The 55,242-nt window shown below is 46.7% G+C and overlaps 1 protein-coding gene across 2 annotated transcripts; it reads right to left on the reverse strand.

Annotated features, from left to right (window-relative positions):
* Positions 1 to 1,739: 1,739 nt before the first annotated feature.
* KPNB1 (karyopherin subunit beta 1) lies at positions 1,740 to 42,273 on the reverse strand. Of its 2 annotated transcripts, XM_075911408.2 has the most exons (22): positions 42,092 to 42,264; positions 41,916 to 41,974; positions 38,102 to 38,284; positions 31,920 to 32,120; positions 29,585 to 29,737; positions 27,245 to 27,304; positions 26,813 to 26,902; positions 24,646 to 24,756; positions 21,182 to 21,283; positions 18,541 to 18,765; positions 17,796 to 17,987; positions 15,546 to 15,676; positions 14,174 to 14,321; positions 13,842 to 13,913; positions 11,201 to 11,345; positions 9,311 to 9,393; positions 8,144 to 8,251; positions 7,209 to 7,352; positions 7,011 to 7,116; positions 6,817 to 6,931; positions 5,418 to 5,579; positions 1,740 to 4,860 (listed from the first exon to the last, which is right to left on the reverse strand). In XM_075911408.2, coding segments are annotated over exons 1-22 (2,631 nt in total). In that variant the 5' UTR covers positions 42,132 to 42,264; the 3' UTR covers positions 1,740 to 4,859. The 2 variants fall into 2 exon arrangements, with proteins under 2 accessions (XP_075767523.1, XP_089630145.1); XM_089774019.1 differs by lacking the exon at positions 1,740 to 4,860 and having other exon boundaries at positions 5,414 to 5,579; positions 42,092 to 42,273.
* Positions 42,274 to 55,242: the final 12,969 nt, after the last annotated feature.

A 55,242-nucleotide genomic window follows, 5' to 3' on the forward strand; every position in this document is an offset into this window, starting at 1 on the left:
GGAAGCGAGGGCTTTAGGAAGTGCCTAACGAGGTCTGGCAAGGCGCTGTTCTCAAGTCACCTTTCCTCCCCGTCACACTTCACCTAACCGCCCGGCTGCAATTGGCTCCATGGAAAAAGATGCATTTTCATGTCTGCTCATGCGATTTGGCAGCTGGAAACAGGGAGCAGGCAGCACCTTCTTCATCCACCACAAAGCTGCCATCTTGGGAGCCACTGGGTCAAGAGAGGAGACAAAACCAAAATCCTGCCCACTCAAAAAAATGCCTGGGGACCTCACCTAGGAGCATAATGGCAAGACTATGTGACTACATCCCCTTCTGCCTTTTCTACCGCTAGATGCCAACGCTCGCCCTTCCAAGAGGGGTAGGCGTGCCCCGGCCCGTTAGCAGATCCCAAGGGGCCAGGACGTTCTCCGTGACTGACAGAGCCACCTTCTCAGTAATGCAGCGGTAGACACACAAGATCACACACATGTGCAGAGACTGGATGGGTCACAGCCAGCACTGGGTGTTACAATCATAAGCCCAGTTTTTAACTGGCAGCAAACTGGCTCCCAGCAACTTAGTCCCTCCTTATGAAGAGGCGTACAGGCCCTCTCCTCTGTGCTTTGAGGCACTACCTCCGGGGTCTCCAACCTTTTTGTGCACGAGATCACTTTTTGAATTTAAGTGCAAGCCAAGATCTACCTGAAGCCCAAATATCCTGCCCCCTCTCCAAGGCCCTGCTCTTACTCCATCTCCCATCCCCCCTCACTTTCACCAGGCTGGGGCAGAGGGTTGGGTTGCATTGCAGGCTCTGGCTTTGGTTTAAGGGATTTGGAGTGAGAAGGGCTTTGCGCTCACCTGGGGGTGTTGGAGGGGGTTCTAGGTGCCGGCTCTGGGAGGGTGTTTGGATGCAGGGGTGCTTGGGACTAGGAGTGCAGGAGGGGGTTCATGACCAAGGTAGGTTTTTGGGATGTGGGCTCCAGCTGGACACTGCTAACCTCAGGTAGCCCCTGGGCGGTGGGGCTAAGGCAGGCTCACCCCAGCCTGGCCCTGCACCACTCCCAAAAGCAGCCAGCAAACTCCCTCCCAAGCCCTGTTGTGTCCCTCTCTCTGCTCTGTGGAGAGGATACAAAGTGGGAGAGGTGGCACGTTGACGCCAGCCCCCTCCTCCTCCTCCCCTGCCCTGCCCAGAAAGCAGGAGGCTCCTGAGGGGACCACTCCAAGGCAAAGGGCACTCAATAACAGTCTCTTGGCCAAACCAGTCAGGATCACCTGTCAGAGGCTGCAAGATCGACCAGTAGATCCCGATCGACTGGCTGGTGACCAATGCTCTACCTCTTCTGCTTACATTACGCATCAGTGCAGGGGAGTGGGGGGTGGTGTATGTAAAACAGCTCTCACTAAATAACGCCCCCACCCCCTTACTACAGCAAAGGCAGGCACAGAACAGAGGCAGTGTTGCAGATCAAAGAACCCAAACAGCCACGCCTGAGCAAGGCGGCCAGACGTTTTCCATGAAAAAAAAGTTTTGGTATTACACTGCTATTCCTGCTTGTTGATGCACGTTAGAATTGCACAGATGGGCGGATGGGACATCATGTCACCTCCAGCTCCCACCAAACAGGAAACTAGACGCTAGAGTGTCATTCATGCAATCAGAGAGCACACCCACGCAGTCTCGCTGAGCTAAGGAGAGGAAGAGGGTTTCTGGCAGGAGAGGTAGCAGCTATATAAAATGAATCAGGAAAAAAAATGAAAACCAAAATAAACCAGCTTTTATTTAGAAGGTAAATAAAACCAGTGGTACCAATTTGTTAGTCAGAGGGACCCTTCCAATCAATCATCGTCAACAGGTCACAACTACCAATTCAGAGGTGACAGTAGCAGTAAGTGAGCGTCAATACATATTAAAGATCTATAAGTATTCCCTCTCAGAAGCCAAATTAGCACAGACCTCATTCGGTCTGGCTGACAATAACTGGCCAGACTTGAGACAGTTAAAGTTGCTTGGTTCTGAAAGGTAAAATACGAGGCCTGCATTAAGTGGGCACTTTGGAAGATTACATTAACTTTTCCCCCTCCATTCAACTGCAAGGGCAGTGCAATTAGCTGCCTCTGGGCAAAGACATTTGACCAGGAAAAGAAAAGAAACCACACAGAAAAGCTCTAGCACAATATGAACAGAACTGCTACTTGAAACCAAAGCTTCTTAAAGCCGTTTCCTGCACTGCGATGTTTACTCTCCTCTGTATCCCTTCTCCACTCACCCATTAACCTTTGCCTCACGTGGCAGGGCAAAGCTGGTGCGGAGCCCAGGCTGTGAGCTAACAAAATGCTTTGCTGAAACAAGCATATTTTGAGTTGGGTGCTGAAATTGCACATTTAATAAAAAATTCAAGGACTTAGCCCATGAATTAAGTCTGCCAGGCAGAGAAACTGGCTCAAGATTTTTTTTTTTTTAATTGTACATAGCTGTCCCTCTCTCCAAACCACAGTGGTTACAGGATTGGAGGATAACAGTTGCAAACTTAGCACCAACGCTGGAGGTGACAGACCCGTTTTTCCTCACTACCACACTGTGGGCTGGTGTTGCTTGTGTGAAAGTTGTGAAGGATTTGTTTGAACAGTTTCCAGAACTGCTTTCCCTGGAACAAAAACATGACAGACACGAGGTTTGTTTCCACTACTGTCTCAGTGTACTTTATTCTCCTGCTGTCTACAGCTGAACAGCCACACGGGACAGAAACAGGTAGCACTGAGGAATGATCAGATTTCTCCCCTCCACGTACCCCTCCCCAACTTCAGGAATGGCTTTTTTAGGAAACCCCAACCCACGTCCAGAAACAAAAGAAAAGGCATTAATAGAAATGTGACCCAGGCCTGCCTCTCCCTAACCAATGTTCAGGAGGTGGGTGAACTCTCCCATTCACAGACCAGCCCTGTCCTCTAAACACCTGGGATTTTTTAAATTTTTTGTACACTGGTTCAAAGGTCGGCACTTTGCATTCTGAACCGGGCACTGAAAGGCACATATCTGATACCCTGTACAAGAGCTATGGTGGATGCCGCAGTGCAGATGGACAACAGAAGTGGATTCCATTCTCCTGGAGCCCAGGACCAGATGGGGAGAGAAGGAAGAAAGGGGATAAAACAGATTTTTGCCTACTTGTAAAATACTAAATTAGGGTTTTTCCCTTCTCCCTCCCACAGGCAAACAGCTTTAAAAATGCCCAAGGTAAGCTGCAAATTCAGAAATGCTGGTAATATCAATAACTGCATAATAAAGATGAAATTAAAAATTGTTTTAAACCCCACACCTTCTCTACTTTTTATGTCTTATTGCTGATAAAATCCAGGAAAACTGAGGGACTATGCCTCAAAGAACAAAAAACATTAAAAAAAAAAGAGAGATAAGAGATTTTGATCCTTCATGTGAGAATAAAAAAGCTGCATGCTTAGGGGAGTGGCAAACAGCCAGTCTATCCCCAGGATGCCCATCAGACTTTTAGTACATGGTTAAAAAAAAGCTAATGGGTTCCCCTTTTGATTGGAAAGACCAAGAATACAAAAAGAAAGTACCGGGGAATGTTTGACACCGTTTTATTAATCTTGAACTGCAGTGGAAAAATAGAACCTTTTACAAGTGCCGTCTTGTGTAAGCTCAAGCCAGTATATATATATTTATATAAATTTCTCTTTTTTCCTCTTTTGTTTTGAAGTGCAGCAAGAGACCAATACCACATTAAATTCGATCAAATAAAGAGCACAAAAGGCCAAGCAGTTTCCAAATGGCATTTTATCAGATTTTGTTTGAACATTGAATTTATCCTCATTTTGCAATCCAAAATATTACCTGAAGTTTTACTTTATTGTTTTTAAACTCTTTGGCACAATTTTGTGGGTGTTGGGGCTGCTACAGTACAAGTCAGGAGAGATCTTTCCCTTTGCATTTTCATTGCCAATTCTGAGCACCTACACTGATGGGTTGGTGTTTTTTGTGTTTAAGTCTGAAATCTTGTTTGAGAGTTTGTTTCTATTCCCTCTAACACAAGAGTTTCCCGCCCCCCCCATTTCTACATTCACAGTTGAACAATATTAAGGAAGGAAAGGCGCTTTGATGAAACCAGATCATGAAAAGCGTCACTCAGAATGGGAGCTCTGAACATTCGTCAGTGTTTCCCTAAATTAAAAGCCCTAAAGAGCGACTTTCCATTTTTTCTCTTTTCTTTTTACATCTCTTATGCTGCATCAGTAGACTGAACTTCGGTTAGTTTATGAAATGCAACTGCTAACCCTTTTTTGGGAAAAGATAAACTGCAATGACTTGAAGTTGAGAATGTGGATACCGCCTCATTCACACACACACACTCTTAGACTGAAAATCCTTCACCCCTCCTATTAGCCCATGCACTGACAGCGTTGTGTGGCAAAGGTTACAGAGGGCGGGGCCAGAGACCCAGACTCCATCTCTCTTCAGCAGCAAAAGCTAGACCTCAAACACAGAGCACCACAATTGAACCTGGTTTCCTCTCTCCCAAACTAGGCATTCCGCTCCACTCTGGCCAGAAGACAGAAAAGCGCGTTCCAGTCTCTCTCGGATCAAGAGACTGCTTATTTTGGACAGAAACCAGTCGCTCCCTCTTCCCGGAGCAGCCGAGTCAGGTTTTCCACGCGAGTCGGTGCTCAGCTCACTAACAGCGCAGCTGCTGTTGGTGCTGTGGCGGGATTTTCAATGTGGTGTGTTTCAAGCCTCACTCACTCATCCTCTCATTCCCAAACATTCAGCATCCGTTCACACTCCTCACTTCCGGGTTTTTTCAAAAGATTGGAGATTTCCAGTGGGGGTCTCGGGTGTCATCCCAATGGTAACAGATCTGCAATCAGAGAGGAACTAGTTGTAGACATTTTTAAAAAGCCCCCCCTCTTTGGAACCAAGGCTGAGGGAATAGCTTCTTTGCAAAACCAGAAAGGCCCGCCAATCTGCACCCAGGACACTCAATTCCCCTCAATGCACAAGAGCGCTATGCCCCTCTCTCTTGTTGCTTTTAAAAGCCTTTACTCAAACTCGGGGTCAACATTCCACTTGCTACAACCAACAAACCTCAAAAAACCATGCCCACGTGACCCAGAGAAAACATGCAGGCACCTACGAGAACTCACTATTGGCTACAGCAGCACAGTTCTGTTTCTAATATGGAGAAGACCTTAGACATGTTACTGTCAAGCACACCCTGCATCAGTTCTTTTCTCTAGGAAAAAGCGGGGCTGCTTGGGCTTTATAGCTTTAGATGGATATCGTACAGCGAGCTAAACAAGGAAAAGCCTTTTATAGCGAGATGCTTTTGTGAACTCTCTTCCAGTGGGCCCGCGCTTAGAAGTTTAACCTGCACGGTCATTTCGCAACGAGAGGGAAAGGGACCAGGTTCCTTACCAAGCTTGATTCTTTAATTTTCTCAATTCTTTAGTTGCCCAGGTAGCAAGGGTTTTTGTTTTGTTTGTCTTGGATCTTCTTCCTTCAGTTAGAAGTTCATGTATCATGGGTCTAGCTTCTACTAATTTCAGTACATCCTTTCCAAAAGCTGTACACAAATCCCTGTGGGAAACAGAGGCGCCAACGTACTTTAATGCTTGCTGAATGCCACAAACCAACACACACCAATTAGCTCAGCTTCACTCAGAAACCAGAGAAGGCTGTCTCACACCTAATGTCCCTTTCAAACGCTGCACAGGGTCAGCAACGTGAGAGCCAAAGAGCCTCCTTACCGGCTACTTACGGGAAACACTCATGGCTCCTGTCTAAAGGAGGTTCTTCTCCCTAACAGCTCCCTCCAATTCCCACGTAAGTCAAAAGGAAAGACTCCCATTGACTTCACTGATGGCTGAACTGGGCCCTTCACTATCCATACACAAGCTGAAAATTTCATTGTACCAGGGATGTTAAATATCGGTTAACTGACTAGTCGAGTAACCTCATGAATTCTTATCGGTTACTCGACTATTCTATAGTCCCTGGAGGCAGGGCTGGCAGCCAGCGCACTCCAGCCTCAATCTGAAGAGCTTTCTGCCACTCCATGCTGCTGTCTCTGAATCAGTGTGGAGTAGCAGCCGGGAGCTTGACTGCAAGGGGAGCCAGTTTAAAAAACAGCTCCCCTCACGGACCAGCTGTCTGTCACCCTGTGCTGCTGCCTCAAATAAAGAGGCAGCAGCCCCTGTCTAAGGGGGGGGGGGAGGAGGTCTGAGCTTCCAGACAGCGCGAGCCGTAACTGAACCGGGCTGCCTGCCCGCCCAGCTCCTCATACACTTTCAATGCAGAGCCACAGCAGGGGTAAGTCCCGGCCCCGTCAAAAGCCAGGACTGAGCCAGGCTGATGGCCAGCCTGCTAAATAATTTACTGACAAGGCCGGGGTGTGTGTGTGTGGGAGAATGAGTGTAGTCTATAGCATTAACTTACAAACTTTTGCTTATTGGTTAATCAACTACACTATGACACCCCGACATTGTATGGCTCCTTCAAGATCACTGTCCCTGACTGCTTTTAAGACATGCAATTTACCCCTTCAGGCAGTGACCGATGGGGGGGAAGGGGTGACCAGGACTGGTAAATAGCCTGTGAGGAACCACCACTGCACAGTCCTCTAATTTCACACCTGTTCCTGGCCTCAAGCTCAACAGCGAGTTGCAAACATCTTAAACCGAGGAGTCGTGGTTAGCACTTCAGAGAACCTTAAAAAAAAATCCTTCTTGCGATGTGCTGACTTTATTGTTTAACTAACCACAGTGCAGAGTGTGCTGTCGCTTTTTCCCTAGACAAAGGGGCCTGGGGTGCTTACCCTATCAGTCCAGCAGCGCAAGCTACAACTCCATCAGTGTGGTCTTCATCTCCGGCAATGTGATCGATGAAAGACAGAATAAATTCTACTCTGGGCTGCACCAGCATCACATCCGCTGAAAGGAAATGACCGGGTTAGTGTGCAGGCTTTTTTAAAAGGTCTAAAGAGACCGTGTCACAGTACGAAACACTCACGATGCACGTTTTCTTGGTCTCCCTTCAATCCCTGAATGATGCCAGTGTACGCTTCCAGACAGCCCTCCCTCAGCTCGTTCAGGTAGTCCACCATGTCATAATCCGACTAGACAGAAAACAAAGAACATGCAAGTACAACTGCCTTAACAAGCCACTAAGGCAGATCTATTTAAGCTGCAAAGTGCGCAACTGGCTCACCTTGTCGACCTGGGCTTGAGAGGCCTGCTGGAGAGTATTCAATACAACCTCTAGATATTTTTTAAATTCTCCTCCAATGGCCAGGGCAATATCACCAAACACAGAGAGAATCTGAGGCTTCACGGACCGATGGACATTCTCATTCTGAGAGAGAGAGAGCACAAGAAGGAGATTTGAGCCCACACGTTTTATTCCGCTTTTTGAAAGTGGATACACCAATCCCCTACCCCCCACACTTGACATCGGAGACCTCTTCAAATTGTCACAGTAGTTAATTATTATGCTTATGTCTCCTGATATACTTGAATGTCTGTAATCCGTCAGCCCAGGGAAATAGGGCATGCTGAATTAACTATTTAGCCAGGCCAGGAAGGGCACTGCGGGGTCTGGGTGTGAGGGGCTGGGGAGTTTACCTGCTGTCCTGGTTCCATGAACACACATGGCTCCGCCACAGCCAGGGAGTGGTGGGGAAAGCCCCAGAGGAAGAGTCTGCACACTGCCATTCCCCTAACTCCTCCAGGAAGGAAGGAGGAATGGCAGCATGCAGAGCTGCCTCCTTCTCTGGGAACACCTGAGCCATAGAGGAGGGACACCCAGAGCTGGAGGGTCAAGTGTATAATCCTTTTCAAACATCTCTAGTTTCCCCTCCCAGGTCTTCTCTGCCTCTCCGCTCCCTTTCTTTCCACTAACACCTAGCTTGCTCTAACTGGGCTCAGGCATCGAGCACCAACAACGAGGAGTCCCGTGGCTAACGTTTATTTGAGCATCAGCTTCTGTGGGCTGGAACCTACATTGTCAGATGACGAAGTGGGCCCCAGAGCTCAGCAGCTCATGCCCAAATAGATGTGTTAGTTTTTCAAGATCCACAGGACTCTCATTGTTTTTACTGACACAGACTAAGACGGCCATCCCTACGAAAGCAGGTATGTGCTTACCCCCAGGTTCTCTAAGAGCAGCTGCATAACCTCGTCGCAGAAAGGCAAGATGTTGGACTGCAGAGCTCTACACAAGTCTCCGACTAGGCCTACTGCAGCCAGACAAACCTACAAAGAGAACAGTACATTATGCACCAGCCCACCATAAGCAAGTGGTCCCCAGTGGGGATGTTAAATATTGGTTAACTGAATCAATCTCAAGAATTCTTATCAGACGACTATTCTACAGTCCCCTGGAGTGGGGCCGGCAGCAAGTGCACTCCAGCCTCACTCCCAAAGAGCCCCCTGCCACTCCATGCCGCTGCTTCTGATTCAGAGGCAGCAGCGTGGGATGCCAGGTGAGAGCTGGTCTGCGAGGGGCACCAGTTTAAAAACCAGCTTCCCTCACAGACGGGCCTACCTGTCACCTTGTGCTGCTGCCTCTGATGGAGGCAGCTCAGACCCAGTGCGAGCCAGAACTGAGCCAGGCTGCCTGCCCACCTGGCTCCTAATACACTTTCAATGCAGAGCCACAGCAGGGGTAGGTCTCAGACTCGTTGCAAGCCAGGACTGAGTCGGGCTGCTGGCCAGCCTGCTAAAAAAAATTTACTGGCGGGAGAATGCATGTAGTCTAGAGCATTAACCTATAAACTTTTACTTATTGGTTAATCGACTGCACTATTACCTCCCGATTCCCCACACTGCCAGTTGGGATAACATTAGCCTATTAAAGCACTAAATTATGGGCCCGTGACAGGCAGTAACTAAAATCATCACTGACTAGTGACCATCGTCGGCCATTGCCCAGGCAAGTCAGAGCTGTGCTGAAAAAGTTCAGCATCCAGGCCTTCTCAGGACAGGGACTGGGGTAAATACCATGGCATGGGTGGTCTGTTGGAATCTCAATCCTAATAGCAACTCTCTCCTGATCAGTGCCACTGAATACGCAGCCCATGCAGGTGTCAAGCTGATGAAGGTTTGCCGTAGATAATTTTAAGTAGAAGAGAGTCTATAAATTCGTTGACAAGGGGAGCTGGTAATTACTGAGCTCCTAAAGCACTTGCATTCTGGCTTCATCACCAGAAGCTAACAGCCCTCAGGGGATCTCATCCCGATGAACCCTGTGAATCCCTACCTACCAAAAGGCAGAAAGGTTTGCAACATGGGGATTCCAGGTTCAGCTCCTACCTGGTACTCTGCATAGTTCTTCAATCCAATGCCCAGGAAGGGTTTGAAAGCATCCATGTATTTCAGAAACTCGCCACCCAGAACTGCACAGAAAACACTCCAGTTAGGTCTCACCCCTGCAGGGCGGTCTACATGTTGGTCAGGTATCTAGAACAAGTCCTCTGCGGGTCTCAGAGTCTGTCCATTCAACAGAGCAGGACAAATTGATTCGCCACTGGATTTGACTCTAAGAACTGAGCACCAGGGAAACCATTTTCCTGCCCTAAAATGGACTTCCAGAATGACAGAAGGAGACAATTCACTCAAGATACGGTTCCCTGCGCTCTTTGGAGCCATTGTTTTCAGACTTTTACGGCTTAGCCCGGGCGGGGTTCTCCATGCAGTGTCCAGTGGGGGAGGAAAAGGACAACAGTACCAGGTCACACTACACCAGTTCGAGAAGAGTATTTAGCTATTTGGCAAAGGACAAGGCTTCCTTTTAGGATTACGTACCTGCTTTTCTTTTTTCCGGTTTTCCCCAGCCCATTGCCACCAATTAACCCACAAGCTACTATTAACCTCTGCAAGGAGGAGAATGGCTTTGCCCAATAAGGGCATCACTCTGTTTATTCCAAAGTCAGCCCGTCTGCTGAGGCCACAACCTGCGATCAGCTCTTCCTCCTCCTCCCTGACCAGGCCAATCAATTCCATGATTCCACTCAAAGGACACCAATCACGTCAAGCAGAGTCGTAAGTCCCCCCCCCCCCCCAACTCCTCCCAGAGGCGCAGGGCCAAGTCATAAACCTGTTCTGGACTCCAGGAAGCCAGAATTAACTTCTCTGCTTTTTCAGACTCATGTGTTCTGAGAGCCACTGGACACGTGCGTCTGCACTAAAACCAGCCCCGGCCCCCAGGGGAGAAGCCCCCCAACAAGCCAGCCACGCCAATAGCCTCAGAAATGTGGAGGAAGATTCAAGTCAGCCCCTTTGCTGCCATCTGTCTCTCAAGAACCATTTCCCATTCAGCATGGTCGGAAGTGGAGATTTCCCTTTCTGGAAAAACGGTTCATCCCGTAGGGATTTCTAACAGCACCCAACCTCCACTCCTGAACATGCCGGGTGAGAGAAAGCAATGTGCTCCTACACCACAGCAACAGCATTCTACAGAAGAATCACTGTGAGGCGCTAAAATTGCTGCTACGCTGCAACACGAATTTGGGATATCAAATCCCATTTAATTATTAAACGGTTAAATGTTAAGTTTAACCAGTTAACTGATTAAACAGGGGCAGGCAAGAGACTGGAGCATCCCTTTTCTTGTGGGGGCCCTGCAGGGCTGGCCCCACAGGTACCAGTTAACATCACCCATTAATGGTGATGCTTACCAGGTAACCAGTTACTTGTAAACATCCCTAGTTTTAAGACAAAAAACACACACAGACCACTGACATAACTGCCACAAATCAAGGGTAATAAGACAATCCGAATATTATTTGCATTGTAATAGCTTCTAGAGCCCATTGTTCTAAGCCCTTTTCTTTTTGGGGGGGGGGGGGGGAATAAAGTCCTAAGTATTGCCTATTCAGTGTGCACACATACAATACCCATGTTATCTACAGAAAACATAAGAAACAGTTTAGGAGAATATCAAGCTTCCATCTGATTGGTTGGGCTGGCTAGCCTCAAACCTTCACAGATCTGGAGGCATTATTCTAGAATAGTTGTGCAGTCAAATCTGCATCTGCGCAAACTCAACTATTTGGCAAAGGATGTTCATGTTAAGCCTTCATCAACAGGAGCTAGTGACAGGGATAAACTGCGCCAGTTGCAAACCTGCAAGACTGAGTTGCTCTCCTGGAGCAATCTACAAATTACATAAAGCAAAGACTTTTTCCAGTCTCTACAACTGACCTTCCACCAGGGTGCTCACAGCCATGAGAGCATCCTCTTGTACTCCCCCCGAGCCAGCTGTGCTCTGGAACATTCTCAACAGAGATGCCATCACCACATCGGAGATCTGCAAAGCATCCTGGTGCTGCACTTTCCGGAGAACATTCTATGTTCAGGGGAAAGGAAAAAAGAAGTGGTAAAATATCATCATGGGTAGTAGGCTCAATTCTTCCTTGGAACCTCTCGCACTAGCTCAGAATGTGACAGTTTTATCAAAACCATGCTATGCCTTTAAAAAAAAAAAAAAAAAATCAACTATTGCTCCGAATTCCACTGCTGCAAAACATGCTTTGTCAGTACAAGCACAGAATGCTGTTCTCATTATATCTATCCTTGATTTTCCAGCTAAAAGAACAAGCAGAATTTATCTGTCCTGCCAGAGAGGCTGTTCTCTGGGCATTTAGGATTGGAATTGCATTTGGCTAGACTTAAGCAATCCCTTTTTAACATAGATTGTTACAAGGGAAAATAGGCTAACAACAATTTTATGTGACTGTGGATTGTAATTGATCTTTACTAGTAGCCCTGTGAAAAGGCAGATAATTCCACTTGCCCTGAATGCTTCATGTACACTACCGTATTAAAAGTCAGGAGACACACATCACCATCAGTACAGGCAGTCCCCGGGTTACATGGATCCAACTTACATCGGATCCCTACTTACAAACGGGGTGAGGCAACCTGGCACTAGCTGCTTCCCCCCAGCAGACCAGGGAGACGCGAAGCTAGCGCCCCCCCCCCAGCAGACCAAGGAGACGCGGAGCGGCTTTTCTCAGCAGACACCTCAGCTTGAGAATAAAGGACTGAGGGAAGTGAGGTGTGGGAGAATAAAACTGAGCTCTGGAGAAATGTTTGGCTAGAGTTTCCCCTACAATATGTACCAGTTCCGACTTACATACAAATTCAACTTAAGAACAAACCTACAGTCCCTATCTTGTACGTAACCCGGGGACTGCCTGTACTACAAAACTACAACATCCCTAAATATTAAAACTCTCCCCTACTGGGTTCCTTGAAGACTTCTTTCCCCTCCTGTTACATATGCTCTTTTCACTGCACAGTTCTTTACATCACCATCTTTAACTTGGCCTAAGAAATTCAACTTTGTCAGATTACTAATTTAAAAACAAACAACCCACCCCCAAAGCTACACAATCCTTCAGCAAAAGTGAAGGGTAGAGAGATCCTTTTACCCACTTGTTCCCACAATGTTGGCAAAACATTTAAACTAGTGTATTTCACAAGACACTTGTATTGAACTTTAATTTTTTAAATGACTCATTTCAGAAAGTTTGGGTCTCATCATTAAAAGAGTAGGTCTTGCTCTTTCTTAAAAATTCTTTGTAAAAATATTTTTTAAGTAACTTCTTATGTTGCGGGCTTTCACCAGGGCATAAATCAGAAATTACTACATACAGAACTCAGCCAAATAAAAATGGAAAGGGCTTAGTCATGGTAAGTACTGTATCTACCGTAAGTATGACATTCAAAATGTGAGAGTCAGGTTGACAGTACACCTTAAAAGAATAAGCCTAATTGCAAGTTATCAGTGCTATTCAACTTTTGGCAAAAGATTAGAGACGGCTTGAAAAGGGATAATATAATTAACCGATGGAGATAAGAGATCCCATCAAACCCAGCAAAATCAGAGGCAAGTTTGATGTCTGAAGAAGGATCTTAAGTATTAGCTACCACAATCTGAAACTTGCTTTCATTCTCCCCAAGTTTCAGAGAGCCTCAGCTGATGCTACTTGCTTTTGAACACAAGGGTGTTAAAACCTTTCAGACTCATGTTAATGGAAACTTGCCTGTTCATCATGGGTTTGTGACAACAAAATTGGGGGAAAAAATGTGAGTTCCAAATAAAGATGGGTGTTCAGTAACTCTGAACATCACGTACACTGAAATAAAAGCACACACACCTCCGGGGATGTTACCATACAAGAGAGAGCAGGCCTTGATCTAAGTCCTGGATTCAGCACTAGTATAAGCTTTATGTGGGAGTCAGAAGTAGGCCCTGTTCTCTTTTGCATGGTAACATTCCTAGAGGAGTGTTTGACCATCATATCAAAGATTGGCTGACGAGTTTCCTGAGCAGCTTATCAAAAATGATGGCAGTTTTCAGTAGCCTTTAAAATTAAGCAAGCGGAATGAGCTAATGCTCCCAAACACATGAAGTTTTCTTTACCAAGTGTTTAATTTCAAAGACACTCAGTGCATTTTAACGAGTGCAAGTATTGAACTCCTTCACCAAGCAGCCGTGAACAAGTGTTTATTTCTTCGATGTGTGTTGACAAAAGTGACTGATTGTCCAATCTTTCCTTAATACGACAGCCAGCGTAAAACTGCTCAGATATTTTACTTGAACATAGTTGGTTAAGATGTGTTTTATTCCACAGAAACAAGAGGGTGGGTTTTTTGTTTAAAAACTGGACACAATTGTGAAAGACTCCATCTTTCATATGTTTAAACTCTTTTGCCTCCTCATACTAACTTGGATGTAAGGAGCTGATTTCATTTAAAAAATTTCATCTGGATGCATTTTTGGGATGCATGAACCTGTCACAAGATTCTTATCAGAACTGATAAGAAAGTAGTTTACCTGTAGAGTAGCACACAGCAGAGACTGAAGATCATTGAACTGGATTCTGTCTGACGTGCTCTGGATATGAGACTATAGGAGAACAAGAAATAGATGTTTTTAAGATTCTGAAAGAAAGTCTCTGTTGTATCAGACATTAACAGTGCTATGACTAGAACGAATTCAGCTTTAAACTCTTTTCACACTTCAAGTTTCTCAAAAGAGAATTGCTATATAGACAATCAACAGCAGAACTCATTTGGCCAGAGGGACTAAAGCCAGAACAGACCAAAATGATGCCACTGAGTATTACGGTTGCCCTATAGCCCTGCCAGTAAATTCGGCCTCTCTACCTCCATCTGCAGCACTTGCTGCAGCCGTTCCATGATGACCAAAGTCGTTTTCTGGACAGCAGGGTAACAGTCCTTGGCACTGTTTTTCACTATTTCCATCAGAGCTTCATACGCAGCACTTCTCAGGTTATTTTGGTGTCCATCGGGCCTAAACAGGAAGGAAATCGTTTGTTTGCTCTCAGAGTCCGTGTTGGCTTACTTACAGATCTTATTTGATCAATAAATAAAAATTAAACCCCAATTCCACAGCCTGTAGAATGAAATTACTATATACACCACGGCTTGAATCTAGGCTACATTTTTCATAGTATGATTTTGTTAATCTGCGTTAAGATGATGAACATTCTTTGTTTAGCCACAGACAGTGCTGGCAGCACTAGAGAAAACTTCCCAGCACTATCTCCTGATGTTCCTCCACCCTAATTTAGAGGGACCACCTTCAAGAGCAAGAAAGTCAGTTTATTGCCAGACTAAGGCCTCAATACCAAAAATGCCAATTCTGGAACATCAGCTAGCATCTACACAAAGATGACTAATTTATTTCATACTCCACAGAGCAGAGATTAAACTTCTGGACAGAAATTAGCCAGACCGGATATTGGTTTGGATTTAAAGTTATTCTAGCAAAGACACCAGTCTGAAAAGAAAACTGATCTTGTAGTTAAAGCATTTAGAGCAAGGATTCAAAAGATCAAGGTTCAATTACTAGATCAGCCACACTTCCTGTCTCTCCTTGGGCAAGTCATTTACTCTGTGCCTCAAGATGCTCCCATCTGCAAAATGTTGGTCATATCTATTCTTGTGAGCTTTTTGAGGCAACAACAGTCCTACTGCAAGGATATTGTGTCTCGAGTCATGATCTGTTGTGGAGCTGCTAGATGCTACTGTAATATCAAAATAAAAACAACACCACTACAGGCAAAATACATGTAAACAATAGTGATGAAACCCACACCACGCATACTGTTCTAGAAACCTTTATAGTCTGTCTTGGCACAATCTTGACTACTTAGTGACTCTCAGGCCAGACTGGATACCACAAATGGCTTGCTCTACTGTGCAGGCGTCTGTCAATTTCAGATTGTGTACACAGTTTTACATGTATTCCACAACTTGAAGGAAAGTGCAGCACTGGTTTACAGGGAGCTCTAGAGATAAATAAATATGATTTTTCCAGATTTCAGCCTCCTTCATGATTTCTCTCTTGGGAAGAAACATTAGCTACCCCAACTCAGACAAACTTTGGGCCATGAATTAATGCCCTTAAAACATCACTTCACATAAGAGTGTTAGGAGGAAATAGGAGTTGGATAAGGGGGGAGGGTACAAAAAGGCATTTCTGCAGCACCTAAGCTAGCTGGCTTGACAATACCTGTCCGTGGTCTCCAGGAGTTTCTGAACTATTAGTTCAAAGGAGGAGGATAAACAGTAGGTTGCTGGCTCTTCTTGATCATCTGCTACATCTGCAGCTTCATAGGCCGCTTCAGCCAGACTAGAGAAGGCCTAAAATACAGAACAGACCAGTCTCTACGATGGAGTGAGTTGGTCACAATAGCAAACTAGCCAAGCCACATGCAAACCCTTAAACTGTAAATTACATTTAAAATATTCTGTCAGCCTGCCCATTCATTCCCATGGTAGCATCAAGGGTTTAGGACAGACTGCACTCTGTGGCCAAATTCATTCTCCAAACACAATAGGAAAGGGTCAGTGGAATGAGAAGTCAGTTCACAATAGGAAACAAGCTGACCAGCAGGAAGAAAACTTGCCATTGCTTATAGTCCATTAGAAAGAGAGGGGCAGGAAGCCCATTCACCAACACTAGGAACCAAAGTTATCCAAAAAGAAGGCCAAGTGCAGGACTAGTGACTTCACTTTCCAGGGCTGCCCCAGCACAAGAAGCTCTGTTTGGCATATCAGTAATGAAGTTTCAAAGCAATAATGAAACCTGAGGTCTTGTCTAGCTGGAATACAAGATGTGCTCTCAACGCCTGGTAGCAAATCTGTACTAACAACCTTGCCTTTAAAGGCAGACAGCCTTAAGCATGTGGAATGTAAAATCCCATTTAAATCGAGTTAAACTTTATGTTTAACCATTTAATCACTTAAATGGGAGTGGGCTGGAGTGCACCCTGCCCCTGGCGGGGCCCCCCCAGACTGGAACAGCCCCTGCAGGCTGGGAGCTGCTCCAACCCCTACCGCTTAACTAGTAAGCGTCACCTGGTAGGGGTGATTCTTACCAGTTAGCATAGAGTAGCTAATAGGGATATGAATGGTAATCAGCACAAACTGACACCTGTTAATTAAGGGCAATTACACTGCATACCTTACAATGGCACTGCTACAAGGTGTGTCACACAGCTTCCTTTTTTAGCCTGGAGAGAGCTTTCCCAGCGACAAATAAAACCACCCCAAATGAGGGACAGTAGCTTTGTTGCCAGGAGAGTATCTCCGGTCCATAAAGCCCACACCTGCACTTTTCATCATTAAAACTTTTGTTGCTCCGGGGCATGGTTTTAATCCACACCCAAGTGACAAAAGTTTTAAGAGAAGTGCAGTATAGACATGATTTAGTCTGGCTAACACTCCCCGCTGCAGAGCTAGGCAGTGACTGCAGCTGCCTTAGAGGATTGACACACTGAACAGATGAAAAGGTGAAAACCTTTGATTTCCACTTCAATTTGCAAAATGGAAACTCATTTATGTCTTCAGAGAAAAAAAAAAAAAGCCCCAATAAGATGAGCTTTTGCCAGGATCAACGGGATCAGGGAGAGCTCTTGGATGACCAGAAGCCGCTAAACTCCTGGGTCCAGTGGAGAAAACATACAAAGGAAAATTAAGATTTTAAAACCTACAGCTTGTAACACTGGATTCTTCTCTCATCTCTGCTGGGACATAACAGGACTCCGAAGTTTAGCGGAAGTAGTTCATTGGTCACAAGGCAGGAGGCAAGTCTCTCCTTGTGATGAAGCTACCTGTTTGTTCCGATAGGCTGCCTAACATTACATGCCGTAGGAAAAAGGTTGAGCTGAATGTGCCACGCCAGCCCAGTGATTTGGCAACAGGCAGCACAACTTGGACATATGCAGGGCAATGAGATGGGTCTCATGTGCTCAGCTGATAGGGAGAGAAAACATCTTGTCTTTCCCTCTACTGAATGAGCAGCCCTAGCTAGCCCAGGAGGGAAGCTAGAGGACACAAAAGAGGGTGAGTCATCTGAGGATCACTCGTATAGATGCCAAGCCCTGCTACAGCTTTGTAGGGAAAGAGAAGCCACCTCCACGTTTTCAAACTGAAGACAACTGTACATGCTCGCTTCCTTCCTCAGCATCTTTCCAATTAGCTCTCCCCCCTGCACGCCCCATCAGCTTCCTTCCTTTCCCCGTCCCACCACAGTGCGGCACTACAGACCTGAGGTCTGTGCCAATACGGGGATTCTTTGGTGGCTGAACTAATCCGTCATCTCGTCACAGTAGGTGAGTGACTACCCCGCAGGCTGCGGAACCTCCCCGTGTTACATAGGATGTGGGCTCCCAAGAACGGATGCATAAATCTTTCAACGCCGCCCCCGTGGACAGGCACCCGGCCCATCCTGTTGCGCAGCGGGGGAGGCCGGCCTTACCCAGCACACATTGGAAGCCACTCTGGGCTCAGCACTCAGGCCTTCGATGAGACACTGCAGCAGCGGGGCGAGGTAAATGTCATTAATGGCAGCTTCAGGCAGCAACTCGCAGATCCTGCCCACAGTCCAGGCAGTCGTATCTCGAACCACCACGCTAGGGTCTTTCATTAGTTCTATTAGCGTGGGCATGGCCTGGAACAGAACCACACAGTTAGTCACAAGTCCCAGTCAGATGAAATTCCCTTGTGGGCTGCCAGAAAGCCTGTAGTATATCCTCTTAAGAGTATTTCTTCCAGGATCTACCAATTAATGGGGCCCTGGAGCAAGAAGCCACAGGTTTGGGTTCATTTAAAAGATCTTTGGATGCAAAGGCGGCCCAGGAAGTAAAAAAGGCCCAGGAAGTAAAGTATTTCCTAGGGACAAGGCCAGAAGCACTGAATCCTACAAGTTTCAATTCTCAAATCCTACACTTTGTATGACAGAGTTAATATACACAGGGTTAAGGGGGTGGAATGTTTTCCATGTGCTGCACAAACAGGTGTTCCAGCTCTAAGGACAGCTACTGCAACTGAGTGCAAAAATTTGCCAAATGCATGTAAATGCCTGCCTCTGAGCAAAACGGAAGGGTTACACACAACCAAGCTCTCTGACCTCCGTCCTTAGTTTAGCTACTTTAAATGCTGCCTACGTCAAATATTTTTGCCCAAACAAGCCAACTCCCGCCCCAAGAAAATCTTGGCCTGACCTGAATAACTAGTGGTTTGAGCTGATTGGGCTCTGGGCCTTCCAAAATGCACCCAAAAGCCATGACAGCTGCGTCTCGGTATCGCCAGTCTGGGTTCTTAATGTGTTCTTTAATGAAGGGCAGCACGTGCGGAACAATGTCATCTTCACAGCAGGTTGCCAGAAGCATGAGGCAGACCCCAGCTGCTTTGCAGGGATTCCAGTCATCATCGTCGTCATTTTCATCCTGCAAAGAAAACCGCACGCAGGTCACTCTGGGCACAAATACCCTTTGCCCAACAGAACTTGGCTTCTAGCACTGCAGACACGCTTATCTGGCTGGCTCTGAGGGCACGGAACGTGAACAGGTTGTGTTTTGACACAAATTCAGTCTACACTACGGACCTAAAAAGCAAATGTCTATTATCCTAGATCTCTTTTCTTCTCTCATGAATGCCCCGCTTTAGATCAGCCAGGCTTCCTACACTTTACTCTGGGTGCAACCACATGGTCCAATCACCCAGGCTATATCTACACGCGCGGCTTCTTGCGCAAGTAATATGCAAATGAGGCTAAGCATGGAATATCGCCAAGCCTCATTTGCATACCTAATGAGCCACCATTTTTTTCAGAAGAGGCTCTTGCGCAAGGAGTGTCTACACTGCCCCTTCTTGCACAAGAAAAACCCTCTTGCGCAACGCCGTTACACCTATTACTTTTCAGGAAGAACGGCGTTGTGCAAGAGGGTTTTTCTTGCGCAAGAAGGGGCAATGTAGACGCTCCTTCTTGCGCAAGAGCCTCTTCTGAAAAAAAATGGTGGCTCATTAGGCATGCAAATGAGGCTCGGCGATATTCCATGCTTAGCCTCCTTTGCATATTACTTGCGCAAGAAGCCGCGAGTGTAGACATAGCCCCAGGGTGGTCCAATCACCCTGGTTCCGGATCATGTTAACAACGTCAATCCAACTCTGTTTTGAGTCCTGCTAGAGTTTCCCTGCAGGAGCCCATGAGAACACAAGTACACAGTGAAGAACATCTTCAAAACAAAGTGATACTCTTTCACCATTTAGATCAACCTGTAAGCACAATACAAGGCCAACATGCATGGTATTAACACCTCTGTGAGTTCTCTTTTGCCCAGTTAACTGTATCTCTATCAAGAAGCAGCATGCCCAAAGCATCTCTTTCTTTGTGACAGTTCACTGAGACCTTTGGCAGCCTCTTGAAGCCCACCCAACAGCCCTCTTTCCCAGGGTCTGAGATTTTAGGTCTCCTTTGACCCAGGCTTAGCCTTGGAAAAAGTGGCTCCATCCAAGCTGGAATAGGTTAGCTAGGTAGCATCTGCCCACAGCTGAGGTGCCTGCTGTTGACCTAACTCCTCTGAAGGGGCACATCTGAGGTTGTCTTATGTTTTCTGACTGGTTGTTGAACGATCACGTACATTTTCCTGCGACTGAACTCTGCATTCTCAGTCTCAAATAGAACAGCCATTAAAAATTACAGACATTTTCTAGTGTCAAACTGGAGAAAGCAAACGAATCTAATGCTACATGGATTTATTAACTTATTTATCATCATGTTAACTAGACTTGCTATAGCAAGTGATTTTATTAGGTTTAATTTGTACTCGGTTCCAGTCTAAATTAGCCTCTTAGAAGTCCTCATAAAAAACAAGAAAATGTGGTACTAAGACAGAATTTAAGATTAAAATACCATAATACAGGGTTCTAATTATGTTCTGTAATTAATCTCACAAACACCAAAGACTTCATGCTAAATGATACTGCAGACTCATAACCTATCAAGCCCCCGCAGTACAGTAATCAGAAAGGGAAACCTGCCTTACAGAAATGCTGTACAATAATGAAACTACCTGAAGTGGCTGGAACTAGCAATTGCATCCATTGCAGCCTCAAGTCTCAGTTTGCACAAATAATGCATCATTCAATCAGAGTGGTGCATGATCTCTCATCATAGACCATGGGCTGCTGCATGAGGGGTTCAGAACAAGCATGCCTTTACCAATAGCTGTAGGGGGAGCCTAAAGGATCTTCCGGTCCCAGTTCATTAGAGCAGTGTTTCCCAATTTTATTTAGCCACGGAACCCTTGTAAATGTGGAAGAATTTTGAGGAACCCCTAACAGCTGGTGGAGAGGGGGAGGAGGAATTTGTTTAAAAAACAAAAAAAGCCGCGCGCACACACGCACACACACACAAGGGAGTGGACCAGGGAGACCTGGGGGCCAAAATGCAGACACGCACGTCCCGAGCGGGCTTTGGAAACGTAGACTGGCAGCTGGGGAGGGGAGGTGTCTGAAAGCCAGCAGGAAACCAGAAAATAAGCTGCCATCTTTGCGTGCTGGCTCCTCCCTGTCTCTTTAAAAGGAAGGGGGTGGAAGGGCGATTGAGTTCTCGCGGAATCCTTACTTTCACTTCACAGAACCCCAGGGTTCCGTGGAGCACCACTGGGAAACACTGCATTAGAGAATCATCTATGAAAATAGAATATCAATTCAACGAACGGGGACCACCTTATTGAACATTCTATGGTACAGCTGGACTGAGCCTACCAGCCATCGCGTGCGTCACTGAAGGCTGGTGCTATCAATGTAATGTTCTTGGCGTGCACAGACAACACAAATCGTAAGGAATCTGCAACTTACCTGTTTAGTTAGTGTCTGTGTGAGAATTGGGACCAGATACTGTAGTGCTCCCTTAGCATAAAATTTGCTAGTGTGCTCTGGAGGCCTTCCTTGCTCTGCCGCCTAGAAAGGAAGGTTGCAAAACAGATCTCAGAGGCAGCACAGACACTTCTGAAAACAATCCAACGGAATTAGCGCGACGCAATATACTTTAAGAGCACCAGCAAAAGCTGGAAGTCTTTTCCCAGAAGGACCCCTTGAATTCTATTCTAATGAAAAGTTTGATACACATGTTCAGTTTGCTATTCCACAGGTGCCTGCTGCCACTCCCCACATTGCACAGACACGCTTAAGACAAACGGCAAATATTTATGCAAATTAAACAATTACTAAAAGCCCCCGAAGGGTAGTTAGCATACAGATCAGATTTCTCTCCTTGCTCATGGCTCCTTTACTGTGGCAATTTTGGGCACTCAGCAGAAAAATGCATTTAGTTCCTTTTTAAGAAGGAAGTTTAAACTACTAGTTCTTGGAAAGAAAGGATTTGCATGACGACGATGACTCCATTTTCCTTTTCAACCCACCCACTCTAAAGAACATGAGCTACTGTTATTTTAGCCAATTGCTTCTTATAACCAAACCATAAATCTCATGAATTGCGCACACTGCAAGAATAATCCTCAAACTATTTCTAGGGGTAAAATACTGGTGCCGGTAACACTAGACCCCAGAACATGTAAGTGATGTCACTGGCTCATGGTGCAGAAATTATTATGCAGTGATTAGGCAACAAAAAGGCAAATTAAATTTTATTTTGGTAAATGTAAAGTAATGCACAGTGGAAAAAGTAATTCCAACTTCACATACAAAACGATAGGGACTAATTTAGCAACAACTACTCAAGAGAGATCTTCAAGTTATTGTGGACAGCTCTCTGAAAACATTCACTCCGTGTGCAGCAGCAGTCAAAAAAGTAAACAATGTTAGGAATCATTAAAAAGGGGATAAGAGAATATTTTATTGCCTCTATATAAAACCATGGTACACCAACATCTGGAATACTGCATACAGATGTGGTCGCCTAATCTCAAAAAAAATATACGGGAATTGGAAAAGGTTCAGAAAAGGGCAACAAAAAACATTAGGGGGTTTGGAACGGGTCCCATATGAAAAGAGATTAAAAAACGGGGACTTTTCAGCTTTGAAAAGAGGAGAACAAGGGGGGATATGATAGAAGTCTATTAAATCATGACTGGTGTGGAAAAAGTGAATGAGGAAAAGTTATTTACTTGTTCCCATAACGTAAGATTAGAGGTCACCAAATGAAATTAATAGGCAGCAGATTTAAAAACAAACCCAAGGATGTTTTTGTTTACGCAGTGCAGTCAACCTGTGGAACTCCTCGCCAGAGGATATGGTGAAGGCTAGGACTTTAACAGGGTTCAAAAAAGAACTAGATAAATTAATGGAGGATAGGTCCATCTATGGCTATTAGCCAGGATGAGTAGGAATGGTGTCCCTAGCCTCCGTTTATCAGGGGCTGGAAATGGGCGACAGAGGAGGGATCACTTGATGATTCCCTGTTCTGTTCAATCCCTCTGGGGCATCTGGTATTGGCCACTGCTGGAAGACAGGACACTGGGCTAGATCCAGTATGACTGTTCTTATGTTCATTATTATTAACAGATCTAGGAAAACTCAACCCAAAAAAACACCACTCATGTGGCCCTGTTCAAATCAAGGTCTAAGGAAGGACGCTAATGAGCCTTAATGAGGAAAGAGCTTGAAGTTTTCCAAGGTGGTGAGAGCTTTATGCACATAGTTCAATGCCAAGTGCAAACGAGTGCATGTTTTCACTATGCAGCTATATCATCCACATGTTCACAGAATGGGAAGTGACGGTCTAGGAAGGTGTCCAGCAGAAAGGGATCTAGGGGTCACAGTGGACCACAAACTAAATCTGAGTCAACAGTGTGACACTGTCGCAAAAAAAGCAAACATGATTCTGGGCTGCATTAATAGGAGCGTTGTGAGCAAGACCTGAGAAGTCATTCTTCCGCTCTTCTCTGCGCTGATTAGGCCTCAATTGGACGAGTACTGTCTCCAGTTCTGGGGGCCATATTTCAAGAAAGATGTGGAGAAATAAGAGAAGGTCCAGAGAAGAGCAACCAAAATTATTAAAGGTCTAGAGAACATGAGTTATGAGGCAAGGGTGAAGGAATTGGGCTTGTTTAATTTAGAAAAAAGAAGACTGAGGGGGGAACATGATAGCGGTTTTCAAGTATCTAAAAGGATGTTACAGGGAGGAGGGGGGAAAATTGTTCTCCCTGGCCTCAGAGGATAGGACAAGAAGCAACGGGCTTAAACTGCAGCAAGGGAGGGTTAGGTTGGAAATCAGGAGAAAAAAAACTTCCTAACAGGATAGTTAAATACTGGAAATAAATTGCCTAGGGGGGTTGTGGAATCTCCATCACTGGAGATTTTAAAGAACAGGTTAGACAAGATACCTGTCAGGGATGACACAGACTGTGCTTGGTCCTGCCATGTGGGCAGGGGATGATCTCTCGAGGTCCCTTTCAGTTCTAGTATTCTCTGACTTATGGGATCTTGCTTGTCTTAAAGTGCTAAAAATCATGCCCAAATGCTTTTTCAAATAACCAAATCATAACCTAAATTTAATCAGAATATTCAAAGACATCTCTTCATCCCTGTTAAATTTCAATTCCCAGCCATACGGGCCAAAAAATTCTTAAGATCTGTTCTATTCCCATCTCTGAAGGGCTGAAGCATTTTGCTCCGGCTTTCCCAAAAATGTTACCTGAAGAGAGCCACACGCTGGAGAATTTCAGCCTGATGGATACTAATTTTGAGAATTTAGGAAAGCAACTTACAGGGATTTCTATTACACAGCTTCTGTAGTAAGTATTTCCATGGCACTCAAACCCAAAAATATTTGGGTAGCATGCTTTCAGCAGCGGGTTGGACTCAACCTCCTGAGGTCTCTTCCAACTCTATGATCCTAAGATCAGAGCACGTTATTGGCCAAAAACAACGAGCGGAGAAAAAGCTTATACTGCCGCTAAACACACACAAGATACTTGCAAATACAAAAGGTTGTTTGTAAGCTCTTGACAATCACAAATCTAGCCAGGGAAGAAATTTTGCTACTAAACAGCTCTTCATAAAGTCAGCAACCCGAACTGGAAGAAGCCAGCATAATGCCTTGTATTCCATGCAGCCACAAGTCTCAGCTTCTGTAACAGATATGCATCACTTAATACTCAGAGTGGTGCATGATCTCTCATCATGGACCCAGGACTGCTACACAAGGGGTTCAGAACCAGCTCTCATTTAAAAAAGGGCACCTTGGAAGAACAAAGAAGCTTCCAGGCCTGGTTCTGTCCCTGCTTTTCAACGTTTTGAAACCATGCTACCAGCTTTACTCACCTAACACGGATCCCCACAGCCACCAATTCCAAGCTCACCTCAGATGCTTCAATAGCCAGATCCATTTCCTCATCGCAGACATTTGACCAGAATTCTATTCCTTGCAGAGCCACCTCATCAATGTCGCTTTTCATTGCTTCAATTGTGATCTTCAGAAACATGACAGGGAGAGAAAGAGAGGGTAGTTTAGCAAAAGTTATTCTACCTCAACATATGGCAGCATGGTACATGGGCGCAGACTTCCTGACACTGGAGGTAAATGAAAAGAACTCTTTTCTTGGGGCTTGTCAACACTTACACTACAGCATAGACACTACCTAAGCCAGCAGGAGAGGTTCCCCCATTGGCATAGAGATAATCTACCTCCCCCAGAGGCAGTAGGTAAGGTCAACAGAAGATTGCTTTTGCTGAACTAGCAACTGTCTATACCGAGGGCGAGGTCTATCTAGCAACAACTTTCAGGGGTGTGAAAAACCTACATGTTGGTGAGACAGCCATGCCAATACAAGTTCCCAGTGTAAACCAGTTGCTAAACAAACCTCCTCGCTTCAGGAATATGACCGAGCAATAGGGATAATATTCTTTAAGGGCTGCAGAACAGCAGTTAATTGTTCATGCACGCTTCTTAAATACAGGTATTCAGTACCACGCTCTAACAGCAATGCAACTCCAATCATTGGTTACATGGATTTCATTGGAATAAAGGCATGTGGAGGGAGACCTTACCAAAAAGCTAGAGAAGGCAGAGACAATACTGTTAGAAATTTGTGTACAGGGACCTGCTGGTGTGTTTTTTGTTTGTTTTGTTTTTTAAACACATTTCGGAGGTCTTGCTCATGAAGTTATTGCTGAGGCTTAGTGGTACAGAAGAGGGTCGTTTGGGATGGGAGGAGGCAAACTAGGACATGGAAAAATCTGGAGACATTGGAGATGTGTGTCAATTGCGTATTCCATTATTTATCTGAAATTAATGTGGTCTTACACTGTCCCTTCAAAATATAGTTCTATCTATGTGTGATTCTTTAAGTGAGACTAATTGGAAATCAAGGGGCCGCGGCTGGATATTAAAGATTCTATGACTCAGTTTAAAAAAGTTTCCCCCATCATTACTATGTAATGCTCTATGATAGTTAGCTGCAGTTCTCTGTCCCAGAGATAGCTGCATTATAGCTGGACTGTAAGCAAACACCTTGGAATGCTCTGCAATTGTTCAGGAAGAGAAGTCCTATAGAAATTAAAACGAGAAGCAGCCATTCCTGTGAAAGTTAAAATCCACTAAAATGCAGCCGTAACCAGGCAGACAGCAGATCATATTTATATTTAGACTCAGCATTTAGTGCCCTAAGTCTGTAAAAACAAGAAACAAAAAGGACCAGGTGTGGTCTCCTGGGACTACAGCACTGCTGGGTGATTTGTGAATCTGCAGTATTTAACAGCTAGGTGCCGAGCCATCCTCAAGTAACAGCCGCCATATAGAAGAAATGGGAAACAAAATTCCAGTGTGGAAGGGACAAAAACGTATTTCCGCATCACACAGTGTGGCACTGAATTCCTACTTTAAACAAACAAGCAGAAATCCAATCCTGGTAAACAGATGGGACAAACTTAAGAAATTTCCAGGAGTGTTTCTTAGATTATCTATGCTTGGGATTTATTATTTTTCAATCCATTTCACACACATAAAAGGCACTATGAACATAACCGACAACTATTGCTGTGAAGAGGCGAGATGCTTTGATGTTCAGATTTAATAATCTCTTTGCCGTACTTAATCTTGGCATTAAAGCAGGCGGACCAAGAACCAGGAATTCTGGGCTCTATTCCCAGCTCTGCCAAAGAAATCTAACTCAATCTGTAAAAATGTGACCACAACACTAGGATATAATTAAACAGCTATCATTGCAGGAGAGGATGGCCATACAAGGATTCATTCTCTGTGGAGGAAAACCATTATAAGTGCAAAATATGGCTATTGCACAAGTGGTCCTAACCCACTCTAACAAGGAAAGATGCCCCCCATTGCAGACTGGGGGATGTGGAGAAACATGAAGTAGAAGGCCATCCCTTCCCTCTCCAGCTTTTGCAGTACAGGGGTTGGAGTAGCAGAGACAGAGCAGCAATTTTCTTGGTTCCTGTCCTTTTGTTTACAAAGCACCAGCACCCTGGAGTTAAGCTATTAGTTCATTGCTGATCTACAGTACTCACGGCAAAAAGAGCAGGACCCATGTATGTCTCCATATACTGATAATACAGGGACATTATCTTCACCAAGTTCTGTAAGGCAGCCACTCGTACCTGTCATGGAAGGAAGCAGGTCAACAGATGTGATGTGACATTTCTCTGAGCACATCAAGAAGCTACAAGAAAAATAGTACTCGAGTTGCAACTGTCACAAGCCTATTTTTCAGCAACTAATACTCAATATTAGCACATCTGTAGTCTAACACAAACAGCAGAACTAAAACAAAGGGAAGCAAAAATCAATGTGATTAGCGATTAAAATTACTCCCCAGCCCCACTAAAAGAGCTGATGTACTTATTTATGTAGCACTATTTTGCTAAATAGAACATTTAAAATTCTAGCAGTCACTGGACAGTGCAGCGACAAACAGTTCAAGACATTCTATCGTCACTTACTCTTGTATCTGGACACTGCGTTGCTTCACAGACTACTTGCATAATAAAGTGCCTTTCAGACTGCAAAAGAAATAAAGAATTATAAGTGCATCATGCAAAAGGTTTTAAAAACCTTCCTATGGGATTGCATTTTAATTCTTTGACTCAGCAAGCACCTGATCCCTTCAGAGTTATTGCCCTCGACATTACATTGCTACAAGAGCTAGGCAGCATACAAGCAAGCCACTCAGACAGTGTTTTCATAATTACTTTCAAGTGATAAGCAGCCCACTGCAACTGTGAATGCCAAATTTGAATGTCACATGCAAATAGGCACATTGCTCTAATCAGACAAAAATGGGCACAGCACAAGGGCAAATCAGTCTTTTTTTTTTAAATAAAAAGCTATTGTTGTTTCCTAGATTAATTTCAGCAATTATTACAAAAGATGACAAAACCCAGTTGAACTAGGACACTAATTTTTTTGGGAAGTGTTATAAAAAGATAAGGAATACAATAATTTAACGTTCTATTTACTACTCCCAGGCCCATGTAGAGGGCAGAAGTCCACTACAAATGCAATCTGAACAGATTACCCTCAACTAGCTCATCAAACTTCAAGGCCCCAATTAAAAACAGACAACTGAAAGGCTGACTAGGGAAAGATTTTTATTCAGAGCATCCAAGATAAAAATTTAATTATGAGTTCCATCTTCCATAAAATCTCTATGGTAAGAGCATGAGGGAGGTACTGAACTCAGAGGGCCAGAGGTCCCCATTTTAAATTCCCTACCCTCCTTACTCAACTTCAGAGGCAGAGTCAAAACTAGATTGCTGCCACACCATTAAAAAAGTGCTGATCCACCCTTAGCCTGATCTATGCTAGAGAGTTAGATCAATGTAAGGCATTTTACAACAACCTAAGTGTCTACACTAGAATGTAGCTATCACCAATGTAACTCAGCTCCTGCCCCAACTTAACTCCAGCTGGGTGAGACGTGTAGAGCTTTGGTCAATGTAGTTAGGTCAAAAGTGTCAACATAGACACTCTGTTGCTGCCCTTCAGACACTATCCCACAATGCTCCACCCCGGGGCAGTTAAATTGGTGCAAGCGCTCCTGGTGAGGACATGCACCGCCAACACAAGGAGCGTAGTGTGGACATGCAAAAGCAACTGCAGTGGCAGCATATCAACGTAACTTAGGATAACTGAATTCTGGAGTGTAGATTTGCCCTTTGGCTGTTACAGCTACACTCCAGAGAGAAGAGTTTGATTAGGACACAGTCTTTCTAACAGGCTAAACCCTAAGACCGTTTCATATTTAGGGTTCCCCCCCCCAAAAAAAAGGTCAGAGATGATTCCTTTTCATTTTATTAGGTCTTCTCCAAACACATCCACAGTATTTCTACAATCTACATTATAGCTAGGGATGTAAAATCCCATTTTAAAAGTTTACCAGTTAGATCAGTGGTCTCAAACCTTTTAAAGGATGAGATCACTTTTTGAATTTAAGTGCAATCCAGGATCTACCCCAAACTCAAATACCTGTGTCTCATCTCCTTCGTGCCCCTTCTGAAAGGCCCTGTCCCTGCTCACTCCATCCTCCCGCCCTCCTCCATTCTCCCTCCCTTTCATAAGACAGGGGCAGAGGGTTGGGGTCCAGGCTTTGGTCTTGGGCTAAGGGATTTGGAGTGTGAGAAGGGCTTTGAACGGAGCCTGGGGCAGGGGCTGGGTGCAGGAGGGAGTACATGACCATGACAGGGATTCAGGATGCAGGCTTCCGCTAGACACTGACTACCACAGGTGTGGTAGTGCAGTGAGGCTAAAGGTAGGCTCACTCCTGTGCTGGCCCTGCACCACTCTCAAAAGCAGCCAGCAAACTCTCTCCATCCCAAATCCTGTTGTGCCCCTCACCCCCACATTCAGTGGAGGCAGAATACAGGGTGGGAGAGGGAAACAGCTCCCAGGCTAAGGGAGGTGCACAGCAGCGGGGCGAGGGGGAGCTGCAGTTGACAGCCTCTTGGACAAACCAGTCAAGATCACCTAGCAGAGGCTCCAAGATCTACCAGTAGATCCCGATGGACTGGTCGGTGACCACAGAGGTAGATGTTATGTTTAACTGGACTCCCGCCTGCGGCATGCCTGGCCAAGCTGCCTATTCCTGGGTAACCAGTTAACCCTTTAACATCCCTAAAGATAGCAATCTTTAGAACTTTTAAATCTTAGACATGAATCCAAGTCTCAGCTATAATGGAATTATGCATCAAGCAAACTTCAGCGTGGTGCATGATTTCTCATCACAGACCATGGATTCGCTCCTTGCCTTTTGCACACGGAGTTCTGTTGCTTCCTTTACTCACCTCTTTGTCAAAGTTTGCTTTGGTGAATTCCAAAGAGTTCAAGAGTGCATTAGTAGCTGCTAGCTTCACATTGTTACTGGGCTCTTCTTTTCGCATCCCTTGGATAATGGCTGTGAGAATCTCATTGGATTTGTCCTGAAGCTGCTCCGGGTCCTGAAACGAGGAATAAATAGCGGTGAAGTTATCTGATGGCTTGCAGACAACATCTATGTATCAAGTTGTCCCTGTTCCACACAGTCTGGCAATGAATACTACAGCCAGCGGAAATTCAGGTCCTTTGAGGCCAAAAGACCGATTGTTCATTCGAAACACCATGAGTCAGATATGAGCCACTTAACTCTTCATTGTGACTCCCAGGCAGTGCATAACAAACAGGGTCAGCGTTTCAATCACAAGTGTTAATTAGTACCATTGCTTCAAGTCAACAAGGCTCACACTGCCTGCCTGGGCAATGTTACAGTGAGGTCAGACAACTGCCCATTTCCACTCTATTATCATTTGAGCACAGCGGCATAGATCAGTGGCCATACTCTTACCACTCTGCCTCTTATAGGCCCCTATTAGCTATAATGCTAGAGGCTCTTGCAACAATCAATAGCAAGGAAGGACAGCTATTACCAAAAATAGCAGCAGCAGTTAATCATTCAGGACTGGGGGGGACTAAAGGATGAATACAGACCACCACCACCATCACCGGACAAAAGGAATCTCTGGAATGCAAGCTCCTATGGATCCCTTAACTATACTACCAGGATTTATCAATATCACATTGAGGCACAATACTAAGGAAAGCAAAAGGAAAAATTCATTTTAGGAATAATTCTGTTCAGCAACCCAGGACAAACAAAAATCCACTATGGATTAGTGACACTTCATTATTTGCTTCCAGACAAACGGCTGACATGCACTTAGAAATCCTGGGTGTATTTGTAACGGACAATGGTTGACCTGCAGCCCCCCATTCCAGCAGCAGTGATTGCAACTTTGGAATCGCCTTGTCATTTTACTATTTCTCCCCCGCCCCACACACACACCCCTGTTTACTTGCCCCAGAACTTATTACTGAAAAAGTTTTAGTTTTCAATTCAAATCAGTCAGGCAGCAATTCAAACCCTTCAGACACTCAGTGCAGCGAGAGGCACACTTATCTTGTCATGTGGCTTTCAAAATCTGTTTCTCTTCTGGTCTCTCCGGCTGCCTTATTTTGCTGTTTTCTTCCTCTCCCTGTTCTGACTGACACTTCTGATATTGTTCTTCACTTTACCCTATGAGGCTTCCCTTTCTGCCTGCTCCCTCTCTCTCTCCTCTTCAAGGAGGGGCCCTCCTTCTGCAGTCCTTACACGTTCTTCAGACCTCTCCATCTACCATGGAAGCTTCCCAAACTTTGATTCCAATATTCCTTCCTTTCTCCTGTAAAAGCGACACCATCTAAAATATCCCACTTGCTATATGAGCAGCAGCAGCAGAAGGGTAAAAACATGTTTATCCTATTATGTGTGGACCAACAAGATGTTTGACCATAGGCTGAAAAGCGGAAACAGACCTCCTGCTTTCTTGTGAAAGCCATCATCGTGCAGAAAACGTGCCTGACCGCTGCCTTTATGAACATCTCTGGCTCTTATGAACCAGATGCACTGCACTGTGTACATCCAAAGGAGCATGTCTGTACTCTTTGCAAAGCATAAGAAGAGACAAAACAACCATTCAATGCCCCTTAACACAGAAAAAGCCAGTTTTGGTTTTCAGCCTTATTCCAGAACACAGGGTTTTTAAGTGCAGTTCAGATCAGCCACTTGTCCTAAGCACAACACAGCTTGATACTAAAAACAAGTTGTCTATAAAAGTTAAAGCTACTATTTAGGGTCCTTGGCTGGAAGGTGCTGCATAGAGCAAAATATTTTTGATAATCTATATACAGATACCTGGAGTTTAGCCCATGATGCAATGAAATAATTTAAACTTTTGAGTCCCCGGAGAAAACCTCGGTAAGCATTCGCCACCTAGCTGTGATCATTTTACTCAACAAGACAGTCACCTGGGTTCTTAAAATGGAACCCATCCTCACAGAATGAAATCTGCACTTTACTAAAGATGACCTGGATTTGTGTCGCAAAACCAGGTCAATTCTTTCTTCAGGTGCCATTCTTTAGGCCTTTGGAGGGAATCCTGCTGCTGCCTAACTCTTAGTACAGACATCCTCCGTGCAGGCTACAAGTCAGCCTAGAAGGTGCATTGCAGTTGATTGGGAATAGCTGTTTAGAGAACACAAGTTTCAGCAGCAGAAAGGGTGAAGAAAGAGGACAGTGCATAGCACATATGCAAGAGAGGCACTTACAATATCCTGACAGATGTAACCAATTGCCTCCAACGTGGATTCTTTCATGTGCTCAGTGCTGTGCTGATTTGTAACATTAGCTACCAGCTGAGGAATGAGTTCAGGCCACTGGTTCATGGGAATCTCGGCACAGGCAATGCCCGCCACGCACTGTGAGGCTGAGCTGGGTCTGTATGTTTCTGTACCCAATGTCTGCAAAACCTGGGGAGAAAACAGCAGTTGAGTCAGACTTTTCCAAATCAATTTCATTAGTCTGCACATTCATCATTTGCTATCAGTGGCCCAACATAGCAAGACAAATCTAAAGTCTCTCCTTGATGGGGGTGGAGAAGGTCTAGTTAAATTTAACTAGCACAAGTTAACTGGTCCATTTTATTTTTACTCAAACACAGATTGAAACAGATCAATTTTCTCCTTTTTCTTCTACAGACAAGTACTTAACCCCAGCATCTGACGTGTGTTGGCCCATATAATGACCTGGTTGGGGTTTACTCACTCCAAGCAGCAGGACTTGTCTGGATTATTACATACCCATTTCTAATACACCCATCATATTCGGTGAAGGATGCCCATATACAACGATTAGGGCCCTACCAAATTCCTGGTTCACTCTGGTCAGTTTCATGGTCAGAAGATTTTTAAAATAATAAATTTCATTATTTCAGCCATTTAAATCTGAAATTTCAGTGTTGTAACTGCAGGGGGCCTGCAAGTTGTGGCGAGTTGCAAAACTGCTACCCTGATTTCAGCACTGCTGTCGGTGGAGATCCTGCCTTCAGAGCTGGGCAGCTGGAGAGTGCTGGCTGGTATCCCAACTCTGAAGGCAGAACTGTTGCCAGCAGCAGCACATGGGCATGGATGGCACGTTACAGTATTGCCACCCTAACTTCTGCATGGCTTCCGACAGAGTTGGGCCCTCAGTCAGCACCTGCCACACTCGGACTGCCCAGTTCTGAAGGTAGTACAGAAGTAAGGGTGGCAACCCTGCAAACTCCCACAACTCCTGTTTGGGTCAGGATCCCCAATTTGAGAAATGCTGGTCTCCCCTGTGAAGTCTGTTTAGAGTAGACGCACACAAAGACCAGATTTCATGGTCCGTGATGCATTTTTCATGGCCATCAAGTTGGTAGGGTGCTAACAATAATGAACTACATATACGAACCATGAAGGGAACAATTCCCCTTTGACTGCTATAAGATTATAAACCAGAAAGTTTACCAGCAAAAGAAAGGAAAGCTATTCAACTTAAAGAATGACATTTATCTGAAGTAATCTGAACCCCATTTTTAGACACAGTTGGGCAAAGAATGCTGAGATAGCTGAAACAATGCTAAACTTCCATTCCAACTCTCTCTTTTCTGCTCCTACTTCCCGCCCTCCACCCCTTTTTTTGGCCTGAGTATATACATTTTTTAAAATTTTCTCACTAACATGTTATGCCTCTCTGATTCTGCATTGCCGGGTCTTGCAGATTCAATGAGTTGTAAAGTTACATAACTGTATAAGTTTTAGCTAATCCCATGAAACACGCAGCACTTGGTAAACGTATACATGTTGAGAGACATTTACCTCTTTGTATTCACTGTTTGTGAAAAATAAAAATAACAAATCCTGGATCAATGGTGCTCCAAATCAAAAATATAACTGGACAACTTATGAGAAGATGATCTTTGAGTGGTGCGGAATAACATTTTGTTATGTCTATTATAGTCAGAATCTCTGAAAGGAAACCGGTAAGTCAAACTGCCCCAAGAGAAAGCACTGACCTGCTTCTGGTTGAGTACGGTGGTACAAATTGTGATCTTTCTGTGTATTCTAACTGGTTGACATGCTGAACAGTCTTTCTAGTCACTTAGAGCAAAACATTTAGTAGACCCCACTTCAGCAAGTAGCTTCCATTTTAAAAGAATTTTAGTAATTTCAGGGTACTCTGCCATTCCATGTATCCATATGGTAGGTACAGCACCATGTGGCATTGCAAGTTCTCCCAAACTACCTCACTCTATTGCAGGGCTACTCAACACAGCCCGCAACCCGTTTGTTTGCAGCCCGCGTTGTGGCTTGAGTTTACGCAGGGGCTCAACACGCGGCCTGCGGGTGGGAGCCAAAACAAAAAAGGAGTCAATATAATCATGGTCTTCTGTTGAGATGCGTTTTAGTAGTTAAATTCCTGGACTGTCATTGCTCATTCAAAGTGCTGTCGAATGGGTGGAAATTGGGTAAATGTTGCATTTTATTAATATCAGCAGAACTGACTTAAGTGGGGCCTGTGTGTTGTGTAGCATTGCCTGAATCTTTGTATTCATGCCTGTCAATGTGAAAGAAGCTATTTGCATGTACATGCAACCACACTTAAGTTGCTGCCCTTGGCATGTGCTGTGAGTGTCATTGTGGCCTCCGGGGCTTCCAAAGTCGAGTAGCCCTGCTCTAACCCAGGGATTCCCAACCTATGAGTGGAGACCCAAATATGGGTCGCCATTACATTTCAGAAGAGTCGCCAAGTGTCTCCCCAGGTGGCTCTGCCCTCTCTCTCCCCCCGTTATTTAATTGCCTTGGGTCACCACGTCTTCCTGAATTGTCAAAATGGGTCCCCATCTGGAAAAGGTTGGGAACAGCTGCTCTAACCTTTAGGAGTGAGGGGAAAGCTTCCATGGCCATTCAATCTTTGGCATTTGCAATACCAGTAGGAGCCAAATGTGGCAGTGATTTTTGGATGAGAAAGAGACTGGTATTACTGGTTGATAATTAGTGGCCTAATGTGAAATGGTTGGTGTAATTTGTCAATAAAGTCCCAAGACAATTTATGTCAACTGCACCTGAATTCCAGCAAGGGCATCCTGTTAGGTTCCGGTCTCCCATCTAGCACTTCCCGGATTGAGAAATTAGGTTCTGATGAGTGTTTCTCCATGGGGGGAGTTCTTCTGTCTAAATTGTGACTTTCCCAGCAAACCAGTCTGCCCTAATTGGTCAGCATCTGCATGCTGCTTTCTCTTCAAAGGCTTTTTAACTGCCCGGTTTTATGTTACCACATTAGGACTGTTAAATTGTATTTAATCAACTAATCGTCTAATCGATGGAATTTCTATTGACTAGTCAATAAGAGGGAAAATTGCAGAGCTGCAGCAGGGTTAGTTCCCAAACCTGATTGCTAACCTCACTGCAGCTCTGCCTTTTAAATGTATTAAGAGCCTGGTGGCTCTTAATACATTTAAAAGGCTGAAGTGCAGCGGGGGAAACCAGGCGTGAGCCGGGAGAGCGGATTCCCAGCTCGCACCTGGTCCCCTACTATGCTGCTGCCTCCCCTGCCCCCCGCTGAGGTGGGGCTGGGAGGAACCAGCTTTTAAACTGGCTTCCCCCAGCACCGGTTCCTGCTCCCCAACCCCTTGCTGCCTCTGATACAGGCAATAAGGGGTGGGGAAGCAACTAGCCGAGTCACTACTCAATGTAGTCGACTAGTCGCTTACATCTCTATGCCACATAGCTCTTTCTAAGCACTCCCCTATATTTATATTCTTAAAGTGAACGTTACAGAGAAAATATATTAAAAACAATAAAAGCCTACATGCATGCTAATAGGCTTACCAGAAACGTATTCTCCCCCATCCCACCAATGGCTCTAGCAATCGGCCCTTGAAATCCTATCAAAGGTCTCCTCCGCCTCTCCCTCCCCCCAAGTACAAGTTTATACCAGCTTTTAGACCAGAGCCAGAACACACTGACTTGTCAAACTTTTTTTTTTTAAAATACAACTCAAGTCTTTGATCTTTAGAGACCATGAACGTGGGATCAGTCAAACAAGGGTTATCTCCTCAGGTTGAAGCTTCAAAAGTTTGGATCTGGAGGTGAGAACTTGCATTCATCCCGGCCCCACCCGAACCTGGTATATCTCCTAGGAAATCCATTCAATTCAGTTTGTTCCAAGATCCTTATCTTGCATATCGTTTAAAATAGCTTGCAACAATTCCCAGATTTTACAGTAGACAAGTCTCCTCCCCAGAAACGTTACATAGAATCTCACAATAATGCATGCACTTTTCATTCATAATACAATGCTATTTAATTTACAAAGCTATTTAAAGGGACGAGGAGTCCTGCGGCACCTTATAGACTAACTGAAGTGTAGGAGCATAAGCTTTCATGGGCAAAGACCCACTTCGTCAGATGCATGTGACGAAGTGGGTCTTTGCCCACGAAAGCTTATGATCCTACACTTCAGTTAGTCTATAAGGTGCCACAGGACTCCTCGTCGCTTTTGCAGATTCAGACTAACACGGCTACCCCTCTGATACTATTTAAAGGCTTAATTCAATCATTCAAAAATATTGTGGGAAATCGCCATATCTGTCATAATTCCCACTTAAATTCCAAACAGGAAGAAGAGTAGTGCAAATGAGAAAAAGCTAGTCATTAGCAATAAAACCAAAAAGTTGTCTCAGTTGATCCCTTGAGCATATGATCCAATGACCATGAGTAAAGGATTATTTTAATTCTTTCAAGGGACAGTGTCAAAGGCAAGTTAAACTGATGAGTTCTCTTTCACATACAACATGGCAGCTCCTAAACTGGGATCTGTTATTTGTCATCATATTGTTAACAAAAACTACTAAATTTCCTGTCACAGATTGTCAAAACACCATGACCCTTTTCTCCCCCATCTGAAGCAGTAACTGAAAAGAGTTAATCATCACATAATTTCTATCATAATTGATCATTTGTCTGGGTGTCTTTGAATGTGTATGCAGAATGAGGGGTGGTCCATTTGCACCCAGAATGTACACACCATGTAGTTCCACACAGATCCAAGTGCGCATCTTTAAAAGTCAAAAATATAACCAGCATAAAGGAATCCCTGGTTGAGAGCGCATGACCTATTGTTATCAAAGAACATAGCATTTATCCATTGGAAAGCCGCTATTTTCAGGCTAGCATTACGTCTTTTCACTCTTACTATTTGATAGCACAGCTAAACATGCTTGCCATCTCCTCTGACAGTGCACATGTGTACAAAGCTCAGATAATCTTTCAGCACCTGAAATCTGGGTAACTCACTACCTGTTTTCTAGCCATCTGGCCGTATTTCACTGTTACGTGGCGATATGGCTATAAAGCGACATGTACAACTGGAAAAAAAACCCTAAGTTCTGAAGTCATTAGGCTGGACAACTGCTGAAGAAATGAGCCTGTGGTGTACAGTTACTGGAGGTGAGGGCTATGTACATTAGCATGGGTTGTCATTGAACATCTTGAGATAAATTATCCACCTTACTTTATATAAAAAATTCCAATAGACTTTTAAAGGTACCTTTGAGTAGCTGCTTATGAAAATACAATAAATAATAAATAAAGCCCACCCTTACACAATTTCTCTCACATACCCCCAAAACAGTGTTCCCTCTAAGATTCTCTAACCATGAGCGGAGTGAGTTTTGGTTTGTGCGCCAATATTGATGTCATGGGTGCTGGTTTGGATGTGTGCCACCATGGCACCCAATTTATTAACACACATGTTCCTGGATGCCAGAGCTGAACCCCCATGTTCCCTGGCCATGCGGCAAGTCCCGTTCCCAGCCCAGCTGCCAGAATAGGCCCCAACTCCCCCGCCACATGGCGGCCTCAGCCACCGGGAGTAGGCCACCTCCTACCACAGCAAGTCCTGGCCTCCTGCCCTAGCAGCTCCCTCACCACGCCATCTCAGCTGGCCCTGGCCGCCGGAGCATATGCTTGCCACACAAGTGCTACTGCACAGCTCTCCAGGGGAGAGGAACTATACCCCAGCCATGTCTTGTATACCTCCCTAGGGGTACACGTTACAGTTTGAGAACCCCTGAAAGCAAGCAACAAAACCCTAAGCCTCAGCTTGATATAAATTTTTTTAAAAGGGTTATATTCTACACCAGAGGCAGTTGCATTTGTGCCTTCTCCTATCCTTCAGCTCTCTCAGGTGTGTTCTGCCATTTAATGCTTATGAAACAGCTCATCAGATTAAAGGTACTACAGCAACATGAAGTATTGACACAAGTACAAATGAGGTTCATTGTTCCATAATAGCAAAGCAAGCAACAAAAAGATATTTCAAACAGTGAAAAATAGAACAACTGTTCATTATTCAGTCCCATTATAAGAAAGGGGATAAATTGTTTGCAAGTGAATGGACACAAATCGAATCCTCAGAAGTTACTTACATAATTCTTGACTTCCCTGCGAGCATTGGCATCGATTGCAAGCCATCTCTGTTGGTATTGGGCCTTGACATCTGGATCCTTAGATGTCAAAGAGTTCTTGATCTGTAAACCAGCTGCAACTCTGGCAACTTGGCTGTTCCCTGGATTTGCTAGCACTCTGGACAGTTCCACAAGGAAAGTGGGCTGGTCAGGAGAAGAACACATGATTATCAATGGACACACACATACTTCTTTAATCTACTCTTAAAAGTCTGAGCCATTAGGTTTTTCTAACTAAAGAGAATTAAACTTTTACCTAATCAAAAAAGAAAACATTCTTTGGGACAGTTGGTACTGTATCTGACCAACAGCATACTGCTGCTACTGTACAATGACTGTTTTATCCCAAGATTACGGACGTTAAGCTCCTAATTAGAACTGCTGGAAAGCAACGTAACTAGATGTTGACTTTGAGTGCCTCAAGTAATCTGAAAAAATCCAACAGTTACCTTCCATGATCCCACTGTCTGTTTAAAATATTCCTTTAAATAAAGCACTCAGGTCTTACTCCAAGGCCTGTATCAACCCAGATTGGGTATTTAAAATTAACAGGAATTTTAAAACCACATGTAATAAATATTTTCTCCAAGGCCAGTTTCATATTGGAATTAATGCTTTTTAAAGCTGAAACCAGGTGGTTTGTGTATATCAAAAATATTTCCCGCCCCAACAAAGGTATTATTTATGCAGGTCTATTTCATGTATGTATCAATACCAGCATTTGTATGGTTTGGTTTTAGTACTGACTAGTAAAAAATTCCTTGGGATTCAGACAATTTGCAATTTGACAGCTCTATTTTTGCTTTGTGTGGTATGGAGAAAAAGCTCCACTAGAGATGCTCCTGTGCCAAGGCTGACCAAAGTGTTGTCACCATTAAGAAAGTATGTTTTTCAGTGCAGTTACTCTGGTTTCAGTATTAACTCATATAAAAGTTGATTCAGACATGGTGGAAACAAGTCTTCCTGAAATTATTTTGCCTGATTTAGAATAGGATTTAACCAATTTTTTAAGTTGATGCAACTGCACTCAGTCAATAAAAAATTTTCTATTAGAAACCAGAGCCTAAGAAAGACTACTTAAAGTTGCTAGCAATAATTTTAAGCAGACAGTGCAGGCAAAAGAACTTGTGTTCTCTATGGTCCAAAAATCTCACCAAAAAAGTTAATAAAGCTATCAAATTACCTGTTTTAACACCCAAAGTGCAGAGTTAGTAAACAAATATACAGTTTAAACCCCCCATTCAAAGCTAAATCAGCCTTGCAAAAATATCCTGACAAATGCAAGGCCCTAGGCACAAAAATCTACTTCTCTACCTTTTAGGATAATGAAAAAGCTGATTTTATTTATTGATCAAAAATGCATTCACGCTCAAGACAAAATTTTATAAGGCTGGATTAAATTAAAGGTGGGGAAAGCTTTCAGGAAAGATGGTTTTGGAATAGAAAGTGATAGTGTTGCAAGGACACATCCCTTGAAGGGAAACAGTGGGCTCAACTCCCAAAATGCTATATATCTGATGAAGATTACGCTAGGAAAATACACTATAAATGCGAGTAGCCAAAAGCCATCAGTTCTTTATTCTCTCACCTGCCTGCCTCCCTTAAATGATCAGGGTATTTTTGTTTGTTTAAACTAGCAACAGCAGCTTTATTCATTCTAGGCCTGAACTCACAATTCTAATTTAGAATTTAATTCTTCTAAACTGCAGACCCAAACCCAAACTTAGTGTACATGTTCTCATGGCTTCCACACACACAGAAGCATTGCAACAAGATTCAGCAAAACCAACCAGCCTCAGACAGTTTAATCAGCTAAACCAAAGGATTCCTCAACATATCCCAATGTTTCAGTGGTGGGCTATGATTCATTAAACAGCTAGCCACAGAACTGGAATGAACATGAAACTATAAGCCCAATTGTTAACGACTCTGATTGCCAGAAGGTTTCACAAACCTTTAACATTAAATTATGTATCAAAAAGCTGCACAGCTTGCATTAATGCTGGTGAAGAGGAAATGTAGAAGGGTGGCTGAAAAATATTCAACTTTTACCTCCCATTCATCAGGGTGCATCTACACTGCCAGGCTTAACTCGAAATAAGCGACGCAAACTGACTTACATCAATTGCATATCTTATTTTGAAATTAGGAGCATCTACACAGTACTTATTTCAAAACAGAGCACCCTTCCTCTGACTTCCCTTACTCCTAGTACAATGAGGGTTACAGGATTCAGAGTAAAAAGTCCTCTAGCTTGACAGTATTTTGATATTATTTCAAAATAACTGCCTGCTGTGTAGATGCGGACCAAGTCATTTTGGAATAGCACTAGTTTATTTCGAAATAGTGTTGCAGTGTAGATGTATACTCAGTCAAGTCAGTGACAATCTTTACAGTAGCAAACAGGAATGCAATAATTCTCCCATATTTAATCACCCAAAAGAACCAGAGATTGCCTCAAGGATGAGTAGAGTAACAAGGCTAGGAATCAGGCCCTTACACCTTTTTTTAGTGTAATAGTTGTAACGTTGTACCTTAATTAGGCAAACATATGCTAACGGTAGAAAGTATTTTTAACTTTTCTGCACAATCCTCCCTTGAGTTTAATAGGTGTGTAGGATGCTAAGACATGCTACACACAACATGCTAATGGGAGTGTGCCATTTGTAGATTGAGTACCCTTTTCCCCTGGAACAAAGTAGCCCCCACCCTTTCCTTTCTCCCAGGGGTGGGGAACCTTTTTTTGGTCAAGGGCCGCACACAAGTGAGAAGAAAAAAAAACCTAACGAAAATCCACACCCCTCATTGATGTGCCCCCCCCAATGAGAAGAAAGTCACTCTCAACATTCTCCACACATAGCAGAGCCTTGGAAAGCCCAGGCTAGTAGATTGTGTGTGTTCCAGCCCCACAGGGGCTGGAGCACCATTGCAGACTCCCCGATACTAGGGGGAGAGGGAGCCCTAAGCCTCAGTGGCCAGATCCAGGAAAGCTTGGGACTGAATCTGGCCCCAAGACATGAGGTTCCCCACCCCTGCCTGAAACCTATTCTAAATCTGTTCTAACTCCACCCAGGACAGTAGACAGGGGTCCCAACCCGGGTGACCCCTTCACCTTCTGGCTTCTTACCTCTGGGTCAGAGACGGAGGTGGGAAGGAGGGGAGAAGCGCCCCCTTCAGAAGAGAGCAGAGGGCTGTTTCAGGGGGAAAGGGGAGCGGGATCTGAACAGGGTGCAAGAACCAAGGGCCCAGCAATGAAAGGGGAACAGGATGCAAGAATCGAAGGCCCGGCCCGAGGGAACCAGATGGGCCTGGCCCAGTGGGGAAGGGGAAGGGGAAAGGCCTAGGGGGGCAGGCAGAGAAGGACCAGCATGGGAGGCACGTGATGCAAGGGGGGGGTGAAGGAGCAGGCTCCGCATGGGGGGGAGCGGGGCCCTATGGCGCTGGAGGGCGCTAGGGGGTGTCCCAGCCCCCCCCCCGGCCCGCGCTCCCCACATGGCCCGCAGGCCCCAGCGCAGCACACGCAGCGCGGCGCAGCCTACCCTCCCCCCACCCCCGGCTCCGCGCTCCCATTGGCCCGCGCGGCTCGCGGGCGCGCCGCCATTGGCCGGCCGCCGCCCCGGCTGGGCGCTGGCAAGTTGGGCTGCGCCCTCGATGGCGGTTCGGCCTGCGCGGGGCAGGGCGGGGCGCTCCCTGCCCGCGAGGGGGGGAGGGGGGGATGGGATATCGGGGGGGGGGGACACCCCGCTGCCGCCCGCCCGGCCCGCGGGCCGCTCACCAGGTTCTCGATCGCCGCCTGCTCCAGGAACTTCTGCGCCGCCTCCAGCTCCGAGCGGTCTGCGGGGAAGCGGGAGCCGGAGTCAGTCCCCGCCGTGGGGCCCCCCCCCCCGCTCCGCCCCTCCCCCCCCGGCCCGGCCTCCCCTCAGCCTTCCCCCCCCACGTGCCGGCCCTCACCCGGCGAGACCGTCTTCTCCAGGATGGTGATGAGCTCCATGGCGGCGGCGCGGGGCGGCTCCTGCGGCGCGGGGGGGCCCCCGGGGCGGGCGGCGGCTCCGGGCTGTGGCGGGCGCCGGCGGCGGAGGGAGAAAGGGCCGCGCGGCAAAAGGGGGGGGGGACGGGAGAGCGCGCGCGCGTGTGCGCGCGCACACACACACACCGACGAGGCGGAGCGGGAAGGGAGGGGGGGAAGGAGGGAAAAGAGAAAAAGGAAGGGGCGGGCCCGAGCCAGCCGCGCGGGCGGAGGGAGAGGGCCAGAGCCGGGCTCGCGCCGCGGACGCCGCACGCTCTCATTGGCTGGCGGCGGCCCTCACGCTCGGCGCTCATTGGGGGCCGGGGCGCGCGCGCGGCCATTGGCTGAGCCGGCGGAGCGGGCCGCCCATTGGCCGGGCTGGGCGAGGGCGGCCCAGGGAAGCGGATGGAGGGGCCGCAAGCAGAAGGTTCTGAGGGGGAGGGGCCCAGTAGGGCCAGGGGCCGTTGGGGGAGGGGGGCTGAGGAGGGGCCGTTGGGGGAGGGGGGCTGAGGAGGGACCAGTAGGGCCAGGGGCCGTTGGGGGGGGCTGAGGAGGGGCCGTTGGGGGGGGGGGCTGAGGAGGGACCAGTAGGGCCAGGGGCCGTTGGGGGGGGGGGCTGAGGATGGGCCCAGTGGGGCCAGGGGCCGTTGGGGGAGGGGGGCTGAGGAGGGGCCGTTGGGGGAGGGGGGGGGGGGGGGGCTGAGGAGGGACCAGTAGGGCCAGGGGCCGTTGGGGGGGGCTGAGGAGGGGCCGTTGGGGGGGGGGGCTGAGGAGGGACCAGTAGGGCCAGGGGCCGTTGGGGGGGGGGGCTGAGGATGGGCCCAGTGGGGCCAGGGGCCGTTGGGGGAGGGGGGCTGAGGAGGGTCCAGGGGCTGCTGGGGGCCCCACTGGGCCTTACCTTCCTTGGCCCCACCCCCAAGGGCCGCTGGCCCACTGGGTCCTCAGCAGCCATTGTGGGGGGGCAAGAAGGGGCCGTTGGGGGGGGGCCCAGAGGGACCAGGAGCTGCTAGGGGAGGAGGAGGGAGGTGGGACCCAGCAGGGCTGGAGGGGGGATGCGGCCAGGAGTCGCTGGGGAGGAGGGGGCAGAAGAGGGTGGACCCTGCCCTGAGGGGCAGAAGCTGCTGGGGGGGCCTGAGGGGGTGGGGCCTAGTAGGCCAGAGGGGCTCCTGGGGGATTAGCAGGGGGCCATCAGGAGCTGCTGGGTTCTAGAGGACTTCTGGGGGTTTGGCCATAGGGGCAAGGAGCTTCTGGGGCTCTGTCAGACTGGAGCCATAATAGAAGTTATGTAGGGCCTGGGGCTATAGGGAAGGACTTGAAGAGAGTGGGCCCTAGGCACTGGTGCTATACTGGAGGGGAATGACTGAAGCAACAGCATGCAGAGGAAGATGTAAGAAACTCATAATGGACAATTCTGGAATCCTCTGCCCACTGCAGCAGTGCCATCATAAGGTCAGGCAGCTAGTAGTTGGTTTTTGCTCTAATGCAAGAGAATTTCTAGCCCAGATGTAATGATCAGGCTAACAGCTGTGGATTATCTGCTTTTCAATAGGAGCTGCAGCTCAAGTGGCTGGGTTATAGAAGCTAGGTCTGGGAAGGCTGGTTTATTTCATCACTGCTTGGTACGAAGGAGACACTGTCATGGGTAGGTTCCACAGCTTGTCCATCAGAGCCTTCATTTCTCATGTTCCTCCGAAACATCTGGTTGGTGCAGTCTGCTCTTGGAGACTAGTTGCTGAATGAAATGGATTGTTAGAGCCCCCACAGCCTAGCTGGGACTCAAGCCAGTAGGAGCTACCTCTTCCTGGCTCTGTTCTATTGGCCAGGTCTCCGTTTTTCTGTATGTAAAATGGGGGTAATGCTACTGACTGACTCTAGAATTGCCTTGGGATTGACTGATGAGCAGAACAAGGTGATATTTATTTTATTAGAATTGATAATTATCACTTACAGGGGGATGTGGGACCTGGAGGCTTGTAGGGAAGGGGTAGTTTTGAGGAGAGGGCAAGAACCTGCTGAGGTTGAAAATACTGCAGAGACTATGGGAAATGGATTAAAAGGGTTTGTAGTTATATTTGTAATAAAATATTCCCTGGGGACAAAAACCACAGTGCAGGGAAGTGCTGAGATGAAAGCTTTTTTAGGGGGGAGGGGGGTCCTTTCCAGCCCTCCCCCCTTCAGAGGGCATTATAAACATTGCGTATATACAATGGAAGAGGCAAGAGAATGGTGTGAATGCAGTCACTCTTTTCCCCCATTGTCTGTGGCTATATATAATGGCTTCATATAGGTGAAGAACACTGGGCTAGTGGGGGGATTATAGGAGTTGTCCATCTAGGATGGGCTAACCTGAGGACTGGGTAAATTGGGCCCATGCCCAGGGTGCCATAGCCAGAGGCTGAGGGGCAACGGAGCATGGGGTTTTGTTGGGCAAAGAGAGTGAAGGGTGCTGAGCAGGGTGGCAGGACATGCTGGAAGTGTAGGGTCAGAGTTAGGGGCACAGGTGGGCGGAAAGTGCAGGAGTTGGAATGAAGGGGGCACAATGTAGGGTTAGTGGTAAAGAGAGCACAAGATGGGGGGAGGTCAGGGGAGCCCATGGGTACCAGGGGAAATGGGGGAATTATGCCCACAAGGGTCAGGGGCCCCCAAAACAAGTTTGCCCAGGACCCCATTCTCCCTGAGGCTGGCCCTGCTTGATGTTAAACCCTTGTTCCTTGGGGCTGATAGTGATGCTCTTGTGGAAATGCAAGCTCCCATGTTGCTTTTTGAAAGTGCAAGGAATAATGGCATCTGGGCCTGTGCAACATCCCTCTTTCCAGTAAAACTGGGTAGAGTTAAGTTTTACAGAGCTTTGCGTTTTCAGTGTGTTCTATAAACATGTATTAAACCCCCCACATTCTCCTAGTCCCCATATTTGGGAGAAGAGGGTGACTAACAGAATGAGGACATGACCTGAGATCACATAGACGGGGCGATATGTATGCAGACCATAGCACAGGACATGGTGTAGCAAGATGGGTGAGCAGTACCAGCGACGAGGGACGCAGTTAAGGAAGTAGCCCCAAAAAAATTCTTCCTCGGCAAGCTGTATCTTCTTACAGAAAGCCCATCCCACAGAAGAACAGCCACCCTGGGTCAGACCAAAGATCCATCTAGCGCAGTGCTCTGTCTTCTGACAGTGGCCGATGCCAGGTGCCCCAGAGGGAGTGAATAGAACAGGGAGTCCTCTAGTGATCCCTCCCCTGTCATCCATTTTCAGCCTCTGACAGAGGCTAGCGATACCATTCCTAACCATCCTAGCTAATAGCCATTGGCGGACCTAACCTCCATGAATTTATCTGGTTCTTTTTTTAACCCTGTAAAGTCCTGGTCTTCTCAACATCACCGACAGACTGAGGAACAATCCCCATCCCGCTGCTTTTCACAACTAACTCTGTAAAACTTCCCTTGGGTGAGGTACCCAAACACTTATGCTCTACTACTTAAAAACTTACCCTCTTAAATCTGGGTCAATGCATCTTGTAACTTTCTAAGTGAGACTTGTAATTCTTGAGGATCCAGGCTTGACCCCAAGAGCCTTTCCTCTAAGCCTGTGTAGTAGGAATTTTGATTTCAAACACTAGCTTTAATATACATTTGTAAATCTCTCATGCCCACATCCACCCGAGCAGCAGCATCCCTCCGGAGCAGTGTGACGTCCCATGTCCTTTCTACACTGAGGGAGGCAACAGGGCCTCAGGGTTCACCCAGTTAATCTGAGGGAAAGTCCAGGCAGTGACAGAGAAGAGCTTGGAAAGATGAATCTGGGAAGAAGGCCAGCTCCAACTGGAGCTGAAATCACAGAGCTGGAAGCAGTTACTGCTTCTTTCTCTGTGGTTCCTGGGAAGCTCAGGGCTGTGGGCCTCCAGTTCCTGTCACAACCCTAAAGAATCAGAAAAACCTCATGGAAAAGCCCATCTTACAAAAAGCCTTGGCAGGATTTCTGGGTGAGTTATCTGAAAAATTGCAATGAAGACAAGGCAGAAATTAAGATGACTTAGACCATGAGTGCAGCAGGGCTTTTTGGGTCTGTGTGTGTACAGCACCTAACACACTGGGTCCGTCTGGTCCAGGACTGGGGCTCTGTGGTGGTACTGCACTAGAAGTGGTAAACAACAATGCAGCTTGGTCTCCTCCCAGGTTTTGTACTTGTATCAAACAGCTTTGTCAGTGCTAGGGAGATTGGGTGGAAACAGTTGTACCCGTACAATCAATCCTAGCAGAAAGGGGCCTTTGATCACTGGCACAAATTAGGAATGGCTGTCTGTGTGTAAAGCACCTTTGTACCAGTAAAGCTGCAGCCATACTAAGGGGAGAGGGGGCAGAGTATCACTTGAACTAAAGCTGGGTAGTCAAAGCAGCACAGCTTGTGGGTGTAGACAAGGCCTGAGTCCAACTTGCAAGATGCAGGGATGGAAGACTAGCATAGAAGGGAACAAAAGCGCAACTGAATAATTAAACTGAGGCGGTGTGTGCTGAGAGAGAGAGAGAGTAATTAGGAACACAATCAGGCCCTGTTGTGGTACTAAATACAAATGCCATGAGAAGAGGAGGCAGTTAGCCAGGTATGTTCAAAGGGATTCTCTCTTCTTCCCAAGGCAAACAGCAGAGGGGATCAAACTAGCCCAGGTACTCTTGCAAGACGGAAAATCGGAAGGCCAGAGCAGTCTGCTCAGGCAGATGTTTATTGGGTCCTTCCTGCTGTGGCCTGATTAACCAGAACTCTGCTGGTCAGATATGAAATTCGAGCCCTGTAATTGGCTGTGTACACAGCTCTCTGGGAACTGGACGCATTGTCTGCCACTGAAATGCAGCCACAGCTGGAGAGCAGGAAGGGGAAAGTTTACTTGATACCAGGGCAAAAACTAAGAAGGGGAGTCTGGTCCTCCAGACGATGCCACAGACTTCCAGCCCTGCTGTACTTTGGCGTGAGTCACAAACAGCTACTGGCCAATAGGCGGGACAGATGACCTTGCCAGCTCATATGTGGCCGAGATGAGTCTAGCAACAACATCCAGAAGCTTGCAGCGAGGCTACCTACATCGGAGAACATCCACTGTCCTAGGCCCATTCAGACTAAATTATAGACAGCTGCTGGGCAGAGTAGAGCTTAATATCGTCAAGAGGGAGGGGCTACAAGAATAGGGCCAAGAGTCGGGATCTCAGTTTTGCCCAATGAATAGCGAAGTCACTGCCTCAGTCTCTCTAGCTATCAAAAAGGGTCTGGCTCCCCTTTTTCTGCAGCCTTAACCCAGTTTTAACCCTAAGCACCTTACTGTCCATATGCACTGAGCTGGACACAGAGGCTAGCTTGCCCGGCTGGGGGCGTAGGTTGTGTTTCAACTCAGGCTGTCACCTGCCTAAATGTGGACCTGGCCTATAACCAGCATTCCCTGTAAGCTAGGTGCTTGTGCTTACGCAGGAGAGTCAAATGCTGCCCAGCTGATTAGAGTGCCCACGGCTAGGTGTGTTTTAGCTGGGTGGTGCACATTCACACATGTCCTAGTGGACACAATAACATTTATTCCATACATGAATGGAAAATATTAGAGGGAACATTGGCTATTACTCCAGTTCCATATCACAGGGATGCACAGTCTTTTTGTGCCGTTGCAGTTCCCTAGGGGCTGTATTCTCTTGCACTGGATTTCTCCTACCAGTTTATAGACACCACTTTGGTAATTAAACCCACCTTCCATGTGGGCTGCTGCATTTCTACACAGCGCATGGAACAGCTGTGCCATCTGGGGGAGCCTAATCCCAGCATGCTGGCTGGAGATGTTCACCACAGAGCAGCACCACACCAAGACCAAGGTTCCAGCCATGTGCGGAATAAATGCTTTATGTGCACTGAGGCATGTGTAGATGTGCACCATCCATTAGTAGAAACAAGAGCCTAATGCTGGGTGCTCTGCTTATCAGGGGGGTTGTATTGGACTCCCATGGGTGGCTGCACAAGCACCCATTGCACAGGAAACACTGACCCCCCCCCCCCCCCAAAATGCTAGTGCCTACCCTGGGTTAGAGCAATGCCAATGGAACACAGCTACACATCTTGAAGATGATTTGAGCCTGGTTTAGTAGCTGGGCTCAGCTGAGTTAGGTGCCCAGCAGCAGGTTTACTCTTGGTCATGGAGACACCTGCTTTGGGATGAGCCTTGCTCAAGCTGTGAGGAGGGGAAGTTCATTAATGCCTTGAGATCGTTAGATGGGGAGGGGCTGCCAGTCTGGGCACAGGATTTTACAGAATCCACAGCCACCCAGACTAAGTTTCACCCTCCCTATTTGCATGTGGCCTGGCGGCCCAGCTGCGATCTGTTATTCCAGGGCAAGGGCTGTGTCCTCCTCATGGTAAAGCCCCATCGCTCTTCTCTGGGGTCCACCCTCTCGCAAGGCAAAGGGCTCAAAGGTGACAACTCACCCAAGCAGCACCCTTAGCAATCACGCCAACAACTTCCCCACCCGTCAGTCCCACCCAGACAGTTAACTTGGCCCTGGCTCCTGGGTTTTTCCCAGGGAGTGGCCTGCTCCCAACTCAGCACGGCCATTAGGACGTGTGCAAAAAACACGAACCCTTCCACACCCACAGCCAGAGGTTTAGGACAGTCGGCCTTATGCCCAGCTCCAAGCGGGCACCTGTCCTCCAGCATGCCTGCAAACAGGACCTTCCCTAGGGGTGTGCCCCTTCAGCATGAGTGAGGAGCAAAGGAGCCGTGTGTAAATCTGTCCTGTAGCAGGATTCAAAGCATTGGGACTTGAGTGCAAACAGCAGCAGACAGATTGCAGCGTTACCTCCGATTGGTCTGGTTGCAGCTGGGCCTGCTCTCCTGAGATGGATGCAGCCTTCTGCTCTTCATTGCCATAAATGGTGTGTTCCGCTTTCACAGCACAGCATTCTTGTGTCTGCCTGTTCTCAAACTGACTAGATGGGTGAGGCAATTCTGGACTCCCCCTTCAGAACCTAGCTCAACCCAGATGCTCCAGGGATGCAATCCTTCCAGCAGGGTGACTGGCCAGTGGGTGCAGGGATTAGAGTGAGAACTGGGGAAGCCAGGACTCATCTGTTCCTAACTCTGGGAGCAGGGTGACAAGTTCCAGAGGGGGAGCCGTGTTAATCTGCATCCACAACGTCTGACAAAGTGAGGGTTTGCCCACGAAAGCAGATGCCCAGTTGGTCTTTAAGGTGCCACAGGATGACGACTCTTCATTTGTGTTGGGTACATGGTTAGAGCAGATGACTGGGAGCCTGGAGTGCTGGGTTTTATTGCCAACTCTGCCACTGGTTCACCACATGACCTTGAGTAAGTCACTTAACCTCATCAGCAGAAGTTTGAGAGGCTGAATGTTTGTACAGCTTGCAGGGTCCCAGCTTAAAGGAGGTAGTGGTGGAGTGAAGTCAGCGTACATGGCAGGAGAGATACTTCTGATGTGTAGCTTAAAAAGTCCCTTCCCCTGCTAGCTTTTTTGGCTGTTCCTGAACTCTGTAGACTGAAGTTCAGTAGGATTTGGCTGCTCCTTTGACAGTACAGCTCCAGGGGCCAGGAGAGCCCCTTACTAGATGGCTGTTGAGTGCCCCTGCCACCGCGAGGCGCTGATCGCAGGCAAGACCCCTACATGCTATTGAAGTTCAGTTAAGATTCCAAATGCTGGTAAGATGCTTGGCATGATGCCCACACTCATGCTCACCCTTGAAGAAGCTGCAATAATGGGGAAGCAAATGCTGTCGGATGCTGTCAGAAATGCCTCCACGGTTGGAGTGGAACGCAGCAATTGTTCAACAGGATATGACCTAGGAAGAGGCTACCTCATCTGATGAGATTGGTGAGTTAGGGGGGGAATTTGGGGGATATAATAACCTCAAACTGGAGTAGAGCACTGAGCCACCACCTGTGCTGAAAAGCGCCAGGGAATTTTTAACAACCAGACGCGTGTGTCTCGTTGAAAGGGCAGTGGCCTTAGGGACTGTTACCCCTTGTGCAATGGCAGGGCTGAGTCAGGGGAAGTAGCACCACCTGCTGGCCAACACCAACTACTTCCTGCAACCCCCAGTGATCTGTTAGTAGACCCCCCCCCCTTCCCAAAGCAGAATTAGCACACCCAATTAGAGAAGCCTTCCCTCTTACTCGCTGTTCACGGAGCGCCCAAGGCCTTTCCCTCCAGGACAGAGAGAGGCGGCACTTTCGTAGCAGTCAAGGAGACCCGACCGTGGCCAGCTCCACACCGCCATGGGCTGAGCTTAGACTAGACTAGACTGAGCGTGGGTATGTCCACATGGCAAACAGTGGCAGCAAGTCCCAGAGCCCCGACCAACTGACTCCAACTCCCACTAGCAGGCAGAGTCTGGGCTCCGAGCCCCACCTCCCCTGCTGGGTTCAGACCCCGCAGGGCCTCTAACCTGCCGCTTTAGTGCCACAAACCCGCTGCTCTTCGCAGTGTAGCTGTAGCACCAAGCCCCCCTCCTCCTCCTGGGTATCTAGGCACAGACACACCTAACCCCTTGGAGGCCTCTGGCGCTTGGCATAAACCGAACCAGTGAGCAGCATATTGTCCCCCTCAGTGGCCAACTGAGTCTGCCCCTGCCTGCTTCACTCAAAAGGCCAGATCCTTTTCCACGGTGGATGCTGGCTGGTGCTGGGAACACAGACCAAGCAGCGTTGCAGCGCCAGTGCAGAATGGCCCTGAACATGGCTGTGGCTGCATGAGCTCCAGCGTGCCAAAGAGAGTGCGCTAGATTCAAACTAGCCACCATCCTGCCTTTTCCCGGCTGCCACTAGAATAGTTCAGACCGGAACAAGAAATAAAGCAGGCTAGAGACGTCTTCCCCACACGCCACAGGGGGGTTCTCTTCCTCGGGCTGAGGCAGATTTTGTTAACTAGTCTCTCAGGTTAAGTCTTATCAGGGACACTGGAACCATCTGTGTGTGTGTGTGGGAGGGGGAGAGCAGAAAGCGGCTGGACCAAACTGTTAAGCCCTGTTTACAATGGAAAGCACTTCAAGACCACTTTATGACTCAGTGGAGATACAAGACAAACAGCCCCGTAATTTAGTGATTTGGGGACAAAGTGACTGAACACTGAGGGTACGTCTAGACTACCGCGTTTTGTCGACGGAAGTTTTGTCGACAGCTACTGTCGACAAAACTTCTGTCGACAAAGAGTGTCCAGACACATTGAGTTCTGTCGACAAAGCAAGCTGCTTTGTCGACAGAACTCCGTAGTCTGGACGCAACGTTACAGGCAATAACACCTTCTGTCGACAGAGTTCTGTCGACAGAAGGTGTTATGCCTCGTAAAATGAGGTATACCAGCGTCGACAAAACTGCTGGGTTCTGTCGACGTTGTCAACAGAACTCAGCGGTAGTGTAGACGCTGGTATAGTTTTGTCGACAAAAGTCCACTTTTGTCGACAAAACTAGGTAGTCTAGACACACCCTGAGAGGTTTGGCTCCTTATTGCTCAGCCATAAAGCTTTTTGAATCCCCCAAAATTCACAGGTTCACCCACTGCTCTTCACCTGGACCAGAGCTTATTTACTGCTGTCACTTAGTGATCCCTGAGAGTATGAAATAAAGAACATGTTCTTAAGTGTGGAAAAAGAAAGGACCCTGGCCAACGCCTTCAGCGCTCTCCAGATTCTGCAACCCAGACCCACTAGAGAGAATCTTCCTTTCTTTGGAATCAGAGCCGTTTTAGAGCACGGGACAAAGTCTGAACATTTTACATCCAGCTTAATTCCACCTTAGCCTGGCAGGATCATGCTTCCCCGCCACCCAATTTTGAGACCAAATATTCTCTCGTCCACTGGGGAAGAAATTTCAAGCTTCAGCAATGGCTGTAATGCAGGAAGGCCTCTGTCTTTTGAGATGAGGAAGGTAAGTGTACATATAAGAAACCTTGAGATGAGGATTTTAAGTAGCTTCCCAGAGTTGGCATTTGTGATATTAAACGGATGCGACTTGCATTGAGTCAGAACAGCTTGTGGTTTGTTAATATCCAAAAGAAGCTCAGTTCCCGGTAGGAATACCCAGTGGATGTTTCTTTTTTCCTTTACCCTAACCCAAAACAATTTGGAAGTCAGTATTATGTAAGATTTAGAGACTGGGACATGGTGAACAGCTCACTCCATAGGCCCCCTTCCAGCTTGCGTCAAAAGTCTAGAACACTTATTAAAATCACATTTAAAACTGGATGCAATCCTTTTGAAAGCAGCTGAGCTGATACCCCTAGCCACACACTGTGTGGACAATCAAACTGCCAAAGTGATCATAATTCCTGAGCTTAACCAAGACTGGCTGCACATTTGAACCAGTGTCCTAAAGGCTAAAATGAAGGATATTCTTAATCGGCATCCTCTCCCAGACAGGACCAGCTAGAAGCTAGCATCCCAAGTCTAAGCCCTGCTCACCTATCTTCAACATTAGTACATTATATCCTACCGAGAAGAAAAACCTACATGGAGTCCTTAAACAAAAAATTCAAGTCAAATGTAACCTCTACGTTGTGAAAGATTTATATAAAACTAAGGTAAGTATTTCAATATTTTAAAAATACCATGGAAAGTCTAAATCAAAATTTTCTTCTATAGCGTTCGCAGTCCAGACGGTAAGTGCTGGGTAAGTGCTGGCGGGTGAGACTGTAAAAAGGAAACTGAGTAGGTGAATTGAAACTAAGCTGTTTTCATTGGCCAAGCTGAGAAAGGCACAAGCAAACAAAGCACACAAGTGGAGAGGTTGGGGTCTGTATTTTCTAAAGGCTGCCTTGGAACGATCCAAACTGGGGTTTGTAACCTGAGCGAGGCAATTTGTTTTCAAATCGGGTTTAACTCGACTCAGTCGTGCTAGCCTTGCATGTGGAGCAATCAGCAAGTGAAACCTTCCACCCAACGTGCCCAGTTCATTTCTATGACTTGGATGTTTTGTGCTTATGGAAGCCCCACCTCCGTTTGTGCATAGCAGGAAGTGAGGGCTGTGGCAGGGGCCGCATCTGTTCCAACCCTATGCAGCCCCGTGGTTGACTGGGATTCAAATGAGCCAGTTGGCACAGCTGCCAGACAACCAAACAGGGACCTAGGAACAGCAATTCCAAGTGGGGCTGTGCCCCCCTTTCTAGCTCATGCAGGGCTCCTGCTCCTTTCAAGGGACCATCTCACCACAACCAGAAACCAACCGCAACATCCCTAGGGCTGAGGTGTGGTTTCCAGTAGGCAGAGTAACATGGGACAGGTAAGGACACAGCATCTTCAGTGTAACTCAACCCTCAGCCTGCCTGGGAAGCAAGGGCAGTACCCAAGGATGGGGAAGATGAGCCATAGATTACTCAGCCAAAGTGTCAAAGCCTTGAACTTCATACGCTGCTTCTCGCACTTGCCCTTAGCACAACCAGAAACCATAGGCCCAAACAGGCACCTAGAATATATCCAGCTTGTCAGAGGAGACCTTCAGAAAGTCCATGTTTCAGCAAGGGAGGATAACCAATTTGAGATACATTTTTCCACAAGCCACCTCAGGATGTGAGCTGGCCTAGTACCAAGGTTCCTGCGGGTTGAACAGATCTGGGAGAATTTTGCAGCAGCCAGGCCAGGGGTGGGATGGGATGGAATGGAAGCAAACTTGGAAAGCTTTTCCTGCTGCTTCCTGTGCTGCAACTCTCCTACTTCCTGCCTAGTTTAGATCTCTCTGAGGAGCTAGTGGAGTGAAACAGACTAGAAGGGGGGAAAGAACAAACGGAGAAGCCTGCATCACATTTCATGTGCTTAACTTCCCAATACAGCACAGTGGAACCCTTGTTAAACGAACGATGGGGAGGTTTCCTAGAATCATCCTTGATGTGCCGCCGTAGGCTGCTCACAGCATCACAAAAAACACCTCTCTCCTAACCTGTCAAATCCTTTTATTCATCACCCAAGTGCGATGGGGTCCTTCGGTGACTGCACCCCATCACATCAAGCTACAGATCAAACTCCACCAAGGCACCTCCATCCTGATTTACAGCAGCTGCTGTTCCTTCTGTCACAGGTCTTTTTAGACAGGTGACCAGTTTGTACCAAGTTCAGGATGATTCAATGGAAGAGGACAAAAACCAGATTTATCTTCATCCGGGATCCAACCGAGATAAGCTCTCCTGGAGGCAGAAGAGAGATCCAAGCTTTCCAGTTGTTAGTTGGCAAACTGAAGAGTGACCACAACGGTATTATTTTTGTTGTTCTACCTCAGTTAACTTGCAAATCGAATATGCTTCATTTACAAGTCAAAACCAGACGGCCTTAATTTAGCAGCTGCATCTGGTGTCAAAGAACCAAGCAGCGGCATTCTCTCTTCATGCATCACCAATCACACTGGAATGAGAACTTCACGGGTTATTTCCGCAGCATGCAAGAGGCAAAAGGGAAACCAGCGTGCTCTTCTGTAGTTACATTGGCGCTGAAGTCCTGACAGCAAGAAAAACATTGGTTTTGTCAGTAAATTACATCGCTGTGACTCAGAACACGTACGAAGCGAACCAACTGCTCCTTTGTGTCACATTTTTGACCGCACAGCCACACCAACCCTAGGGATGCTGGTGTTTTTCAGCCCATGTCAGCGTAAGAACCCACATCTGCAATAGCTATAAAGCTGCCTGCTACCTAGGCCCTGCCTGGAGGCAGTATCTTTGCTCAAGTGATCCATGTTTTGAGCCTCTGCCAGTGGCTTCAAGCCCCAGCTTTCCTGCCTATAGCTTATGCAAAAATTCTCCTCCCTGCCCCACCTTCTCACCCACATTAACCCAATTGTCTCCTTTATGGATTCCTTTGCCATGTCAGGATTCAGCTCCCAAGTTCCCGCCTTGGTTTTTAAGGCCCGTGATCACTTGTGCGGACAATCTTTATACAACTAATTTCTATTTCATTCCCCTTTCTCTGCACCTCTAGATCTCATCTCCTCCGCTGGTGTAAAAGCACCGCTGCGGCGCCTGCCACATTACATGTCTTCCCACATCTCTCCCATCCTGACTCTTCAGCTCATGCTTTGTCGAGATTTGGAATCTCTCCTCCCTTGTCTACACCCTGTAAGTTCTGTCCCTC

This window comes from Pelodiscus sinensis, chromosome 29 (genome assembly GCF_052426305.1).
Source record: "Pelodiscus sinensis isolate ZL-2025 chromosome 29, ASM5242630v1, whole genome shotgun sequence".
Lineage (NCBI taxonomy): Eukaryota > Metazoa > Chordata > Testudines > Trionychidae > Pelodiscus > Pelodiscus sinensis.

Excerpts from the sequence above, each read along its gene's own strand:
- KPNB1 (XM_089774019.1), bottom strand. The coding sequence starts at position 42,131 with ATGGAGCTCATCACCATCCTGGAGAAGACGGTCTCGCCGG. Across the intron at positions 17,988-18,540 it reads TCAAACCACTAGTTATTCAG|GCCATGCCCACGCTAATAGA; the intron begins GTCAGGCCAAGA and ends GTTCTGTTCCAG. Across the intron at positions 11,346-13,841 it reads TGCTGTGTGCTACTCTACAG|AATGTTCTCCGGAAAGTGCA; the intron begins GTAAACTACTTT and ends CCCTGAACATAG.